Raw genomic sequence first — 71773 nt, 5'->3', positions numbered from 1 at the left:
TGATGCTAACCTCCTCTGTCCTTTTCATGCCTCTTCTGGTCCTGGGAGACCGGGGGGGAAGGAAAGTGTCACAGCAAATGTGGGAGACAGTTGTTTCAGTTCACCAGCCAGACTTACCTCTGCTTCTTGGCCTCTATCCTCTCCTGTTTCAGCTTCTGATTCTGGACTTCTCTCTGCCACAGACTCTCCCTGCTCACTAAACCCTGTTACCTCTTCGGCTTCCAACATCTCATCCTCCCAGTCTTCTCCCTCTTCTCCCTCTGACCACTCATAGTTGTCCCACCACCACTTCCCGGGCTCTGAGCCTTCTTCCCTTGAGAGTTTCCCAGCTGGTTCCTCCCACCATTCCTCTGCATCCCACCAATGACACCTACTGAAACGATCCATTTAAAAAGCAATTGTACCAAAAGGAAGTATTATGAAATACAGTGGTACCTCTGGGTATGTCCGCTTCATGTTACGTTCTTTCAGGTTACGTCCCACAGCGACCCGGAAGTACCGGAAAGGGTTACTTCCGGGTTTTGCCACTCGCGCATTCGCAGAAGCGGCGAATCATGACCCGCGCAGATGCGCCGCTGCGGATTGCGCTCTTTTCATGTTGCGAACAGGCCTCCGGAACGGATCCCGTTCACAACCAGAGGTACCACTATATATATATATATATATATATATATATATATATATATATGAAGGGGATGGGAAATTTTGTCCTCACTCGTGATACCATATTACCAAAGTCCGCCCCGACTGATGGGCTAGGTTTTAGGCTGACCTGACCCAGTAGGTTCTTCTGACGTCCTCATGTTGTGTACGGATCTGGTTTTCAATCCTAACAAAGAAGCGAGAATCATCAAATTCTGCTCCCGTTTCGATTTTTGTCAGGCTCCGTCTGAGAAGAGGCATCCCCTTTCCCCCGCACATTCATGCAGGAATGCCTCTCACCTGTGCAATGCCTAGGCGTGCCACCCAAACACCAAGAACACCTCCTTATTGCCAGATCTATTATTTTCGCTCGTGCATGCAGCTCTAAACGAAGAACCGGTTAATTCAAACTAATGCAATTAATCTGCAGAGATTTTGAAAACGAAATGAGAAAGCCGGAAGCGTCCCTGCTGGAGACTTCCCATTGCCGTTTTGTCCTTTTAACAGCCAGCAATTTATCCGAACTACTTTGCAAGCAGCTACTACGCGGCGATGTAAATCACGGCAAGGAGACCTATTTCACGCTGTGCGCTGGCACAGCCGGCTACTCCCAGGCGAAAGCGAACTGCCAAAGTATATACTGGTTAAGATATCCCTCAGCTGGTGCTGGCGTGGGTGGCCCCACCGCCAAGGCAGGAAGAATTTAAAGATGCCAAACCAGCTGTGACTGGTGACTCTACCTGAGGTAGTGAGTTATGGTGCGCAAACAGTTTTTCCCCCCATGCAGAGAGACTCGCCTCTCTTTTTTTGGTCTGGCTCACAAATGACTCCCAGCTCCCAGCTCCCACCATGATTTCTGGCCTCAGCTGAGTACCGTTAAGCAATAATTGCAGACTGAAAAGGACAATTATTAGCAAACGGTTTGCTGCCCACTTTTTGGCTTCCACACCAGAGTCTCCAAGCACCGCTGAGGCCTCGCTTCCCTGCAAATGGCTAGGAGCAGAATTAAAATGAAGGTGCCAAGCAGGAAGACTGAACATGGGTCCATCCTACTCAGTATTGTCTGAACTGACTGGCAGCTGCTCTCTACGATTTCAGCAAGGCCGGATCCAGACCTTTAGAGGCCCTAAGCGCTGAGAAGATTATGGCGCCCCTTATATGTAATTCAAAAAAAGAGCAATACTACACTGTAAAAACAACAACATGGATTTATTGCAGCACATGACGGGATCTGATTTCCTCACTTTATTTCAGTCTACGTTAGTAGGACACCCCCTGATATAAGTGGGGAGAAATTGTAAAAAGAGAACAGAAAAATGGAGGAAGGGTGTGGAGTGGAATGTAAGGAAGTCTAGCAAAATTCTGAGTTTTCCCATGTTGACCACTTCAATGCTTTTCTTCTTCTTTTTATGTCATTTTTTTAAAAAAAATCTTTTTTGTGTGTGCACTCCTCCTTTGTTGGTGCTCTATGCACAATGTTCAGTCTGCCTATTGGATAATCCAGCGCTGGATTTCAGAGTGGGTTCTCTCTTAGACCTACTTGGTGCAAGGACAAGACAGAAGACAACGCATTCCTTGGGCTGGAGCTGTCTGGGCCAGCACTTGAACTTCACTTCTTCCAAGTGGTGATGTTAACTTACCCTCCACCACACCTGAGAGCAGCAAGCTAGCAGAAGGCAGCTGGCAAGGGACACACAGCTCTGCCCACCCTTGCCACCAGTGATCGAAATTCCCATTGTTCTAGGAGCATTTTTGCGACAGGGAATTTGTTTAGTGTAAACAGTTTCTGAGCTCTGGGCGCAGTAGTGCACCTAAGATTTCAGATTAAAACTGCAGAGCAGAAGGAAAGGAGGACCTTTTTTCTGCCTCCCCACTTCTGGCTACTAAGACTGGAGAACAGACCCTCTCAGAGCCGTCTTTCCCATACGGTTTAGTGGTGCATTGCACCAGGGCACCGACCTCTCAGGGGCGCCCCAGCAAGTGGGGGAGCTGCGCGGCTTTGCCGATGGCCTCCCCTTTCCCTGCACGCCCACCAGCTGCGCCCCATCAACCATATGGCTGGCAGGCATGCAGCTTGCCTCCCAGGCCTCCGTGGGAGGAGAGCGATCCCTGCAGAGGCTTAGGATGGAAGCTGCACCCTACCAACTATATGGCTGGCGGGCGCGCAGCTTCCCTCCCAAGGCTCTGCGGGCATTGCTCTCCTGCAGCAGCATGGGGGAGAGTTGCGCACCCCCCCCCCATGGCTGGCAGTGCACAGCTTTGCCCCCCCCATCTGTGGTAATTTGGGGGTGCTGAGCGGATATTTGCACCCCGGCACCACATCTACTAAAGACAGCCCTGGACCCTCTTAAGAATATTAGGGGGGTGGGCAGGGGAAGGACCAGACCATGTGAAAAAGGAACATAATATTTTAGCTGCAGTTCATTCATTTTCAGCTTTGTATTCTTGTTAGTAAAAAAGCACGCCTAGACATTCCATGGTTGCGCCCATAACCTAAGTTTAAGGTGCCCTTTAGCTCCTAGCTTTCATATCTCAGTTTCTAACACTGCTTGCTGCCTCTCCCTCTCTCCCGGTATTTGCCATCTGAGGCGGCTGCCTCCCTCTGCCCAGTGATAGGGCCGGCCGTGTCAAAGATCATTTGGTGTTTCGGACAAGCAGCCTCTGTTCAGGGTACATTTGCCCCATACACGGCGGAAGGAACCCCAGAACTTCTAATATTCTGGAGACACAATTGTTCTTTTGCCCTTTCCCCTTGTCTCCACATCGCTGCCTTCATCTAACACCTTGACCGATGAGGAGTTCTGGAAAGCTTGCCCCAGTCTTGTGGCGTTTTGGCTTTACTGAGCTGGGTTATTTTTCTTATGGGCCGATAGAGCAACATTTGCTTTGTATTGCTCTGTTGTCATGGGTTGGTTTTATCCTGTTGGCTTTGCTGTTATCTTTTCTTTCTTTCTTTCTCTCTCCCTCCTTGATTCTATTGTGCATTTTAATCATCTGAAAGTCACCTTGGGAGCCCGCGTTACATGCCAGAAGGCAGGATATGCATTTTTAAAATAAAATAAAATAAAATACACCCAGGTGTAGAAAATATGTGGTTGTGGCGGAGAAACACCTCCTGTGTACATAACTCCATGTTTTATGTTTTGTTTCCTGTATTGCCTTCCCAATATGTTTCTCATTTGTGGCGGCATTTTTCCCACTAAGCATGTTTGAGCTGCTACAAAGAGGAAATGCATAAAGGTCAAAGGAAACAAATTCACTTGAAAAATGGGAACAAATAACGCAGCCTTGAAAAGCTGGGAAAGGGCTGGGGAGCGGAAGCTTTTCTGAGTGTTTTCTGTTTATTGTTTGTTTATTTCCTCCCCCCTCTTTTTTTGCTTAGTTTCTCCCCCCCCCCTGCTTTTAAATTGAAGTTTATTTTGGATTTTAGAGGCCACGTTCATTCCCAGCTGAAATACAAACGCAAATAGTTCTGTGGGAGTGTTCAGCAGCTAGAGGCCCCTGGGCCAAATCTGGCTCTCTGCACTCCCTGCACTTGCTAATCTAGCAGCAAAGTGCTATGGAAAAGTAGTTGGTAGTAAGCTAGGATAGATGGTAGGGTTGTTGGAATGGCATACAAAGGATGAGCAAGTTAAATCAGTGATGATAGATTGGGCAAGAGATGTGGGACATAACATAATGTTTGAAGACTGGGAAAGGTTGTGGAGGAAAGGGGTCAAGTTCACTGCATGTATGATGTTAAAGGAAAATATTATGAAAATGATGTATAGATGGTACTTAACCCCTGTAAAATTGGCTAAGATATATCATAATAGTGATAATCTATGCTGGAAATGTAAAGAAAAAGAAGGTACCTTTTATCATATGTGGTGGACCTGCCCCAAGGTGAAAGACTTCTGGGAGAAGATTTATAATGAATTGAAAAAAATGTTGAAATATGCATTTATTAAGAAACCAGAGGCCTTTCTTCTTGGAATAACAAGTTTGGAATTGCCCAAGAAAGATGTCAGACTGTTTTTGTATGCCACAACTGCAGCTAGAATTTTGTTAGCTAAGAATTGGAAAACACAATAAGTCCCAACAGTGGAGGAATGGCAGATGAGGATGATGGACTTTTCGGAGCTAGCCGACCTGACTGGAAGAGTCCGTGACCAGAAGGAGGAGGAGTACCAGGAGGAATGGATGAAATTCAAAGACCATTTAGTCAAATATAGATAACTTAATTGGAAAAACTTGCAAATACCAGATAGGCTTAGGATTTAAATATGTGATGTTAGAGAATAATATGTTTAAAGTTAAAATGAAAAGAAAGAAAGAAGTTAAGTGATTAAGTTAATTTTATGAGAAAATTGGTTTTGGAAAACTGTTACAATGATATACACTGAAACTCAGCCAGGGGGATTTGAGGAAGTCACTCAACAATGTTAATAAGATTGGATTAAGTACAGTTAAGATGCATGTTTATTCATTTAAAAATTTTTGGAAAATCAATAAAAAAATTTGAAGAAAAAAAAAAGGATAGATGGTAGGGGTCAAAGGGCTCTAGCCTTCACTCCCTCCCCAATGGCATAATTCTCACTAATATGGTACACCTGTGTCTGGACTGTACCACCTCAGACTATAGGTGGAGGCTAGCCCAAATGCTCCTGAATTCTCTGCAGACAGAAGACTAGCGTGTCTAGTTAGATGGATTCTAGCCTAGAAGGGCTCTAAGCAACCTAGTTTCCCCCTTGGCATACCATTTATCTATGTGGAGGGCTTTTTCTTTCTGCAAAAAGTCATCTGGTCAGAGCTAAACAGATTCCCTCGATAGTTGGTGGGTTCTCCTTCCTCAGAGGTTTTTAAGTAGAGGTTGGGTGGCCATCTGTCAGGGATGCTTTAGTTTTAGATTCCTGCATTGCAGGGGGTTGGACTAGATGACCCTCAGGTGCCCCTTGCAACTCTACGATTCTGATTCTAATACTAATACAGGTAACCAGTGTATGGGTCTGCTCAGTTTGCAGCCCAGATGCCAAATGATGATGGGAAACTTCAAGCACACCCGTTCCCTCCCTTCTTAGGGCTCTTTATCTTTAAACTGGACTGGGACCAGACAACCCTTCAAACTCTTTCAAGATCAATAAGTGTCCTCTGACAGCCCTTCAAATAAAAAGCACTGGTCAAAAGTGCTCTGACACACTGGATAAATGTACTGCTTTTATGGGTCTTTCGGTTTTCATAGTACTGTGCAGCACACTGATATTTTATGAGAGGGCAGCATATAAATACTTTGATAAATAAGACAAATAAATGCTAGAACCACAAGTTCCAAAACATCCCCAGTCCATCTTGGTAAAGTATGTAAAAGAGGATGCAACGGGCATGGGGGCGTGGGAGAAGAGTCCTGCTTTTAATAGCCATGTATCATGAGACTTCATCAGAAGACTGCAGCCTTAGAGCCAGTGTGGTGTAGTGGTTAAGAGCGGTAGACTCGTAATCTGGGGAACCGGGTTCGCTTCCCTGCTCCTCCACATGCAGCTGCTGGGTGACCTTGGGCTAGTCACACTTCTCTGAAGTCTCTCAGCCCCACTCACCTCACAGAGTGTTTGTTGTGGGGGAGGAAGGGAAAGGAGAATGTTAGCCGCTTTGAGACTGCTTCGGGTAGTGATAAAGCGGCATATCAAATCTTCTTCTTCTTCTTCTTCTTCTTAAGTGATGGTTGGGTTTTTGGCAGAGAGGCCTCGATGGATTCAGAGCAGTCCTTACCACATGCAAAAGTGCGACTCACACACAAAGAGCAGCATAACAGCCAAGCAATGTCCATAGTTCCTCAGGAACCAGGCCACAGCCCTTGAAGAGTATGTCCCATTGCAAAACAGGAATGTGGGGCTCAGGAGCCTGTTCTTCATCCTATAACCAGAGCTACCAGTATTTGTGTTCACTCATAGAGAGGAATCCAATATTGCAGCTATCAATATTGTGCAGCAGGAATGAACAAGATGCATGAAAACTGACTCCTTTTGGAATAAAACATGGTCTAGACCCATTAGATATCATTCAAAACTTTACTTGCAGAACTTTCTTCAAAGCAGAACAAAAACATCAAAGGTATATCCAAATAATTCTGTACAATATTTTGTACTTGTCCAGCACAGGCTCAGCATCTTATAAGAAATGAATGATAATTCCAAACAGACCAAGAAGCAAAGGTCTCTCGCTCTCTCTCTCTTTCTCTCGCTCTCTCTTTCCTTCCAGCCTCCAATTTGCCTGGAGCTCTATTCACACTCAGAGAGGCTCATTTACACATACTTACTCCTACTAATGGTGAGACGCGGGTGGCGCTGTGGGTAAAACCTTGGCGCCTAGGACTTGCCGATCGTATGGTCGGCGGTTCAAATCCCCGCAGCGGGGTGAACTCCCGTCGTTCGGTCCCAGCTCCTGCCCACCTAGCAGTTCGAAAGCACCCTTAAAGTGCAAATAGATAAATAGGTACCGCTTTATAGCGGGAAGGTAAACGGTGTTTCTGTGTGCTGCGCTGGTGCAGGCTCGCCAGAGCAGCTTCGTCACGCTGGCCACGTGACCCGGGAGTGTCTTCGGACAGCTTTGGCCCCCGGCCTCTTAAGCGAGATGGGCGCGCAACCCCAGAGTCGGTCACGACTGGCCCGTACGGGCAGGGGTACCTTTACCTTTACCTTTACCCCTACTAAACCTGGAGACAAAGACTACAGCCACCACCCTTCCAAGATGGAGATTTGCAACCAATACTTTCATCACATGTTCAAAGGTAAACATTCAGTATTATGAGCAGAGAACATTCAAAGTTAGTTATCAACCAGTTAAGGCTCAGAGCCAGTGTGGTGTAGTGGTTAAGAGTGGTGGACTCATAATCTGGTGAACCGGGTTCACGCCCCCGCTCCTCCAAATGCAGCTGCTGGGTGAACTTGGGCTAGTCACACTTCTCTCAGCCTCACTCACCACACAGAGTGTTTGTTGTGGGGGAGGAGGGGAAAGGAGATTGTTAGCCACTTTGAGACTCCTTCAGGTAGTGATAAAGCGGGATATCAAATCCAAACTCCTCCTCCTCCTCTTCTTCTTCTTCAATATGCTGCCATGGAAAAAACCTAATGTTAGCAAGACACATTTATCCATTCTCCCATACCCTCCAACTTTTATTCCATGAAATGAGAGACCTTCTAAGGAAAAGCAGGACATTCCAGAATCAAATGAGAAACTGGGACGGCTTCTGTAAATCCGGGACTATTCCTGGAGGGACTACTCAGAGGGCCTGTTTCTACACCATAGCTCAGGTCCTCTGCCAGCTGAGTTGTGCATAGCAAAAGTGTGGTCCTTTGATGCAGCAAGTTCATAGGAAGACACTACTGGTCTTCAGCTGGTGGGTCTAAGATGGATCACAACCACAGTGGTATCACCAAATACATGGTAGAAAAAACAGGGGTCATCATATGCATGTTTGTGTTAAAGGTGGGCTGGGGTCTTGAAAGGTTGAGGACTGGTGGTCCACGTTGATGGGCGGGTCTCTCTCCAGGGTTTCAGGTGACACACATTCCCAGTCCTCCCTGGAGATGCCAGGGGTTGAATCTGGGACCTTCTGCATGCCAAACAGGTGTTCTAGCATCTGTGGCCTTTCCCCATCTATGAGAGCATCCGCTAAATGTTGGCTCCTTGTTTTCCTGGGTTTTTTGCAGGGTGGGGGACTTCACCGTATTGACTTATCCAACTCCATTTGATGTATCTGTCCTCCCAAATCTTCCTTCGTTCTGGCTCCGCTTCCCCCGCCCCCCATTGGTTCTGGTGGCCCTCGGGCAACATATTCTTTTATTGACAAGAACAACTTCCATACAATAAAGTGATTTTGAGCTGGAGTCCTCCTGAGAAGGAGGTATTAAGCAATAAATACTTGGTTAACGTCCCTCTGCAGCTGTTCTGTGTTTCGGTGGATGTGAAGACAACTTTAGCTTAAGATTTAGTGATTGAACTCTCTCCATTAACAACAGTAGACGACGACCATCGATCTTCAAACCATCGTGTTATGACAATTTTGCCATTTAATTGCTTCCATGGGAGGAGGGTGCGGAGTGCGGGGGAGGGGAGTAAAGTTCCTAACGAACCTTTGAGTAGATCTGGACAGCTATATAGGAGTCTTAAGTCTATCAGATAATGAAGGAGGGAAATGGCCCCATCCCTGTCAGATTTTCTTACAAAGCAGAATGCATGTACATTATCTGATGCTTTTGATACACTCAGTTGCTCTTTTTCGTTTACTCCTGTCATTAGCAGGTCTGCCACCCTGTCTGAGATGTAATATAAACTTGTCCACTTAGTGGTAATTATACGAAAAGGGTCTATTAAACGTTACTGAATTCTGTGCAAGCCTAAATGCAAGTGCCTCGCCTTCAGGTCCTCCTAGATCATAGAGAAGCTCATAGAAGGGCTGAGTGGTTTGGGGCCACATCCATACCATACATTCCAAAGCACCATTGGACCACCTAACTGTCATGGCTTCCCTCAAAGAACCCTGGGAAGTGTAGTTTGCAAAGGGAGATGGCCGCTTGTCAAGGACTTCTTGCATGAGGCCATTTCAGGGCTTGAAACCAAGGCCTGGCCTCATGCTCAGACCTCAGAGGCTCTTTCTGGCAAAGAAAGGCATGGAGATTGGCTCCCATGGCTTGCAGGGAGCACGCAGCCCCTGTTTGGGCCAAGCCTGGCTTAAATCCAAGGAGCCTGAATGCCTGCCTATGCTTCTTCCCTGCTGAACTTTGACCTTCAGCTCCTCTGGACTGCTTTAGCAATTGCCCCATGGGCTCCTAGAATGGAGAAGACCCCTTTCTCCTAGCCTAGATTTACGAATGGCAGCAAGCAGGAAGGTCAGAAAATTCCGCTTGGCTTTCTTTATTTCCTTCCCCCCCCTTTTTTTTTTTGTTAAAGGAAGGGGCTGAAAGCCTCAACTTTCCGAAATATCTCGGCCACCCAGAGCAAAAGAAAGAAAAACACTTTCAGCTACCCCAGGTGATGGGTGACGGGCACTTGCAGGCCTAGACGGAGCATGACATCATTTCGAGAGCTGTCTCCAAGAGCTGAAAAACCAGAGTCAGAAAGAGACCATGGCTCCGATAGCTACGGCGAAGTCTCCATCCACCCGCCGGGTACCCACCTCCCCCCAGCCCGTGCTTTCATTTCTGCTGAGAACCGCATGGCAAAACTTACTGATTTTTGTCGCTTTGTTTTATCTAAACAAAGCCAAGCTGCCTTTAGCTGGCGCGGTTTGTTCTTTATCAAGCCATTCTGTTTATTGTCACTGCTCCGCTTGTGTTGCCATGCCTGCTTTTTATGTCAAGATACCCTTGAGTGGTACGGGGATAACAAACAGCTGCTGGAATGACTACCAGACAAACCCTTGATTTCAGGCCGACGCAGCTGGAGAGCGCGATTGAGCAGCCTCCCCTTGACATCCTGGTCAGAAGCCGCAGGAGGAGGACCGGGAAATCTGCTGGGCGCTCGTTCGGGACGTGGAAGCCAGACCCAAAATCTCCTAGAACAGCCTGAGAACTGAAGCTGCTGATTTTATTATTGCTTAAGAGAGAAAGCAGACTCCTAAGGACTTTGCCAAAGAGATCAAAGCACAACGCTCTGAGACCTCCACCAGATTACCTCTCTATTGATCACCTGCCTCCAGTCGCTTGCACAAAGCTTACACGGAGGTTAGATTAGGTCTGCATTTGTCCTGATTCATTTGCAGTGAGGTTATATGATGACAAGAGCTCATCCTGCATTCATTCTGATTCGATTGCGAGGTGTTTGCATGTCTTCCTACGAATAATTTGTTCCTCTCAATCTTTTCAATGCATTGCCCAGCAAAAAGGTCATTTCTCCCCCCCTTTTTTTTAAGTATATTTGTTGTGGTAGGGTAGCAAAGCGCTTTAATCCATTTAACTGAGCAAACTGAAATTAAGGTAAAAGAGCCATCCCACCGACATCACCAATGGCTGCATTGTAAGAAATTCCAAAGACAAGTACAGTGGTACCTTGGGTTACAGATGCTTCAGGTTACAGACGCTTCAGGTTATAGACTCCACTAACCCAGAAATAGTAACTCAGGTTAAGAACTTTGCTTCAGGATGAGAACAGAAATCGCACGGCAGCAGCCGGAGGCCCCATTAGCTAAAGTGGTACCTCAGGTTAAGAACAGTTTCAGGTTAAGAACGGACCTCCGGAATGAATTAAGTTCTTAACCCGAGGTACCACTGTACTTGAAGTTTCTCTATTCCAGCAAGTCACCCCAAACTAACTTGTCCCCTTTCTTTCCAGTTCATCCCAGATCCTTTTCAAGTCCCTAACTGCAAAGCCAAATGTGCACAATATTGCACCCGGGTTTTGCTCTTGAACAGTGCTTTTTCCTTTAAAAAATGTTTAGGGATACAGTGGTACCTCCGGTAACGAGCTTAATTCGTTCCAGAGGTCCGTTCTTAACCCGAAACCGTTCTTAACCTGAGACGCGCTTTCGGGACTTGGCTGCTCGCATCCCAGGGCAAAGTTCACTACCAGGAGCACCTACTTCCAGGTTAGCAGAGCTTATTACCTGAAGCATTTGTAAGGAGGACAGTACGTAACCCAAGGTTCCACTGTACTCTCATTTTGACTCAAGAACATCACCATTTTATAGTTCAAATCGGGGTAAATACCACACATCCACATTCCACACTGCTTCACACATTAAACGCTCGCTCCTGTCTGAGACTCAGGAAACACCAGGAAAGGAAAGGAAGCCGCCATTGGAGGTGGTAACAACAAAACTGACCAATCACCATGCTAGATTTCAAATCCTACTTCACACATTAAACGCTCGCTTCCATCTGAGACTCAGGAAACACCGTGACAGGAAATGAGGCCACCATCAGGATAGAAACAGAACTAGCAATTCACTGCGCTAGAGAAGAAACTAAAAAAAATTAAATGTTTAGTTTCTTCTCCCAGTAGATTCACAAAATGTTTAGGGGTATGCATACCCCTGCATCCCCCCCAGAAAAAAACACTGCTCTTGAATCCTTCCTGAAAAAATGCTGACAGTCTGGGGAATGCCCTGGATCTATAGTCGGTGGCACAATATCAAATGTTCAAGTCAGGTCTGCTTGTTCTCTACAAACCATCCAAATTCTAGGAGGCTGTCTGAGACATCTTGCTGCCTGAGGCAAAGGGAATTGTTTTAAGGCCGGCAATGGGACAGCGTCCTCCAGCACACGCGAGGGCAGCAGGCTACTGTTGTACATGCCACGTGGTGCACACACAGCTGTATTCTCCAAGAGAGGAATGACTGGGCACCCAAGAGAAACCGCCAGCGGGGTGGTCACTGCTGCCCTCCAGCATCTGCTGCCTAGAGTGGCTGTCTCACACTGTTAGGCGATGGTGGTGGGACCAGCCCTGCAAATTCTGCAGGCAAGCAAATCAAAATCCACGACGATATAAACTTCATTGTACAGCCTTCCACAATGATGCAAACTGAGAAAAATGTTTGCCATTCTCTTAATATGCATTTAAAAATAATGATGACTTTGCTAGCAATAGGAAGAAGGGGAAAGGGCACACACACCCTGTCCTGAATCTCTGAAAATCACAGGGTCTAAGCGGGCATGGCGAAAATATACAGAAATGCTGCAATTTGGGGGGGGTATGTTTGCCTCCCACCCCTTTCAAATTGGGAACACTGTGGCTCTCAAGATGTTGTTAGACTCCAACTCCCAATGGTCACGGACAGAACCATGTCTTGAACATGGGCAGTTACTCTTAAGAAGAAGGACCCTGCAGGATCAGATGAAGCACCCGTCGAGTCATGCATTCTGCTTCCCAGAAGACAGAACTACAGTTCCCACAGTTCCCTGGGAACAGGGATGGATTGTTAAACCACTCTGAGAATTGTAGCTCTGGGAGGGGATTGGCAATCCCCTGAGAACTCTCAGCACCCTTAACAAACTACAGATCCCAATGGTGTTGAAGCACTTTAAACGTATGTCATGTGACCAACTCTGGGGTTGCGGCGCTCATCTCGCTTTATTGGCCGAGGGAGCTTCCAGGTCATGTGGCCAGCATGACTAAGGTGCTTCTGGCGAACCAGAGCAGCACACGGAAACGCCATTTACCTTCCCTCCGGAGCGGTCCCTATTTATCTACTTGCACTTTGACGTGCTTTCAAACTGCTAGGTTGGCAGGAGCAGGGACTGAGCAACGGGAGCTCACCATGTCACAGGGATTCAAACCGCCGACCTTCTGATCAGCAAGTCCTAGGCTCTGTGGTTTAACCCACAGCGCCACCCGCGTCCCTTTCCACCCCTTGAAGTAGGAGGATCTAATCCAGGGGTTAGCAAACTTTTTCAGCAGGGGGCTGGTCCACTGTCCCTCAGACCTTGTAGGGGGCCAGACTATGTTGGGGGGGGGGATGAACGAATTCCTATGCCCCACAAATAACCCAGAGATGCATTTTAAATAAAAGCACACATTTGACTCATGTAAAAACACACTGATTCCCAGACCATCCGTGGGCCGGATTTAGAAGGCGATTGGGCCAGATCTGGCCCCCGGGCCTTAGTTTGCCTGCGCATGATCTAATCCCAGGGCCATAACACCGCTGCTGTTACATTCCAGCATTTGTTTGCACACGTTCCAGTTCAGCAACGGAAGTGGGGACAGAGCTGTATGCCTCATGGCCTGCCTTACACACCGAAATCTAGACTATGGTCTGCAGGTGCAGCAGAAGACCAAGTCCAGCCATCTTCTGCATGTGGAAAGGGAGAGGGCACCATATTGTCCAGCCTTTCAGGCAGCCTAATGTCCTGAGTTGGCCCTGAAAGGCCTAGATGTGTGACCCACTTCTAAATTGAACTGTTTTGTTCTTGCGCTTTTGCTGTCATTTCTCTCAATCCCAATTTTCACTTTTACATACCCTCCAACATTTCTCCAACGAAAAGAGAGACATTCTATTCCACAATACAGTGGTACCTTGGGTTACATACGCTTCAGGTTACACACTCCGCTAACCCAGAAAAGAAATTTGCTTCAGGATAAGAACAGAACTTAAGAGGTTAACAGGTTAAGAGGTTCTTAACAGGTTAAGAACTTTGCTTCAGGATAAGAACAGAAATTGTGCTCTGGCGGCGCAGTGGCAGCGGGAGGCCCCATTAGCTAAAGTGGTGCTTCAGGTTAAGAACAGTTTCAGGTTAAGTACAGACCTCCGGAATGAATTAAGTACTTAACCTGAGGTACCACTGTAATCTTAACAATACTTTTTAAAAATTATTTATGTCCTGCCCATCTGACTGGGTTGCCCCAGCCACTTCAGGCAGCTTCCAACATATATAAAAACATAATTGAACGTTTTAAAATGTCCCTATGCTGGGCTGCCTTCAGATGTCTTCTAAAGGTTGTCTAGTTACTTATCTCCTTGGCTCGGGGGTTGCAATAAGTCCATACACGCCAGCATTTCTCCAACGAAAATAGGGAAACTGTAAGTAAGGAAAACTGGGACATTCTGGGATCAAATCAGAAACAGGGATGCCTTCTGTAAATCCGGGACTGTGCCTGGAAAATAGGAATGCTTGGAGGGTCTGTTTTTATATTCCTTTACCTCCGAGTTTGCTGACAGCCATTCCTAATGGCCACAAGGCAGCCCCATGCCACGGATCAAAAACAAAGAGGGAAGGAGGGCTCTCCAGGCATTGCGCGCTCTCCTTCTCTTCCTAATGGGTGAACAATTGTTAGCGACTGCATTTTATATTTTATCTAGTGTTCCCACTGAACCGCAGGCATGCCCAGGTCCTTAGAAGCCCCCAGGAACAGATGCTCTGAAATCTTGACAAACTCCAGCCTTGCGTAAAAGGACTCCCGCCTCTCCATTTTGTTTCATTTTGCTGTTTACAGAAGGAAAAAGCTAGTGCCTTTCATTTCAAGGTGATTGGCCTTAAAATGCTATTCACAGGACCCGTGTCCTCCTGCTAAACCCACTCCAGTTTCACTTTGATTCCAGGCACACTCGTCTTTATTGCTATCACAGCTGTTTGCCATAAAGCACTTGTTGCAATAATCTATTTATGTACAAGCCAATTCCCCCAAGGTCGCATCACACTCTCCTGTGACCAAGAAACAACCCAGGCCTGGGAAGGCAGAGCTATGGGATTCAGGCTGAATTCTTCTAGGGCTTCCATTCAGTTTTAGCATTTACGGACCCTTGCCCGTTCACCAGGGGTGGTTAAACTCCCGCATTAGAGATATCTTTGAATTCTCCCCTTTATTTTCCTACATAAAGTGCAGAGCTTGAGGACAATATTGCATTGTGTGCAAAACCAATCAGAAAGCAGCTGCAAAGTGTTCCTGTGTGCAGAGATGCCTTTTCGGAGGCGCCTGCATTGTGCAGGCAAGCCTATTCCTCCAACATAATGCAGGGTGATGTTCTTTAAAAGATTTATACAGTACTTTACCTGTATATGAGAGGTGTGCAAGCTCTGAACCAAATGTCAGGTGTGTAAGGTATAGAACAGGGGTGGTCAACTCCCAAGAGACTGCAATCTAAAGGTAAAGGACCCCTGGCCATTAGGTCCAGTCGTGACCGACTCTGAGGTTGCGACGCTCATCTCACTTTATTGGCCGAGGGAGCCGGCGTACAGCTTCCGGGTCATGTGGCCAGCATGACTAAGCAGCTTCTGGCGAACCAGAGCAGTGCACAGAAACGCCATTTACCTTCCCGCCGGAGCAGTACCTATTTATCTACTTGCACTTTGACGTGCTTTTGAACTGCTAGGTTGGCAGGAGCAGGGACCAAGAAACGGGAGGTCACCCTGTCACAGGGATTCGAACCGCTGACCTTCTGATCGGCAAGTCCTAGGCTCTGTGGTTTAACCCACAGCGCCACCCACGTCCCAGAACAAGGAATGACTGCAATCTACTCACAGAGTTAAAAACCGGCAGTTATCTACCCCCTTTTGGGGGGTTCAGGTCAAAGTTGTTGAGTTTTTTCAGGGAGGAGGTAAAATGTTGAGCTTTTTCTAGGGGAGCCACAGTTGTTCAGCTTCTTTGGGGGGAGCCAATGATCTACCAGTGATCTACCGCAGACGTCCAGTGATCTACCGGTAGATCACGCGCTACCTGTTGGACATGCCTGGCATAGAACAAAAGCCAGCATTTAGCCTGATTCTTCTGTTTACAAGTTCTGCAGTGCGTGCAACACGGAGTTCCCAAGATCTTCCATGCCAAATCTGTTAGAGTTCCATAAATCTGCACACCCTGCTGGTGTATTTGGAGCCTCTGCTCTCTCATTTGTGTGTTTAGTAAAATCAAACGAAGCTGGGTGAAATATTTATTTTAATTGATATCCCTTTGTGTAAACAGGTTGGGGTTTTTTGCATTTGCTTTTCTGACATGCACAGATTTTGAGTATGCAAATGCAAAACAAAACGGAATTGTGTGTGCTCTCGAGGCGATTGGAAAATGCAGGGCGGAGGTTTTGACCAGATGAAGCCCCCAATCTGGCCATTGGTCTATCTGGGCTGGTGATGTCACTGCCACACACCTCCCCAGCACCTGCTGCTCCTCATTTAATTGGAGATGCCAGGAGTTTAACCCAGCAGCTCAGGCATGCAACGAACGTGCCCTTCCTCTTAACTATTTCCCCTTCCTCTCTCTTTTTGAATCCCCTTCTCTGGGAGAGATGGCCGGGAGAGTGGGGGAGGAATTGGGGGATGTTCAAAAGCGAATTTGCTATTTTTGCAACTTGGATTTGTCTCGGAGTTTCCAAAAACTCTCTCTCTCCTGATAACAAAGCATCTCTAATTCCCTGGCACCTGAGATAAGAAGGTGCCGTTTGCTGGCAAGCCAAAGAATGTGTTCAAAGTCTCATCAGGAGGAGTGCAGATGATTTAAAGACATGCACATACCCATCCACACACACACACACACACACACACACACACACACGGAGCCCTCCCCTGTCTGCAGTTCATTCACTGTCCACTATGTGGCAGTAGTTTTAGCACTCAACCCCCCCATGCAAAGGAAGCAGAGTTCAAGCGAGGGAACAGCGCCACCAGGGGAGGAGCTGCAGGACTGCAGCCACGTATTTCTGGGGAATCTGGATGGAGGGGGTTTAATCAGACAGGGAGAGAGAGAGATAAAAGGAGAGGCTTTTCAGAACTGCCCATATATAAGCTCTGCGTTGGTGGGGGTGCATGCAAGGGGGGATGTGAATAAAATTTGCATAAGTGCCAAGCTGAGAACCGTCCCCCTTAATCCCCTTTCCTACACTTGTCAGTTACACTCACGCTGGAGAGTTCAAAGATGTTTTACCGGATGAATAATTTACAGGAAAATGTGTTTTGTGTAAGTCTCATATTTCGCTTCACCTTCAACAGAACATTTGGGGCATATTTACTAATTTAAGACATGACAGGTGGCTTTCAAACGCGACACAGTATCTGAGAGATCCCCCCCCCCCGCCCTCCTTTTCCTTTGTTGAGAGAATGCAGGACCGCCTCGCAAAAGCTCGGGCCACGTTCTCGCACCCGCCATCCGCTGCAGGGGCATCTTTCTGCATCTGTTTCTGGAAGGTGTGCAGAAGAAGTCATTCAGGAACCAGCAACTGGCCGTCAGAGGACTTATTCTGGGCCCCAAGGGCTGGTCTGCAACATCACCCTCACTGTCCCCTGCCTTCCATTATGCATTTCGGCTGCTTCCTACATTCCGTGCATCACAAAATTACGGCCAGAGGCACTTTGACGCTTTCCTCCTGTCTCTTCAGAATGAACAACATTGGAAGCTTGAGCAAAGCCTATCCAGTAGGCAGCACCAGCCTAGTGACTTCCAGAAGTTCTGAACTGCAATTGTTGGCTAAGACGGTTGCAAGCTACAGTCCAGAACATCCGGAGGGAACCAGGGTGGAGTAGGAGATAGGAGGCCTATGGTTCTCCAGATCTTGTTGGACTCCAATCTCCTCATCAGCACCAGCCAGCATGGAGAAGGGCCATGAATGGTCATGGGAGTCCAACAAATATTGGAGGAGCGGGAGCACAAATATTGGGGGATGGCTGAAGTGGGGGGTACAAAAGGAGCACAGTAGAGGACCTGCACCTCCAAGAGCTCCGAGCAAACCAGTAAGGTTAGGCAAACGATCTTCTCCCCCTATTAGAAAGAGCACATTAACCTTCTGATCTGGGGTAGCACAATTTTGGGCACCGGCAGAGCAAATCCTGGTGGTTGGTAAAGATGGGCAAATCTGTCAATTTCAGTTTCTCTTTTTTTCCCCCTAATCATTTCTGCACATTTCTACATAGGTTTGCCTTTTTAAAAAAAAGTCCTCATGAAAATTCATCAGCATTGTGGGAGTGAGTGAATGTGCATTTTTTACATGCAATCTTGCCTGATACACACATTTTGGCAAGGCACATTTTCCCAAAATGCCTTTTTGCATTTTGTTCTCACTGCTATATGTATTTTTATGCACACTAGAGTGTGCATTTTTGGGACACCTTACTTGGCCGGAGAACAACATTGCAAAATTCAGAGGAGTGCAAATTATGAAGGGCCTGCTGTATTTTGGTACACATACGGTTTGAGAAAGTGAATATTAATTCCTCCTCCATCCATCTCCTCCTGCCTTTTCTCCCCTCCAGTTGGTCACTCACTGTGGCTCCCTTATCTTGGGTTTCCGAAAGATTGGGGCAGTGGGCAGAGCCCTTTCTTTCTTGCTTGGGGTGGGCTTCTGTTCTTAGGAAGAATTCACACCCTTGAGAGCCAACACTAGCTGTGCAGGACATTTATTGAGCACTACTGCTCACTTTGAAGACAGACGGATGCTGACAACCGCCACCACTCAGTATTTATCTATTTATTTTTAAAACGGCAGGCTGCTTTTCAAATAAAACGTTTCCCGAAAGCAGATTAAAAAGAATATGCCCAAACAAATAAAGACCTAATACAATTTCCAAACCAAGACATTTCAGAACAGCAACAAAGGGTTGTAGCCAACATTTATCAAACCATGACCCATGGAGATTAATGGGCATGAATAACATTAAGGCCATTAATTTCAATGGATCGACTCAGAGTCTGATCTAGTTTGATACAACTGTTAATATATTACTAAAAAAGACCATGAACTAACATAGCCATACTAACAATCCTAGACTGTATTCTTCTTTCCTTCCCATTCCTTCATTTGCCCCTTCCTTTTTCCTCTCTTTCTGTTTCCTGCTTCCTTCAGTCCTTCCTTATCTGGCCAATGGATCAAGCTGACTATGACCTAGTTGAGGTGGTTTGCTCCTCCCTTTGCAGAAGCTGGAAAGCAAGTCAGGGAACCAAAGCTAAACCATTACATGCAAAATATGAACTATGGTTTGGTTGGTTTTGTATAGGCTGCTTAAAATAAAAATAATGGCTTCCTAACCAGCCAGAATCTGTGGGCAGCTTTAAACTGTATATCCTGGTTTGTTTGGAAGTATTAACCATAGTATCTTACCTGGTTCGGATGCAACAGGAAGCTATAGGTAACTACAGCTTCTGTCAGGAATGAGCCAGCTCCTAGTGTAACTTTACAGCCTGTTGCAGAACAGAGAGAGTTAGATCTGACACAGGCTAAACAGCAGTTCAGACAGGCGCGAACAGGAGAGGAGACAGTTCGTCAGAAGAGGTGGGAGCTAATCCAATCAGTCTGAGAAGTCGACGAATGGGATGGTTGCTAGAGAGGAAGCAAAACAAGCGACATTAGGGGCGAAAGTTCAGTATCTTCTGTCGACACAGGAAGAAGTCTTCAGAAGGGTCATCTTGAGTAATGATTTTTGTCAGAGCCGTCCGGAACTATCTGTTTGTTTTTGCAATATATCCTCCTTTTTAATTACCTACAATTACTGTGTTATCAAGCTAGGAACCTGGACTCCTGACAGCTTCCTGACTCACACAAAGGATCTCATGCACAGCCCAATTTATTAAGCCAAGACTCACTAGTCCAAACACAGCCTACTGTATATGTAATATCCAACTTTCAGAAACCAAAACCAAAGTCCGTTTGGACCTAATTTGTGAGAATGAGCTAATCCATCTCTGTAAAGAGGAGTAACTAATCTCAGTTCTGTTGAGGCCCCATTTCCCCAAAGGTAGTCTGTTGGGGACGGCCGCCTAGTAGGGTGGGTGACCAATGGTGAGAGCCAGGAGTGGGGATGCCACCTCTTTTTCTCTCTTTACAATACATACTTTTCCTTTCTCTACCTTTCTGACACCCCCTTTTCTCCCCACTCACCCAAAGTGGGGAGAAAGGCAAAGATTGTTCTCTCCAGACATCTGAGCTGACTGATGGCAGAGGCCTTTTGAAATCAGACTGAGGACTTTAAGTTGATCACCACTGCTGTAAATAATTTGCAGGGAGCAATGACTCGATCTTGATCGGGACATGACCAGGCATCATCCCAGGACCTGATTGTCTTTGCAGGCTTTCAGGGTGCAGTAGAGAGTCACCCTATCCATATAACTGTTAGCGCCGGTTCTGTTATGCTTTGATTATTGCATATTAGAGGGTGGTTTTAATTTTGCTTTTACAGTTGTGTTTTTGCATGCTGTGAGCTGCCCAGGGCCCTGAACAAGTAAGGAAAATATGATACAACAATAATTAACTGGTTAATATTTAAGAGCAGTCTTGGTGGAACAGACGAAATATCCACCCTGGGCAGAATCCTGTTTCCAGCTACGCTGGCTGTGAAGCCGTCTATTTGAAGGCATCCTCCCATTGAGGGATCTCCAATCCAAGTTTGCTTTAAAGATAAAGAACCAGAAGGCAGGAAAACAGGTGGTGGGTCTTGGAAGTGTCCCATCAACAATTAACAGCTTCCTCCACTATGATGGTATATATATTGTATTTCTATATAAATTACAGTCGTACCTCGGAAGTCGAACGCCTTGCGAGTTGAATGTTTTGGCTCCTGGACGCCGCAAAAAAGTGAGTGTTCCAGTTTGCAAACGTTCTTTGGGACCCAAATGTCTGACGTGAGTTCCGCAGCTTCCGATTGGCTGCAGGAGCTTCCTGCAGCCAATCAGAAGCCATGCCTTGGTTTCCGAACATTTTGGAAGTCGAACAGACTTCCAGAACGGATTCCGTTCAACTTCCAATGGTATGACTGTATAGCCATTCTTTCTAAATGTTTATCTATGCTTATACATTTACGTATGCAAATTTCATGTAAATCCATGCCACTTTTTGGGTGAGGCATTTCCTCTTGCTACCCAATTGGCAGTGAGCCATGACAGGACATTCTCGGTGGTGCCTCCCTGCCCTTTCTAGTGAGGTGCCTTTGTCTCCCTCACTATTAGCTTTTAAGAGAAATTTAGGCGGACTCAAACATGAACCAGGAAAGAGAGGCTTGTGTGAAGCTGCTGGTTTATAAAAAAAAAATGTTCAAGCAACAATACACACCTCTCATCCAACTCTTCTTTATTTTGGGATCATAAAGAGACAACCCCCTGCTCTCTGACATACACATAAGGGATTATGGAGGGAAATTAAATTTTATTTTCCCCACAAAAAGTTCCCAGAGTATTTGTAATTTGGTAGGCTTAATCCATTCTTGAGGGGATCCAGCACCTGCAAATTTCATCCACTTTGGCTAAGAAGCAGGGCGTTGTAGCCAATTTTAGATTCCCCATTTAAGAACACAGAGCTTCATTTTATGCTGTGCAACTTGGAACCCAAAATGCAGATAGATGCAACTGACGCACAGCACAAAGCAACTCAGAAGCTGATACAAGGTAACTCTTGGGGCCCATGAATATTCCAGTATATGGAAGTTGCAGTTAGCTACTATAGCTAGTAGTCATGAACACCGTGCACGTCTTTTGAACTTCGAGCAAGCACACTGGAGACACCGCTTGTGGATTATTTCAAAACCTAGGAAATTTCTATCATAACCTGTCGTGTCCCCTTTCATTAGACAACCAGGTGATGTGATCATCAGCCTGTAACAGCAAGTCTAGGATAGCAGCTGAACAACTTGTGACTTTATCTGCCCTAATAATTTATCTCTGGATCTTACTTTGCAATGCACACTTTGGAAGGGGGAAAACATGCCAGGGAAAAGAAATCTGCATTGCAAAATAAAGTTACAAGCAGTGTAAGAGTTACAGGCAATTGAGTCTTATCGTGTAAGCCAAGCATGTGAATTAGCTCTAATTATTTTATTCATTCCTGCTTCTAACCTATCCCTTTGCAAGGACTTAAGATGGGCAAAGAGACTTTAAAAGCCAATTATAACCTGATAAAACCATGATAATATTTCAATTAAAATACATGTGCCAAAGCAAATTAACAAGACTTCATGACTGCTTAGGTCTGGCCATTAAGGGCAGCAATGCAAGTCTTTATTGGCATGAAAAGGAACAAGTATGCCAGCCCAGCTTAAGACATTTTGCCGCCTGAGGCAGAGGAAATGATGCTGGATTCCCCACCAAATTAGGAGCATAGCACCCAGGACTGGTCATGCTATTTTGATGCCTTGTGCAGCACCTCTCCTACTCCCTAGCAGTAAAAATACTACAACAAACTAGGGTGACTGGTGACCACTGGGACTGGAAGACAAAAGGCAGGGAGCCCAGACTATAGCCAATGGCAGGTTGGGACAACTAATTCTGGTTCTGTCCCCATCTTCTTCTGTGTTGAGTTCTGCAAGAGGCAATGCTGACACGAAGGAGGACACTGGCAGCCAATGCCAACCCCTAGACCAGCTGCAAGTGGAAACCAGTTTAGGTTAGTGGGGCAGCACCCCATTTGCCCTAATGGACCAGCCTCTGCTGCCTGATAGGACCACTACAGCCCTAGTCCTCTATTTTAGTTCTTTCTCTGTGACATTGAGGACAGTGGTTCCCAAACTCCCCCCTCCCCATGGTGACCCCTGCGCAGACCTCTTTCTGATTTCTCTGCCCGTTGCAGCAGTTGTAACATGCCGTGCTAGACATTGCTTGGTTTTGAGTTGTATCTTTATGGATGCACTGCAGACCCCCTAAGTGAAGCTCACGGACCACTGCTAATCCCCTGCTTTAGGGGACACTCGCTGTAATGATCTCAGGCAGGCAGGCAGGCAGGCAAGCCCCGATAAGAATTAATGAGTCTCTGGCAGTTTTATGGTAAGTTTATTTACAATTAGCATCCAGAGCGTGGCTCTGAGCCTGCCGCTCTTAGCTATGAGTTGGGCAAATTAAGGCCCGGGGGCCGGATCCAGCCCAATCACCTTCTAAATCTGGCCCGGACGGTCTGGGAATCAGTGTGTTTTTACATGAGTAGAATGTGTGCTTTTATTTAAAATGCATCTCTGGGTTATTTGTGGGGCATAGGAATTCGTTCTTTTTTTCTTTCCCCAAAAATATAGTCCAGCCCCCCACAAGGTCTGAGGGACAGTGGACCGGCCCCCTGCTGCAAAAGTTTGCTGACCCCTGTCACTCTGAGTCTCTCCCCCTTTCGCAACACGAAGGGTGCCAAAGTCCCATCCTTCCTCTCTTGTACTTCCGTTGCATTTTAACCCTTTCAGCTCTCCTGGTTCGGGGAGAAGGTGGGTGAACTCTCCCCCCCCCATCAAACGAAGATCCCTCTAAACTTAGCCTCCCTCCTGGTTGCATAGCAACCCCCTCAATGTCGTCTATCTCCTCCCCTCCCTCTGCCTGCAAGCTCTCCGAGTCTGCTGCTCTGGGAACTCTTGAGGAAGGGGGGCCGAACTAACCCACTCCTGCTCTGTCAGTGGCTGCAATCCCATGGCTCCAGAGTCGGGCTCTGGCTCCCTCTGTACTGGCATTCATTCATCTCCATCAGACTCTTCCCAGGCATTCGATTCAGCCATGTCCCTGACACCCACCTTGGTCAGGACAGCATTACAAAACACATGCCCCCAATCCCTGCTCCTGGAAAGGACGGGGAAATGCATAGCACAACTGGCAAACCGATAACAACCACACATACATTGAAGGAACAAGTGTGGGGCTTGCCCCATGCCTCATCAGCATACCCCAGCCTTGCCTCCTCCTGCCACCCCCTGGGGAAAGTCTTTACCAGGTGTGGTAAATAGCTCTGCATCCTCTGATCAGGCTCACATGGAGGAGCTCAATGCATGTGCATCAGCCCACACAGAGACCTCTTTCTCGCACCTGCTGGAGGTGTGCAACTCTAGAGTGCTCCAGCATGGTGGCAAAACACCTCAACACTTTTTTTTCAACACAGGTAAAGATGTGTAAACGCTAATGAGTAGAGTGGAGAAGATGCTTTGGCATGAACGACCAGGTGGGAGGTAAGTGCATTGAGCAATATGTGTGGTTTGGTTTTGTGTTTTTGTGTTTTAAAGCATCACGGGGATGCCATTTTCTTCAGCAGCACTTGGGTCAACTCTGATGGCTAGATCAGGACCAAGTGATCTGGTGCCCCCCCCATCTCTTTGTTGAACTACAGCTGCGATCACCCGGCACCGTTGGCCATGGTGATTGGGGGCTGATGTGTATTCCAAGAAGTTGGACGAGATGACACTTGGGGTCTCGTCCGACTCTACAATTCTGTGGTAGTTAAAAGCATCTGGTGGTCACCACATTGGGGAAGTCTGCTCCAGAGATGCCTTGGACAGTGAGGAAGAAACCCTGAGACTCACAATTTTCTGCATCACTAGGAGGAAAGGGCATTGCAAAAACCAACAATGACTTTATCCTCAAGGATTTTCAAACTGGAAATGCAAGGCACTGACCTAATGATGTACCAGTGAGGTACTGACCCTTCCCCAAAAGAGGAGCAAGAAGTTAGCTCAGTTAGTTAGAGAATGCTGATGGTGACGCCAAGGTTGCAGGTTTGATCCCCAAATGGACCATCTGCATATTACTGCATTGCAGGGAGCTGAACTAAATAACCCTTGGGGTCCCTTCCAATTCTATGATTCTAAGCTACGAAGAACATTGGAGGGATTTCTGACTGTACCGCCTTTTCATCTGACATTTTACCAGGCACTGTCTCCACACATTTTCAAACCCATGTGCAGTGCCATATGGACTAGAAACTTGGTTTCATTTTATTATTGCTATTTTTTTATAAGGAGCTGAAATAATTGCAGTGCAAGGGTTCCACAGTGGTTCTACAAAATTGTGAACATAAAGAATCACAGGCTACACAAAGCCTGGCTTATTCCAGACAAAGAGTTTGCATGAAAGAATCTGACTGAGAACGAATGCAATAGGGAGTCCTTGTCAGTAGGGTGGGGGGCAGTTAATAATGCAGGAAGCACAACTCTGAAATAGTTTTCCACCCCCCTCTTCCTTCCCCCTCACCCGAAAAAAAATCAAGTACGCTTTTTGTGTATTTAAGACAAAGGCCTGTTTGGTGGATTTGACAGATGGTAAGAGGCTTTTAAAAACAGACTTGCATATTTCAGGTTTCAGGAGTGAACATACTGGCTGCTAATATGACAGGTTACAAACATCAGAAGATTTTGCTGTTAATTAGCCATTTGACAAATACCACATTCCAGAATTTCACTCAAATGCATTTTTTTGTAGCACTTGGGCGACATCTGGTGGCCTAACCCAGATGCTTACGATCACACAGAACCTGTTTGGTAACACTATATTTAAACATTTCTAAAAGGAGACAACACAGCTTCTCTCCCCCCAAAAAACACCCAGAAGCCCCAAAGGTGTCTCTGAAAGTGAAATGCAGCAATACGTGTGACAAGAGTACAGCGAGATCTTCCATGACTCTCACTTTATGAGCTGCCGTTTTGAGTTCTTAAGGGAACAAGCTTGTTTTCTCCTGCTCTTGAAGGTAGAACACAAACCAATGGCTTCAAGTTACAAGGGGATTCCAACAAAACATCAGGAAGAGCTTTGTGGCAGTAAGAGCTGTTCAACAGTGGCATGGTCTCCTTTGGAAGGTGGTGGACTCTCCTTCCTTGGAGGTTTTTAAGCAGAGGTTGGATGGCCATCTGTCATGGATGCTTCAGCTGAGATTCCTGCATTGCAGGGGGTTGGACTAGATGACCCTCGGGTCCCTTCCGACTATGATTCTAGGATTCTAAGTCCTTCTTGTTCAGGACACTCGGTGTGAATGAGTAAAAACCACCAACAGAGATCCTGCAGTGAAGGGAGCAGGGGGAAATGGGCTTCGCTGTGTCTTTCTACTGCCATCAACTCCAGCCTGGGTACCAATGCCCAGGGATGATGAGAGTTGCAGTCCATCAGCATCTGGAGGGCCACAGCTCAGGGGGAGGCCTTAGCCCAGTGGCTGAGTGTCTGCCTTGTGTGCAGAAGGTCCCAGGTTCAATCCCGCATGGCGTCTCCAGGTATGGAAGGGAAATATTCCCTGCCTGGAGAACCACTGTGTCAAAGACTGGTTTGAATTTGATATCCCGCTTTATCACTGCCCTGAGGAGTCTCAAAGCAGGTAACATTCTCCTTTCCCTTCCACCCTCACAACAAACACTCTTTGAGGTGAGGGAGGCTGAGAGACTTCAGAGAAGTGTGACTGGCCCAAGGTCACCCAGCAGCTGCATGTGGAGGAGCGGGGAATCGAACCCGGTTCACCAGATTACAAGTCCACCTCTCTTAACCACCACACCACGCTGGCTCTCGTTGGACCACGAGAGCTGGGAGGCACCAGTCAGGGAAACCCCTGCTCCCAAGGGAAACCCCAGAGGAGGAAGGCTCAGAGCCCCAGGGACTGGTGGCAAGACAATGAGAAGAAATCACAAGGGGAAGATTGGGAGGAGGTGCTGGGTGCTGAAGGGGCAACAGGGTTTAGTGAGCAGGGGGAACCAGTGACAGAGAGCAGTTCAGACTGCTTTTCAAGAGGATTAGAGGCCCAGCGGTTCTCAACCTGTGGGTCCCCAGACATTGTTGGACTACAACTCCCATCATCCCTGAGCTCTGGCCTTGCTAGCTAGGGGTGATGGGAGTTGTAGTTCAACAACATCTGGGGACCCACTGGTTGAGAAAGGCAGGATTAGACAGATTCAGGGAGGATATGGCTATCAATGGCTACGAAACCATGGCACCTTCAAAGGCCAGTCACTGGGAATCACAGGTGGGAAAGAGTACTGTTGCACAGAATTATAAAACTGGAAGGGTCCTGGGGGGTCATCTAGTCTAGCCCCCTGCAATGCAGACTTCCCACTGTGAGGAGAGGCCTCACTTCCTGTATGTTTAGGTTACGTTTATTTATTTTATGCAGAAATATTTCTGGCTCCAAGCAATTCCAAGTGACTATCATTATAAACAACTCAATGAGCCTATGCACGCAGAATAGCAGGCCAAAAGCACAAGTCCCATTATTGAACAACAAAAGGTGATTTATTTACCTGTGTTATAACGTTGCTATAGTTATGAAAGGTGTGTGGGGGGGGTTACATAAAAAAAATAACTACAGCAAATGCTCTTAAAAATCTATTGTCTTCTTGAGTCTTGTACGGACAGAAAGAGGGTCATTCCGTCTCGCACAAGAACTTTTTTGGGGGAGAAACATTTTCTTCCTTAGCAGTGAAGGAATTTTTAACACCTCACTTTTAGGGAAGGACATAAAATAGCTTTATGAGATAGATCTAAGCCACCGGACCACTCGCTGGCTATTCTTTAACCCAAATAAACAAATACTTGATTTCAGCAACCAAAGAATTGCCACAGCTCAGCAAATCAAGATGTTCTGCAAATCCACTGATTTAAAAGAAAGAAAGAAAGAAAGATCATTATGGTTATATGAAATATAGTTCACTAGAGGGGGAAGAGGAGAAAAATGTGCCAAGATCAAATGGTGTCTCGATGAATATGTATTATCTGCAGGCCTGCTGCTTTTCCAGGAAAACGCCATTTGATTTCTTTCCCAGATAGACTAGAAACAGAACAGATAAGATCTTGATCCCCCCCCCAACACTCTCTCCTCTTGCATAGAAGGAAGCAAGTCCACAAATTATTTGGACAGCTTGGCTTGCAAGAAATGGGTGCAGTTTGTTAAAGTCACAGTTTTCTCTACCGGCCTTGCCACCCTTCCACTTTAAATATGAAAAACTGAATTTGAATCTGTCTTAAGTGGGGTGGTTGGGGGGGGGGTGATGTGCTGTTGTTTTAAAATATTTTCCCTTTCAGTCATTCTGAGTTTTAAAGCGCGAGATTGGAAAACGTTGCATGTACTGAGAATTCAAAGCAGCTGCTGATATATTTGCACCTTTTAAAGAGGAGGATCACAAGTCAGAGGCCCAATTTGTGTGTTACAAAGTGCAGTCCTGTGGCAATTTGCCCAGAACTGGGGGCGAGGAGGACCGGTGTGTGTATGTGTGTGTGTGTGTGTGTGTGTGTGTGTAGCAGTGCTTCAGTACCTAGCAGACCCGACTTAGCAGGTCACGAGTTCGAGAGGCCTGCCTTAAACACAAACATGCAGCGTCCCATACAGTTCTTCGGATTTCATCCCCGGTAGCGCATCCCTCTGCGAGGAAGATTCAATCATCGCGCAGTTGACACTTGTTTACACGCCAGGCTCTTCCAACCCGCTTCCCAGCTGGAAAAAGCACTCGCGTATCACACCAGTGATATGTAGCATGGATCAGGCCGTAAGAAGCAGAGAAGGGGCACTTGAAACTGCTTACACATTAAAACTTGCAGAAATGTGTCGAGTTGCTTTGTTCCTCCTCTTGCCTAACTGCGATTCATTTCAACGAGCAAGATTTGTCAAAACTGGGGGGAAACATGGATAACTGACATCTGGGACAAAGTATAAGAGGGCAGAAAGTAATATATGGAGAAACAGTCTTTTTCTAATGCACTGGAGCAATAAGCTACAGGACCATGCAAACCTCCTTTGTGTTACTTGTAACCTTGCAAAACTGAACCATTTTTAAAAATTATTTTGCAACAGAAATTTGCCTGCTGAGTTTGGTTCAAGATATCCTTTTTAGTTTTATCTGCTGTTCTTTTTTTATAGTTTGCTATGTTGCATTTGGGACGCGGGTGGCGCTGTGGGTTAAACCACAGAGCCTAGGACTTGCCAATCAGAAGGTCGGCGGTTCAAATCCCCGCAACGGGGTGAGCTCCCGTTGCTCGGTCCCTGCTCCTGCCAACCTAGCAGTTCGAAAGCACGTCAAAGTGCAAGTAGATAAATAGGTACCGCTCCAGCGGGAAGGTAAACGGCGTTTCGTGCGCTGCTCTGGTTCACCAGAAGCGGCTTAGTCATGCTGGCCACATGACCCAGAAGCTGTATGCCGGCTCCCTCGGCCTATAAAGCGAGATGAGCGCCGCAACCCCAGAGTCGGCCACGACTGGACCTAATGGTCAGGGGTCCCTTTACCTTTATGTTCCATTTAAAATATAGTACCTATCTCAAAATAGTACATGTTTCCAGCAGATTTCCATGTAATACCACAGTGCTGGGCCCAAACAATAGTATGTAGGCTATAGATAAAAAAAATGCTAGATCAGTCTTCCCCATCTCACATCCCAAAAGAGAACTGTTGTGAAAGCACAACCCAGCCCTTGTTCTAATATAGACATGGATACATTGCCTGAGATTTGATGTTAGGCATACGCAGAACAGAACCATTAAAGTCAATGGACTTGGGTCCATTGATTTTAATAGATCTATTCAAAGTACAGCTTAGTTGAATATAGTCCATTTATCCTCTTTGGCATAAGTCCATTCCGAAGAAGTGCCATTTTCAAAGGTGACAACATGATCTTCCATTTTTTTAAAAAAACAAAAACCATCAATTTGTTACAAACCCCAGCTATAGGATTGCGCATTCCTCTAGAAGGTAAAATGGTACTTTTGGAATTCTAGGGGGAATCTCCTGGTTTCTTGCAGCAGCTGTAAAATTTAGTATGAAATTGTTGGTAGATGTTACCAGCAGTACTGTGTTAGCATTGCGCTCTAAAATAAATTCATAGCCTACCCATTTCTGGCGTCTGTGCTTTGGTAAGAAATCCCACGCACCCCCATCACCAATAAAAGAACATGCAAGACTGAAAGGGCACCAGCTTCCATTTCACCAAATTTGGGAGGTCAGGATGTTAATAGCAACAGTTTGCTCTTGCAAACGATGGAAGCCAACCCCTTTGGAGTAACTGCAGACACACTGCTTGGGGAATTCTGAAAGTCTTGAGCCGACTGATCAAAACTCAGCCGTGATTTCCCCTGAGTGAGGCTGTCCAAACTGCTCTGAGTGACGAAAAGGGGGTAAAGCGAAGCAGTGCCTATAAACAAGGTATTCAGACCCATCAGGGGAAAAGTTGGCAGAAAGACCAAGTTCAGCAGCCTATTCCAAGGATGATGCACAACCCCGTCCAGATGACCTTTCTATCATGCATTCATGATTATTTGTGCTCATGATGGTACCAACCCCACATTCAACGCTGTGAGTGCCGGCAGAAGTTTGAGGCTTCGTTTCCAGGTGGGTCAGAGACCCCTCAGTGAAAGGGCCAACATTAGGGAGGCAGCCAAATGAACTGAACTTCTGCTTCAGTTCTCGGTTTCCACAATTTCAGCTAAATACTGAAATATTCTTAGGACAGAAGTTATGTGCAACTCTACCTGAATTGCTTAGGCCCAAGACCTCTTCAGCAATGTGTATGTTTGCACGCAATTATTATTATTACCTAATAATTTGTTGTTGTTGTTGTTTAGTCGTTTAGTCGTGTCCGACTCTTCGTGACCCCATGAACCAGAGCACGCCAGGCACTCCTGTCTTCCACTGCCTCCCGCAGTTTGGTCAAACTCATGCTGGTAGCTTCGAGAACACTGTCCAACCATCTCGTCCTCTGTCGTCCCCTTCTCCTTGTGCCCTCCATCTTTCCCAAGATCAGGGTCTTTTCCAGGGAGTCTTCTCTTCTCATGAGGTGGCCAAAGTATTGGAGCCTCAGCTTCAGGATCTGTCCTTCCAGTGAGCACTCAGGGCTGATTTCCTTAAGAATGGATAGGTTTGATCTTCTTGCAGTCCATGGGACTCTCAAGAGTCTCCTCCAGCACCATAAACCATGGCTTTAACTATATGGACCTTTGTTGGCAAGGTCATCTAACCTAATAATTAGATGATTATATTACCTAATTAACACATTTAAAGCCCACCTTTTTTCCCCAAGAGCTCAAGGCAGCATACATGGTTCTCTCCATCACTGTTTTTTCCTCCCAACAACCCTATGAGGTAGGTTATGAAATATTGCGTTAGCCCAACACCACCCAGTGGGTGCCGCACCAGTAAAGTTTGACTGGACTTAACTGTCCAGGGTCCTTTACCTTTACGTGCTTGAGGCAGGATTTGAATCTTACTCTGGTGCAACACGCTAGTCTAAACAATGGTTCCCAAACTTTTCAGGGTGCCAATCCCTTGGTTCCATAAACTCTTCCCCAAAGCCCACTACTATAGAAAAAAGCATTATTCAGAACAGTGTGTTTGCACAACCCACTAACATAATTAATTGCACATTTGTTCAAAAGCCAATTAAAACTAGTTTAATTTGTTCAACAAAATAAATGAACTTGATCTAGTGGTAGCCGTTTGTAATAGCCAGGTGGCTATTTGCACCGCCTGCATAATCCCACCCCGATATAGAGGGTGGTACCACACATTTCGGGGACCACTGCTCTAACCACTAGAGAGCATTGCTGTACTATATACTGATTATACAAATAATCAAATTGGAAAAGCTCCTTTAAGGTCACTACAGACAGAGAGCAAAATGGACAGTATTTGTCATCCAATATCCTATTCAAATAAAGTAAAAGCTAATCGGTTCACGACTGGTGCTATGAACCAGGACAAGATTATATAAAATAACTCAAAAAAAAGCTCCGTAAGAATTCCAATTCCAATGGATGAGGACTAATGAGAAACTTAAAGAAGGGATCTACCAGCGGGGGGGGGGGGGTTTCCTGGAAGAGACAAATTTAAAGCCAAATTATGCCCACCAAGTGCCTGTGTTTTATTTCTTCTGCAGTTTAATAAAGATGGTATTCTAGGCCAAGTTTCTAACGGGCAGAAAGCAGGAACTGAGACAACCGCTGCTTGAATTTCAAATAACCAACTGAAGCCCAATACGCTGAGGGACACAGAATTTGTGACATGAATATTTTCAAATTAAGATATTTCTTAAACAGCTGGTTGAGAACTCAGAAAAGGATCAAAGCAGTTCGGAGTTTAAAAAAACAGCAAAACTTTTGAAAATTATATGGGAGGCCAGGGTGCAAAATCTGCAATTTAGCATTGAAGTTCACTGGGCAACATTGCGGCAGTCTCAGCTTAACCTACCTCACAGGGTTGTTGTGGGAATAAAATAGGGAGGGGTGAAGAACTATGAATGCCACCTTGAGTTTCTTGGAGGAAAAGTGGGATATAAATGATGATGATGATAAATGTAATAATGCTACAAAATGGTAAGTAATGACTGGAATACCAGATAACAGCATATGCATTGGGGCTAACATTAGCAAGCATGCAGTATGTTCATTGAACTTATAAACGACCTGGTATCCTAACACAACTCAGAATAGCTAGAATTTATAACACCAGTAATGACAGCTATTGGAAAGTGGGGGAAGTTAAGATCAGATTTCACTCACTGCTGGTGGAATTGCCCTGAAGCTGAAAAGCACTGACAGGAAATCATATCTAATATAAAGCAAAGTATTGAAATGCCCTGTTCAGCTAAACCCCGAAAATATTTCTATTAAACTTACCTGAAAGACGCAGCCCCAAAAGACAGGGAGAAACTCTAGTTTCACGTGATTTTGGCAGGAATGATGTAATTATATGCAAAGCTAACGGGTGCGGGACAGACCTCCCCGCTTAATGGAATGCTGCAATTTTAGTTCAAGAACTGGCAATTTTGAGCAAAACCATCGGAATCTTATGGGTCTCGTAGAAGGGGAGGGAGACAAAGGAAGAGTTTTGAGAATGAGGGATGTTTAAAGAACTTCGGAACAGCAAGCTGAGGACGAGTAGCTACAATCCTTTTTTCTGTCATGTGAGATGTCCTTCTTCAAGTACTGAATACCCAGGCAGTGTGTGTAATGGATAAATCACGCAATGGCAGGTGGGAAGACCCGTAATTCAAATCCACACACGGCCATAAAGTCTGCCAAGAGACCAGGACCCATCATTTTTGCTCCACATCACCTACTTCAAAGCACTGCCAAGTATAAAAGAGGTTGAAAGACCAGAATATGCCATTTGTATAACTTTTAAGCTTCTTGGAAGAAGGATTTGATGAAAAATGTTTTAAAAAAGAAGCCACTAACTTTTTATCATGAAGTCTTTTTAAGTCCTGCAAACATGTGTGGACTAGGCAACTGCTCTATTTCAAAGGGAATATGCCAAGACTGTTCATCAGGAAAAACAAGTGTTCGTCTCTAACCTCAAAGGGATTTTTTATAAAAAAAACCAAAAACCTGTAGCACTACAAATTCAGGGGACAACATGCAAGGCCAGGATTCTTCTAGACGGCTGCTTGCAAAACCCATTAATCTTCAGTGCAAATGTTGAGTTGTCTCTTTTACCGCCGATAGCCATTACACATAAATAGCAATTATTGTGCCTGGCAAAGGGGCTGACAAGCTGCCTCTTTATGGTTTTGTATTTTAATCTCCTGATTTCTTAGCACTCACCCCCCCCCATAAGAAATATTTAACAACGGCGCACAATTTCCTCTCCGGGGCAGGTTTTATATATATATATAAAGGAAAAAATGGAAGAGAGTTATGAATGCAATAAAGACAAGGATGTTACTAGAAGGCATCCATGATGAATTGCTTGAAGGCAGCATAGGCACGAAACCTTGCAAAATAAAGGTCTGCAAGCCTTGCACATTTAATTTAGTGGACACTCCAGCAGGTGGCAAGTTAAAGCTAGTTTTAAAAAATCTGCTACATGCGCTTTACTAAGGGGAAAGGAGATAATCTTTGCACATGCTTCTGGAATAGATTCTTACGTCTCCAGGACTTTGTGCACTGCACCGTTGGTGACTGCATTTGTACAGAGCGCCAAGAAACTAAATTACATTATTGCTCACCGGAGCCAGAGTTGAGATGGGATGGCAAGAACAGAAATATGCCTGTACTGTACAGCCATCCTGGTTGGCAGAACAAGCGTAGCAGTCCAAGGAACGCGATGGAATTAGAGGGGCCACTGCAGCAGGGAGGTGGCCGCTCCCAGAGCAAAAGCACTACGCTATCCATCAGGCTCCTGCCTCCTTCAGCAGTCACTTGGCAAGCAACTGTTCCATCAGGCTGCTGCAGAAGGAGAAAAAGCAGAGGCACTCCATCGGCTCTGCTGAGAGACCAGCTCCATTTGCCAACGACATGACTACCCCAGCTGCTAACTTTTAAGAATTGGTGCCGAATACATCATCATCATCATCATCATTATTATTATTATTATTATTATTATATCTGAAAAACCTTTTCAACTTAGGAGCAATGAACGGAACCCACCTTTTATTAGAATAGGAAGAGTGAATTGCAGGACTATCTGGGGCACGTTCCAATTTTATGATTCTATGAAGTTCTGACAGGGGAAAAACATGCAGGGATTTCTCAGTAAATGAGAATGGAATGGAAGCTCTGAATGCCACTCCTCTTATTTGAACTGCTAACAGTATCCATCTTCAAATCAGCAATTTTCCAGGAAAGTTCATGCCGGGGTTCTCAAAATCAGGACATCTCTAGCTGCGCCAGGTAAATGTGAAATTGCGGAATTCTGTGGCTGGCAGAAGGGTCCCCAGATTCAGCTTTCATTCAAGCACAGAAAAAGGAAAGAAGCCAAGTTACTAGACCTCAGGATATGCATATAGACTTTGCCCAAGAGGATGGTGGGAATTTCACGCAGTGTAGGTACTCTAGCATATTGCTGCCTGCCCCCCACTCCCATCCAATACTCTCGGCTTTTCTTTCTCAGAAAGCTTGAACAGAAGATCACACATTCTTCAAGTACGCAAAGTAACTTTATCCACATTTAAAAGTTTTATTCCTGGCACGCACACACACGAGAGAGAGAGAGAAGTCAGCCTCGGAGAAAGTGATCACACTGGTCCTAAGCCAAGGGACAAGCGGACCACGCCGAAAGAAGGGGCAGGACTGCACTGAAGCACACGGGGTGAATCTTAAGACTCCCTGCAGGACAAGCCCCAAGAAGCAAGAAAACTTACAGATAGATAAAAGAGCTGTTGTCCTCTTGACCCTGTCACCGACACCACAACAAACACAAGGAACAAGAAAAGGGAGTTTGGGGTGGGGGGGGGGGGAGAGAGAGGTAAAGGCAGGCAGAGAGGCTCAGAGGGCTCAGATGTGGCCTACAAATCACCTGAGAATGGGACCATATTAAAAAAAAGAAGAAGACGTTTCCAGAGCAAGTGTAGGAGCAACACCACCAAATCCGAACCGAACTAGCATCTCCATCTTTTATTAGTACTAAAGAGTCTCGTGTACAAGGGATTGCTTTTGAACTGTAGGGTGATCTAGTAGCCACCTAGTAGATTTTCTCCCCCCAAGTTGCAATGATTTAAAACTTTACTGGACTTCCACAAATCAAATATATAGGCCAGTTTCCAACACACCCCTCTTCTTCCCAATATAATGGGGATTTAGAGCTTTTTTAAAAAAAGGCTGAAGGAGGAATTGTCTCAGGTTGTCGTTTTTTTGGAAGAAATGTTGTAACTGCTCTCGTTATGGCATTGGGTTTCTTTGTACATTCAAAGCATTATTGCATCAGAGAGGGGAGGAATGGAACATGCATTTTTTATGTTTTCAGACAAAAAAGTTTAACCTGTATTATTCTCTTCTGTTTCTAGCTACATTTCAAAAGGTGCACCAATTCTACAGTTTTATACTTCTCGTTTAGTCACATGCTTTGCCTATGCGCATGCGTTTTTAAGATAATAAATATTAAATACAGGAAAGAACATTAGAAAACGAAAAGAAAAGGGGGGAGGGGGGAACCAACGACTGACATCGGGAATATTTTGTGGCAGGTCCGCCGGATAAGGAGCATGTCAGAAAAAATGTTTGAGGTAATTGTGTTGGCAACACTGCTCCGCCAAGACTCGTTTTGAAATCCATGGAAGTTTCTCAGAAAATTCAAGTACACAAAATACCAGCCAGGGCTCTTTGAAAATGCCGAAAGGAGTAGCTTCTCTCTTTCCTTCTCTTCCTTTTTATTAGTCTATTAGCCGGCATTCGCAGAGCTCCTTGTAAATCCTTTTTCGCACCCGAGGCATGTCTTCCTGGGAGAACTGAAAAGGCTGGTCTAAGGCGAGGCACTTGCAGTACTGCGGGGGGAGAGGGAGAGAAATGAGAGAGAGGTTTAGGAACCAGAACCGAAAATTATTACAAGGAAGATTCTAAAGAGGGAGGAAGCCCAGACAAAAATAAAATATAAAAAAATGATTGCATCCTTACCTGGAGCACAAAAACTCCACAGTCACTGTCGTTTTTCTGTTGTGGAATGCACTAGAAGGGGAAGAGGGGTGGGGGGAAACGCAAACAAATTTCAAACATCCATAGAATGATTCCCCATTCAAGACTCTCCTCCAAATGAAAGCTGGGGGAGCAGCCTCCACACTTCCTAGCCACACCTGTCGAAAGGGTGATACCCTGGGTGCCCAGGTGGGAAGAGAGCTGTCCTGCAGGTATCCAATTGGCCACTGAGAGAACAGAGCGCTGGACCTGATGCTGGGATAGCTCAGCTGGTAAAGCATGAGACTCCTAATCTCAGGATCGTGGGTTCAAGCCCCACACTGAGCAAAAGATTCCTGCATTGCAGGGAGTTGGAATAAATGACCCTCGTGGTCCCTTCCAGCTCTACAAGTCTATGACTAGATGGGCCTTTGGGCTGATCCAGCAGCCACTTTTCTTATATACTCCTCTTCGTGGCACAAGTCCTTTGCCAATTGGGCTTGTGGGACACCAGGCAGATAACCACTTGCGCTCTTCGACTGCTTGCAGGATGATCCAGTAGCAGCGAGCAAGGGGTACCCAGTGGTTGCTGATCAACCACTCTCATACTTTTCTGCACTGTCTCACATCTCAACTCTCCCTACTTCGCTCTCGTCTGGAGCCAGCAAAGAGGAGTGACTCCTAGCAGCAATGTGAAGAGGGAAAGAGACAGCAGGCAAGACCTCATCACTTCTACACTGCGCCAGGGAAGGAATGTTTTTGCAGGACCAACAGCATCTGCAGACTCAGAAGGTGGAACTCAACATAGCACTAACTCCCTTGCCTGTCAGCACAAAGAACGCCCCCTCTTCTGCTCTTGCTCCCTAAATCTGTCCTGGAAGTCCCCCCAAACCTCTGGAGCAGATGGAGGGGGCATGGGACACATACAAGTAGAGCAGAAATCCCTGGGATCCCAGAGCAAGGGTGGATTCATCCCAGGACCTTTTGGGATGAAGTCTATATCCACATCAACCAGAAATTCAGATATAATTCAACAGCAAAACATTTCTTTTTTTCCACTTTGGAGAGAGAGAAACAGTTCTAACAGTTCAGGGATGGGGAACCTGCAACCATCTCTGACCACAGGCCATTCTGGCCGGGTCTAAGGGCCCCAGGTTCCTCATCCTTGTTTCTTTTTTTTAAAAAAAGAGAGTAGCTTATTTTAGGGGATGGTCCTCTGAAGTAAATCAAAGCCAAGAGGTCACGACAGACTGGGCTGTGTCACACAGCCCATGCATTCTATACTCAAGGAGGTGCTCAGATCCTTGCACGGATCGGGCCAAGTAATTTAACACAAATACGCATTTTATAATAGAAAACAAATTACATCTCCCAGCCCAGCACCGAATTTTTAATGACCTCAGCAGGATAGTTTCTCCTCAATTATTTTGAGTAAATATTTGAACATTGCTATCTGCTTTACACAGGAAGAATTTGTTTCGTGCTTGCACACTGGTGCCCGCAGAAGCCCAAATGTGCCAGATCAGAGAAGCATTTGTCTCTAGGCTTCATGAGGCGGGGGGGGGGAGAGATTTTTGCATCCCACCTCCTTAACAACTTTAGAGAGCTACAAAGGCATAAAGCTATGGCAAATGGAAGTATTTTAGAGTGATTAGCCTGCATATCAATGCCAGTAATTTGAAGGTTTGGTACGGGACACATTTTTACTCATCAGTTCTGTGGGCACCAAGTCAGTGTGTTTCAGGCTAATCTGTAGCAGGTGCTCAAAGAGGCACAGAAAGCAGCCCAACATCATGGACCTAATCCTCAGCAACACGGCCACAAGCACTTTCTAGTGTTGGAAAGAAGGAAAGTAAGTTCTGGCTGGGTCTTAGTGGGGCTACTCGATGGCTGTTTCATGCATTCTGCCAGTGTTTCTCAAAGCTGGGTCCTCAGCCATTGCTGGACTACAACTCCCATCATCCCTGACCACTGTCCCTCCTCGCTAGGGATGATGGGAGTTGTAGTCCCAACAACAGCTGGGGGCTCAAGTTTGATAAACAGTGGCATAATGCATGAAGTGACAAGTATATTTTTGCAACCAAATGACCATTCTACAGCCCCGTGTTTTTACTGTGCTTTGGCACCCGCCACCCCCGGCCAGAGCCTGTGGGCCCCGGCAACTAGTCCACCTGCCTGCATCCAAGGTCCCCTCTGCAGGTCTGGCTGGTGTGTGCCATTATCCCCTCCCCAAAATTGCTACGTCCATGCAAGCTTCCCCCAGTGAATCCTGGAGACCTGTTTCATTAAGTGTACAAGGAAGGAGAGAACTGGGTTTCTTAAGGAGGACTTTGGCAATATGTCTGCTGGGCCAAGTAGGGCAGCCATCCACCACCTTGAGTCACCCCCCGCAAATGTACTACAAATATTTATATCCCATCTTTCAGGATATGAATCCTACCAAAGTGGCTTACAAGTAATATGAAATTAAATAGGTTCTCCTTTTACTTCCTCCATGGTGCAAATAGTCTTTAGATTGTAAGCACAGGGAGAAGGGCCTGTCAAATCTATATTTTTGAACAGTGCAGTTTTAGGTACAATAATATTGTGTCCAGTTCTGGGCACCACAGTTCAAGAAGGACACTGACAAACTGGAACGTGTCCAGAGGAGGGCAACCAAAATGGTCAAAGGCCTGGAAACGATGCCTTATGAGGAACGGCTAAGGGAGCTGGGCATGTTTAGCCTGGAGAAGAGCAGGTTAAGGGGTGATATGATAGCCATGTTCAAATATATAAAAGGATGGAGACTTTCCTTGTTAGGCCGAATTGCTGTTATCAAGATGAATGTTTTGCCAAGAATGTTGTTTTTGTTTCAAACATTGCAGATTTTGGATAGAATGGACTGTTTCAAGAAGTGGCAGAAAGATATATCTAGATTTGTCTGGCAGGGCAAAAAGCCCAGAATAAAATTTAAGATATTAACTGATGCAAAAGAAAGAGGGGGGTTTGCTCTGCCGGACTTAAAACTGTACTATGAAGCAGCAGCTTTCTGCTGGCTGAAAGACTGGCTACTTCTTGAGAACACAGATATTTTGGACTTAGAAGGGTTCAATAATAGGTTTGGTTGGCATGCATATATATGGTATGACAAGGTAAAAACTCACAAAGGTTTCAAAAACCATATTGTTAGGAAAGCACTATACAATGTTTGGATTCGTTATAAAGATTTGTTGGAAAATAAAACCCCTAGGTGGTTGTCACCAATGGAGGCTAAGGAAGTCAAAAAACTTAATATGGAATCTAAATGGCCAAAATATTGGGAAATTATAGAACAAGAAGGTGGAAATGTGAAATTACAGAGCTATGAAAAACTGAAGTCTAAAGTAAGAGATTGGCTTCATTATTACCAGATAAATGAAGTATCTAAACAGGACAGGAAAATCGGCTTCCAGGTGGAAAAGTCAAAGTTAGAAATAGAATTGTTAGAACCCAATACTAAGAATTTGTCAAGAATGTACAACTTGCTGTTGAAATGGAATACACAGGATGAAACGGTTAAATCAGCAATGATTAAATGGGCACAGGACATTGGACATGATATTATGTTTGCTGACTGGGAACAGTTATGGACCACCGGAATGAAGTTTACGGCATGTAATGCCCTAAGAGAGAATATTATGAAAATGATCTATAGGTGGTACATGACCCCAGTCAAGCTTGCAAAAATCTATCATTTGCCCAATAATAAATGCTGGAAATGTAATGAAACTGAAGGTACTTTCTATCACCTTTGGTGGACGTGCCCAAGGATTAAGGCCTTCTGGGAAATGATTTATAATGAAATTAAGAAGGTGCTTAAGTGTACCTTTTATAAGAAACCAGAGGCTTTTCTCCTGGGCATGGTAGGCCAATTGGTGTCAAAGAAAGATAGGACGTTTTTTATGTACGCTACAACAGCAGCAAGAGTTCTACTAGCAAAGTATTGGAAGACACAAGAACTACCCACACTGGAAGAGTGGCAGACGAAGGTGATCGACTACATGGGACTGGCAGAGATGACGGGCAGAATCCGTGACCAAGGGAGAGAGACGGTGGAAGAAGATTGGAAGAAATTTAAATTTTATCTTAAAAATTCTTGTAAAATTAGTGAGTGTTAAAATGTTATGAGTAAAACATAGCAGATTTGCAGAGATAAATGATTGGATAAGAGGAAAGAAAAGGGTTTAAAGAAAGGAATTTATAAGTAATTTAGATCAGGGGTTACTGAAAAAGTTTAAAATAGGGATGCAGAAAAGGGAGGCATGGGGAAGTCGCTGAAATTGGGTATATGAAAAAATTTATGAAATTATACATGTTTTTATGTTTGTTTGTTTGTGTTTGTTGTTTGTAGTGTTTTATAATATATGTTGAAAAGCCAATAAAAATTTTATAAAAAAAAACAAAACAAATATATAAAAGGATGTCACATAGAGGAGGGAGAAAGGTTGTTTTCTGCTGCTCCAGAGAAGCGGACACGGAGCAATGGATCCAAACTACAAGAAAGAAGATTCCACCTAAACATTAGGAAGAACTTCCTGACAGTAAGAGCTGTTTGACAGTGGAATTTGCTGCCAAGGAGTGTGGTGGAGTCTCCTTCTTTGGAGGTCTTTAAGCAGAGGCTTGACAACCATATGTCAGGAGTGCTCTGATGGTGTTTCCTGCTTGGCAGGGGGTTGGACTCGATGGCCCTTGTGGTCTCTTCCAACTCTATGATTCTATGAATATTCAAAATGTATGTTTAAAAAGGCAGGTGCCACAGTTGCATATCTGTTATTTTTAGGTGTGCACTTGAAAAACACAACGCGAGGATAGGTCCTGAATGTCCTGCTCCCTGCAGCGATTACAACAATGTCAAGCTGGCTTGGAAACACTCCAGCTTTACCAGCACATCTTCCAGATTCTCCAGACATAAAAATCACCAGACACTCCAGAGGTTAGGTTATGTCCTAGACCTCAAACTACCTCCCCGCCCCCGGGGCTGCAGAGAGTCACTTTTTTGGGGGGGTGGGGGTGGAGGAGAAGTGAGAGAACTTCCTCATGCAGTAATAAAGCCTCAAGATGCCTCATTGTACCAGGAAGCCGTTGGGAGACAGCTTAATGTTCAATGACCCATTTTATCTCTTCAGAACTATTACAGGATACGGTTATGCAAGTCACAAATTCCCTCGTTTGCACTTCACACAAGTTGTTCCCTTTTATCACTGCCAGACTACATCTGGTTGCAAGCGGCTGTCGTACTGGAGTAACGTGGATGTCTTGGTAGATCGGGGGGGGGAGTCACTTCCACCACTTTTAAACCCCCCTGCCATTCACTGCAGCAGCCCCCCAGGCACCTCAGATAAGATGTGCTTCTTTCGGTCATGCAACATGCTGTTGCCTACAATCTGCTAACTCCATCCTAGCACAGCCATGAACCCACAGCGGTTTTGAACATAAAATACTGCCCAACTCTAATTTCCCCATTCTACCTCCACCACAGATTTTTTTTCCATTTCACAATTTCATTTATTTCACCAGAATTACTGTATTTTTTGCTCTATAAGACACACCAGACTATAAGACGCACCTAGTTTTTGGAAGAAGAAAACAAGAAAAAAAAAATATTCCGAATCCCAGAAGCCAGGACATCCAGCGGGATCACTGCACAGCGATCCCGCTGGCTGTCCTGGCTTATGGGATAGCCGCGCGCAGCCTCTCCCAGGCAGCGGGAGCCTTCACCCCCCCCCTTAGTTGCGCGCGGCTAAGACTCCCCCAAGAGCCGCGCTCCCTTTAAAGAGTGCACAGAGTGTGTGTGCGGCTCTTTAAAGGGAGCGCTGAGCAGAGCCTCCCGCCTGCAGTCACTCTGTAAGACGCACACACATTCCCCCTTACTTTTTAGGAGGGGAAAAGTGAGTCTTATAGAGCAAATAATACGGTATATACCGCCTGGTTGCAAATGGAGGCAACTAGTTTGGCTGTGGCTAAATCCCTGGGAATCCCTGCCCATTCTCACGCAGAAGCAAGAGGCATCATTGCAGCGCAGCTAGAGCTTGTGGCAAGCCACACAACCCCCCAATGCTTCTCACTGGCTGCCAGCCCTGATGGTTATGTTCTGCCTCCCCTGTCAAGAGGCAGCAATGCTTCTGAATAGTAGTTGCTGGAAAATTCAGGAGGGAGAGTGTTTTGTGCTCAGGTACTGCTCAGGAACCCTAAAGGCATCTGGTTGGCCACTAGGAGACCAGGATGCTGGACCAGACAGGTCACTGGCTGATCCAGAAGGCTCTTCTTATGCTCACTGTGCCTTCCAGGTGTCCCTGGACTCCATTTCCCATAATTCCTGAGCATCAGCCACGCCAGGAGGAGCTGATGGGAGTTGTAGTCCCAAAGAATCTGGGGGGCTACAGGCTCCCCATCCCTGCATTCTTAGTTTGGTGGAAACACGTCACATGTTGAGGGTTTTCATAGCAAACGCTCTCTGGGCTTCCTGGGGAAAGGTGGAGATTTCTGACTTCTGGTGGAGATTGCGTGTTTCATCTTACTCTACAAAGCCATCTTTCTAAAAACCACACAGGTGGTCCTTACCTTTGTAACAGCAGTCTGCCAATCCTGAAGGAAATCGGGGTGGTTCTTTTCTCTAGCTTCTGTCAGCAAGTATTTGCGTATGTTCTTTAAAGAAGAGGGGGTGGGGGACATGAATAAGGGCCATTTGAATACTGCTATGAAAACATCTTAATTGAGTGCTTCCCTGAAGAGGATACCTGTGGGTACAGTGAAGAGAATTTTCTGCTTGGACTGAAGGAGACTGGGATTAATTCTGCAATTGCCCATCGTGTGAAGCTGGGAGACCCCAAGCTCACAAGAATGCCGAGCAGGCCCAATGCAAAAGGTAAAAATGAAATAAACATCATACACAGGGCCTTGAGATCTTTACCGAAGGGAGCGGGGTAGAAGTGGGATTGATAAAGGGCATAAACTATTTGGAAGCTATTTAGGGTTAATTTAGATACACTGGACAGGAACTGTCGCTTTCGCAAATGTGGGATATGCATGAAATGTACTGCTGGAGAAGCAAGTCTTGAAATTATATAAACTCCTAGGGTTTGTGGCTGCAGCAGAGTTGCAAGAACAAAAGGTTTCGGGCAGAGCCAAGACAAGGAAACGCCAAGACAATATAGTACCTGGCCTGGGATCCTTGAGACTGGTATGTCTTATCACTTGCCTGAAGATTAGAGTCTAATTCGCACAACAACTTCTGAACTACATCTGGGCCAGTTTCCACACTGACAGTGCTCTCTCTTTTGGGCCAAAGAGTCCTGAAATGTGTAGATTAGAAGCTTCAAAGGATTACCGAAAAAATCAGAGCCCTGTGAAAGGACTGGGGGGGGGGGCTAAGTGCTTTTTCTAAGGCCGACGCTGTTTAGTAGAACAGCTATAACAACAAGTTGCTCTTACCTCGACACAGAACTTAAAGTGAATGCCTTGAGAGTCGTAAAACGAAATAATTCGGTTAGGGAGATTCACAGTAATTAGGGACCAGTGGACTTCCAGATGAATAGGAATTAACAAGAGTGTCTTTTTGAAGAGGTCCACCTAGTGAAGGGGAAGAGAGCACCCATCACCACAAAATACAAAGTCACGTGCAATTCAGTTGTAATGTGACAAAGCTCAAGACAGAATGATCCCAAACCACCGTAGGAAGAGAACAGCCTGAAAACGTTTCACCCTGTGTGTATTTAAGTCACCGAAAAGCAAGTGGGTGGAGCAGCCTATTTCTCATAAGACACATTCTTCCTTCCCCTCTACTATGAAATCAAAAAACAGGGAGCCAGTGAAGCAGCAACAACTACAACGATTTTTCTTGAAAATGAATGTTCTGTTGTCAGGTGTAAAAGCATGTAAGCTGCGTTACTCTTGAGTTACTCTACTCATTGTAGGCTTGGAAGGCCATTGTCTTCTCAGACTTGGAGCAGGGAGACCCAGGTTCAAACGGCCACTCACTGTGCAGTCTTCAGTCACCATATCTAATTTTATAGAGTCATAAACTGCGACAAAAACAACCATCCCTTAGCTCCATAGAAGAAAGAGAGCATACAAAATGTGATAAAAATCAGGTAGTGGTGGCACATTCTGGTTTCTGACAAAGCCAAATTAAACAAAACAAAACCCACTAGCCTTGGAGGCAGCAATGGTTACCAGGCAAGCACTACACAGACATTGAACTAGGCAAGACTTTCCAAGTGGAAGCAAGCCCTCTTGCCCCAGCTATACCCACCCAGTACGTTTCCGAGCACAATTCAAAGTGTTGGTGCTGACCTTTAAAGCCCTAAACGGCCTTGGTCCTGTATACCTGAAGGAGCGTCTCCACCCCCATTGTCCAGCCCGGACACTGAGGTCCAGCACCAAGGGCTTTCTGGTGGTTCCCTCGCTGCGATAAGTGAGGTTACAGGGAACCCGGCAGAGGGCCTTCTTGGTAGTGGCGCCTGCCCTGTAAAACACCTTCCCAGCAGATGTCAAGGGAAAATGTTAATATTTAATGCTGTATTGTTTTTAACACTCGATTGTGAGCTGCCCAGAGTGGCTGGGGAAACTCAGCCAGATGCGCAGGGTATAAATAAATTATTGTTGTTGTTATACAGGTAAGAGCATACATGCATGAGAACACACCCAATTATTTCTTTGCAATCCAGTGTTCTAAGTTTGGCAGCGAATGCAAGCCCCACCGCTTTCATCAGGAGTCTGACCCGCTCAGCATAAAGGCTGATCTATGGGCTAAGGCCCTTCTGGTGATACCGTAACTGCACAGAGCAGTACCAACAGGAAAGATCTTGTTTCCAAGTATTTGTGGGAAAAGCAGAGGTGAAATGTTCTTCCTCCAATCCCTCGCAAGCCAGCTCCATTCCTACCACTAGCTGAGACCTGATCTACGCCCTATAAAGGCTACAGGTCGAAGAAAGTGGCATTTTCAATGCTCCCCACATAAAACACTCCCAACACAGTAAAATAAAGTAAGAAAAGCAGCACGTCAGCGAGAAAGGTACTCACTCAGCCCACTTTCTGCTCTGTTGGTTTTCTTCTTGCAAGGGGTATTGGAAAAATATGACCCCCACCCCCCCACCCCCTGCCTGCAATATAAAGTCCATTCTACTGCTTCGAATTTGCCCCTTTATGTAGATTAAGCCTTAGAGCTTATAGACATTCACTTTGGGTTCCGTTTTCCTCCTCAGATGCAATTTATTTGATGCCATTTGCTTATTTAAACAGATGCTTCAATTTATTTATTTTTAAGCAGCGCGGCTGTTACTGCTTTACATCTCTTCATGCTGAATTATTCAAAATCAATATTTTTTTGACAAGTGTGCTATGAGATGGCATTGGGTTTTAAGCATGAAATTAGCATTCCTAAGAGACAGCCTTCCGCACGTGAACGCACGCAGCAGCAGCCGCACAACGCAGCCAAAAGACAACGAAGGAGCTCTGCATTCTGCATCTAGCCTACGAGTGAAGATGTCGAAGGCATATAGAGAGGTGCAAACAGCCTTGGGCGAGTGATGAGGATGGCAGCTTAATGGATAGGACAAACATTTATGCAAGGCAGCCTGCATGCGTTTAATACTTGATGCTGCAAGCAAAACTGCTAAGGAACACGGAAGGGATGAATAGGACCCAACTATCTAAGTTACAGTTTTATGCAAAAAAAAAAAAGCAGCACACTTTTACGGAAAAGGATGCCTGTCCCATTGCACCTGGTGTGCACACACCGGCAAGAATGCCCAATTGTGAAAGGCAGAGAACAGTGGTGCCTCGCAAGACGAAATTAATCCGTTCCGCGAGTCTCTTCGTATTGCGGTTTTTTCGTCTTGCGAAGCATGGCTATTAGCGGCTTAGCGGCTACAGGTATAAACTCGTTCCCGCAACTGCAAGCCTCGACCCCTAGGGAGCATCTGGCCACTGCATAAGCCTCGTCCGGCCTCTTAAGCAGTCCCTCCTGACGCACTTACATTACACAAGCCCCGACCGCCGCCATCCCAGCGACCCCGGAAGATAAGATCTGCAGCAAGCACCTCGCACCTCCGATCCCGGGGCGCGCTCAGCCAAGCGTCCCCGGACACCTGTCCCGCCGCGCCTTTGCGCAGCGCTCTGCAGAGCGGAGCGATGAGCACGGCCAATCGCAGGCAGGGCAAGCAGCGGCGAAAGCGGAGAGAGCGAGGCCCAAAGGGAGGAGTCTCCGGCAACGCCATCGACGGCCCCGCCGCAGCTCCATGTCCTGGAGCCCTCCGGCTGCCGGCTGCCTTTATTTTGCTGCAGGAGCCTCCTCTGCACCGGGATCCTCGCGCGCTCCCTCCGTCTCTCCATGCCTTTTAGGTGAGTGGCGTGCTCGGGCTGACTTTGGACGACCCACAGCGGGGCTTCCCTTGGCCGCACGACCGGAGCTCGCCTTTGTGGTCACTTTGACAGGCGATGGCGCCACCCTCAGCCTCGGTTCGGGGGCACCGGCTGCTGGCAAATGGGTGCCCCCTTCTTCCCTTGACAGGGATCATCTCCCCCCGCTTCCTCGGAGATGGGCAGGCAAAACTTTTCATGTCCCCCCCCCCCCCCGCCCAGTCTGCCGTCCTTGGGATCTAGCGGTCGCCACGCACGCTAAGAGCACAGACGGGGAAATCCCACCCTGAGCCGGGTGTCGCTGCCAGGTCCCCTCCCAGTTCTAAGGCTGAAGCCTAGGAACTTTTCGAAGCGGCGCGGGGCAGCATCACCACCGGCTGTGTTTCCGGACGCTAATAATGTATTGATTGCTATTACTATTAGATTCGCCGCTGCCACATAGATAGATTGGCGGTGAAAGCGGTTTGCGCGCGGTGCGGATCAAGCCCTTCGTCTTGCAAAGCAAGCCCATAGGGAAAATCGTCTTACGAAGCGACGCAAAAACGGAAAACCCTTTCGTCTAGCGGGTTTTTCGTTTTGCGAGGCATTCGTCTTGCGGGGCACCACTGAATTAGGTACACTTCTAGTGTTTTTAGCTATTGCAAGGAGGTTTCTAGCTCTCGTGCCTGCAGAGAAAAACCTGAAACAAGGAATTTCTCAGGGCAGGCACCCTTGCCCATGTGGTGGGAGCAGCAGAAAGGCCCCCACCAAGCACATAACATCCCATGAAGTAGTTGCCCAATACCCAAGATGCCAACTCGTGAATGGCCAGAGGCAAGTTGCCACGTTGCTGGTTTCACTTAAGAGAAACTGCTTCAGTTCAAAGCAATGGAGGTGCTTTCCCCGGCAACCAATTAAGACACCCATTCCCACAAAAAGGTGTGGGAAGTAGAAAAACCAGGTACAAACTACTAAGGTTCCGCGACTATAAAATACTGGGCTTGGATGTAGGAAGTCTCAGTTCTAGACCTGGGTGAACCATTTCTCTCCTTGTTCGACCCACCTCAGAGGATTACACAAAAATGTCAGGGAGTAATATTTAGCGTTTGCAGAGAGTGCGTGCAGCTGTTTGCACGCATTATTTTGGTGAAGTCTTACAATCACCCTACAAGGCAGGTCACTATCATTGCCATATCGCAGGAGGGGCACCCAAGCTGAAAAGAAGAGGCTTGAGGTGAGATTTGAACTGGGGCCTTCCTGGTGCATAGTTTAATCTTAAAGTTAAAGGTAAAGGTAAAGGTACCCCTGCCCGTACGGGCCAGTCTTGACAGACTCTAGGGTTGTGCGCCCATCTCACTCTAGAGGCCGGGGGCCAGCGCTGTCCGAAGACACTTCCGGGTCACGTGGCCAGCGTGACAAAGCTGCATCTGGCGAGCCAGCGCAGCACACGGAACGCCATTTACCTTCCCGCTGGTAAGCGGTCCCTATTTATCTACTTGCACCTGGGGGTGCTTTCGAACTGCTAGGTTGGCAGGCGCTGGGACCGAGCAACGGGAGCGCACCCCGCCGCGGGGATTCGAACTGCCGACCTTTCGATCGGCAAGTCCTAGGCGCTGAGGCTTTAACCCACAGCGCCACCCGCGCTTAGCCATTCTTAGCCATTCTTATATACAAGCTCCTTGCAGTCAGGGTGAGAATTAGCATTTGTTTTGAGGAGGAAGTGAGAGCAATCTTATCACAAGCGTCAAAAATCAGATACTCTTATTCTGGGGCAAAAGATGGAAAGCGAATGCACTCCAAGTTTAATTAAAATTCAGTCAGGTGAAACAGATGTTTGCTGCAGACTTTGAAATGCTGCACAAGGCACGAACAAAACAAAAGCAGAGATCTAGTATGCAAGCTAAGTAACAAAATCCAATTTAGCTTCCCATTCCAAGAAGCAGAACAGCACATTTCAATTTATGAGGCCCCGTTTTAAATGAATCCTTACAAAAGAGGATTGACTTTCTATCTCAAAAAAGAAAGACAAGAAAGAAAGAAAAGGAGGGATGGAAGAGATCGCACTCAGTAGCTACTGAGGAGATCACATTTTTGCCAAAGCAGAAGTACGACAGACAGCTGAACCTCAAAGAGAGTTTGGGAACAAAATTGTGACAGCATCAGAGGGTGCAAAGGTTTCAAAAACAAGACAATTTCAAGTAAACAAAAATAAAAATAAAGGCTGACTTAAATAATTGATTTAATCAATATTCCATCTGATAATTCATGCGCTTCCTACAAAGTGACTACTTGACCCTTGTTATCAACTAAAAACAATTTCATTTACACCTGCTGCACTCTACATACAGTTCTGAACGCTTTCCATTTTTACCTACAGAGGGCATGCTTTTAAAATATCCCCATAGAGAGACTTTCTTATCAAAAAGAAGCCGTATCAGTTATGAGCTAAGGAGAGGACTGTAGGAAGCTGTGCTCTTATCTAAAACTTTGCCTATTGCTTCCAGCACTCACTGCTTCTTTCTGCTTCACTCTGCCTTGGCCGACCCAGCCCTGCCTTCACAGAAACAGAGCAGCAAAGCAAGAAGTGCTTGTGATCAAAGGCTGGGATAGCTCAGCTGGTAGAGCACAAGGCTCTTAATCTCAGGACTGTGGGTTCGAGCCCCACACTGGGGAAAAGATTCCTGCATTGCAGGAGGTTGGAATGGATGACCCTCACTGTCCCTTCCGGCTCTAGAATTCTATGCACAGGCTGAAGGAAGGCCTGAGAGCCACTGGGCAGGTTAGAGCAACTCTGTCTCCGCAGAGTCAATATACAGTGCCCATGGGCCACATCTAATGTTCTCTGTCGACTAGCACAAAGGTGAGTTTTAATGTTGAGCAGAGGACTCCAATGCAACAACTGCAATAGCAGAAACTCAGATTGTGCAACTCGCTGCACAAGACTGTGCAACAAAATTACCAGCAACCTGGTGCGTTCTTCTTGCACAACAACGTCCCACTGGAATAAAACATTTCGCGAGCGGAATAAGCTTCCGGTTTGCTTGCGAAGGGAAATGGCGGAGCGGTGCAAGTCGTCCACTTAAAAGACAATCACTACCAGGGGTTTTGAGCGGTGGGAGTGAGTGACAAGGTTAAAGGTAAAGGTTAAGGTACCCCTGCCCGTACGGGCCAGTCTTGACAGACTCTGGGGTTGTGCGCCCATCTCACTCAAGAGGCCGGGGGCCAGCGCTGTCCGCAGACACTTCCGGGTCATGTGGCCAGCGTGACAAGCTGCATCTGGCGAGCCAGCGCAGCACACGGAACGCCGTTTACCTGCCCGCTGGTAAGCGGTCCCTATTTATCTACTTGCACCCGAGGGTGCTTTCGAACTGCTAGGTTGGCAGGCGCTGGGACCAGACGACGGGAGCGCACCCCGCCGCGGGGATTCGAACCACCGACCTTTCGATCGGCAAGCCCTAGGCGCTGAGGCTTTTACCCACAGCGCCACCCACGTCCCAGTGACAGGGTTAGACACCCCCCAAAAAAGCATCACGGGTAGTGGGGTGTCGAGGGGACCAGCTGGGCTTGAAGAGGCTCGCCACGATCGCCAGAGCCACGGCGCTGGTATGGCTTCAGAAATGTGCATGCACACAAAAGCTCATACCAATAACAAACTTAGTTGGTCTCTAAGGTGCTACTGGAAGGAATCTTTTTATTTTGTTTCAACTACGGCAGACCAACACGGCTACCTACTTGCAAGCCTTAAGTTTCCCAAAGCCTGACAGTACTTCATATTGCACATAGATGGTGCCATTTTGCCTACATAAGGATAGCGAACCCCGTTCTCCAAGTGACCAAGTACATAGGATATTTGGCAAATGATCAAAATGCTTCTTCATTCGCACAGAAAAGTCGCAACGTATCTGGTAGGGGCATTGATTAGCTTTATAGTTTAACAGCAGGGCTAGCTTTGCTAATATTAATCTGAATGTAAGTTATTCCTCGAGAAACAAAAGTATTTTTACATAAATAAAATAAAAAGCTGATTGATTGATTGATTGACTGATTGATTAATCGATCGATAGAAGGAACCTGCTTTTATTCATTCTGAAGTATTTCCAAGATTTAAGGATGTGCCTTAAATAAACATTTAATAAACATCTCAAGTCTACTTTAAGCCTCTCTGCAAACAAAGCCCATTTCAGTGTTCAGTTGTGATTTAAGCAAACACCTAGAATGCTCTGGAGCACTTCAGCCCAAACACTTTGCTACATGGCTCCATATATAATTCATAGTGCTGAGTTGCTGAGCTTCCTGTAGGTTGAGGAACAAAAGCCAAGGCTGTATACTCTAAGGAGGCCATCTTTTCCTATCCTGAAGCTTGATAGACCATTTCTTTCTTTCTTTCTTTCTTTCTTTCTTTCTTTCTTTCTTTCTTTCACACACCTCTCTAAATATTTTAATCAGTCAACTCAGTTGGATATAGGAAGTCTTTCCTGTTACCCAGAGGTTTTTCCATCCACCATATTAGAGAGGAACATTCTATCTGGCAAAGACTCCCTGGGCGGGTTTATTCTGCACTATCAAGTTTACTATTTGGGGCTTGGAAGGGTATTTCCACTAGGTCAGTGATGCTGGAGGGTAATTCCCCAGCTGTGTGTGATGCTTGCAACCAGCACTTCTACCACAAATATGCTTTCCTCGCTTCTGCTTTTGGTTCGTGGCTATGTATATTCTGCAGTCGAGCCTGGGATCATCTTTCATGCAAAACCTGTATTTTATCAGGAAACTACAGCCTCTCAGATCTATCTTAAGCAGCCAAAGACACTCACTTATTTATTTAAGACATTTACATGTCATTTAATCCTAAGCCCTTCTAAGTTATGTACATTAAAAAAACAAATAAAGTTGAATTAAAAAATAAAACAATAAAAACTTATCATAAAACCAAATGCTACTTTAAAATGCCTGCTGGAAAAGGAATTCTCAGTCATGCGCCTGAAGTTCTGCAAAGAGGGCACCTGTCTAATTTCAGCTGGGAAGGAGCTCCACAGGCTCACATCCACTACAATGAATGCAATGTGTCTAATAATTATGAGCCATGCATTTGAGTCATTGAGGACGAGCTGACTGGGACGAAATGTAAGGAATCAGATGGTCCTTATGATATCCCAGACCCAGATTAAGGTCTTGGAAATTAATACAAGAACCTTGAACCTAGTCCAATAATTTAGCTATACACCTGTCCTGTTCCTTTAATAAACAGGGCGTTCATTTCAAATTCATTCTTCGAAATAGTTCAGTATTTCTCAGCTGTTAAGGGCTTTCAGAACACACAGAAGCCTACCTTTTTAGTCCATCGTTTTACTCCGTTATATCCTTTGGTTACCAGCTGTCTATGAAAAAAGCTGTTGAAGAAATGAACCTACAAAAGGCAGAAGAGGTCGGTGACTGATCACATTCAAAGCCTCCAGTTCTAGCACAATGAACTCCAGCTGAATGCAAACCAAGATCTGCTGCACCCCAACTAAGAAAGGTTTATTTTATTAAGGGCATTTTTATACTACAGTAAAAACCTCTTAACTAGGGAAGGAGGGGAGCTTCAGCTCATAAACCATGCTGTGTGATTCTGAAGGTCCAATTTTATTATTTTAACTGTTTTGTTATGCTTGTTTTATTGCATATTTTAATTAAGGATGTTTTAATACTCCAGTGGATTTGTTATTGTGTCTCTTGGTTATGTGTTGATTTACAGTTGTAAACTGCTTACATGAAATTTTGGCGAGTAAGCAATATATAAATTAAATAGTAGTAGACGAATGTCCATACATAGCCAGTGGGTGCTCTAGAGTGGAGTTCATATGTAAATAAACAGCCAGCAGATTAAAGGATTGACTACTCCCTCCCCCTGCGCAAAGCTAGGAATAACTGCCCCCATAATTGCCCCTCTCCATTTCCCCTTAGGACTAATACTTTTAAGCCACCTTTTCCCCCCTATCCAATTGAGCTACTGTTGCATAATACAGAACCAAGTAAAAGAAGCTCACCTTGTCAGGAACTGCGTCCATTATTAGCTCGCCATACATGTTGATAATCTGAAAGAGTTTAGAGAAGAAGAAAGCTTAAACTTTATTAGGGAGGAAAAACACAACATTACATTTGTGAATTGCTCCTCTGCAATGCTCAATGTATGTGGTCATTCTCTGAATGCACTGCTAGAAGCCAGGATACATATACTGCACATTGAAAATAGATTCTGCACAATCCAACAACAAAGAAAGCTGAATTCTGCAACCTGAACCATTTAGAATGAATGAATTTATTCTGTTTTTGCTAGTAGCAATGAGTTACGCTGGAGACTGAAAGTTTTATTCTCTGGAGGTTTATTCTGCCACCTTTTCAGATTCTGGGATTGCAGCAGCTACTGCCCCCACACATACAAGATTGCAACCATGAGGACTGGAATCCCACCCACCCACAGTGCCGGATTTAAAACAAAGACTGCCCCAAATGGCAGCTCGCTCCATCTTGCAAGAGGTGTGATTTCTGCTCTTTAAAAAAAGAAGCACATGTTCGTTTTGTACCAGTGTACTCCCAACATTTTTCCACCAAAGAATAAGGGAAAACATGGCTCTGTTCTCTATGGCAGAGGAGGTCCTTCTTCCTCCAATTACATTCACACGGACAATGTGTTCAGGAATAAGTTTACAACGCTGCTATGTCCTTCATTTATTTATCTAAAGCATTTTTACTTTGCTTTTCAACCAAAAGGGCTCCCAGAGTGGTTTACATATGATTAGTACAAACTTATTTACAGGCTTACAATCTAAATTGCACAACACAAAAGCAGCCTGGGGGGGGAGAAGGAAGACCAACGAATAAAGCAAACCCACACACCAATTCTTAAAGTTGCACAGTAATTCTTAGAATGACCAGATATAATATGCACAGCTCTACCTCTATGAAACTCAGAGAGACAGACCTGAGAAGACCGTGAGCTAATTGAGCCTTTCTTCATTAAGTCAGGTAGCTCATCTGAAGATTAACATATTTGTATGTATCCAAGGAGATTAAGGGACACTTTTTGACCTGGAGTTACACCCTGGTATTGAGGGAAATGACTTTGTGGGTGTATTGTAGCAGATTTGACACATGCAGTGTTAGAAGCTAGGCACCAAATGGTTCCTTAAACCAGGATTACAGCTGCAAAAAAATTTTTTTTTAAAAAAATGCCTGGTTGTCATTTTTGGACCAGACAGCTCAAAAGTTGTATTTTTCAATACAAATTTTTGGTTTCTGAAATTCATTGATTGTGCAGATAAAATGTAATGGATAAAATTTTACAGGATGTGTTGCTAGTGTGTGAAAACAGTCAAGATCCAAGGATCCCTAGGCATGCACCTCCAGAAGGTGGAGTCGTCAGGCACCATCCTGGTACCCGGGTATCTTCACCTGGCCACAAGTGGCCGATAGCCAGGTGCAAAGTGTGTCTGGCACATTTCACAGGCTGGACACATTACTTACTGGCTTGATATGCAGCAGATGGGCAGAGTCCTTTGTGAAGCAGAAATTCTCTTCTCAGTCCAGAAAGAGGCTACTATTTTACATTGTATATAGATTTCCACAAATATGCAAAAGCATTTGGTATAACAGGAATCTAGACCTGACCACACAAGATAGGGTGTAAGGATGTAAATATTTTTTTCCCCTAGACCGACAGACAGAGCAAGTTCCATGCTCACATCTTGTCTTAGAGAATTTTCAAATCTCATTTTTAGGCAGCGATGCGAATCACCACTGAATGTAGCAGACAAGTATGAGAAGGAAGCTGTCATGGTTATTTGCTTTACAATTTTGTCTTATTCTACTGTTGCAGTCAACCATCTTTGCAAGCTTCATTTTCTCATTCTGCTAAGTAAGAATGCAAATTTGGAAGGATGCACTAATCCTAGCCTGGATTACATGTTTCAAACCTAGCATTCCAATTCTAATTAGACAGTCTAGTTCTGTACAAATCAAGCCACTTACTTACACCATAGCAATCTAACCAATTTGAACCCAGAACCAGATTAAGGGGGCAATTCTATAACAAGGTCTACTAGGATGAACTCCAACGAAGCTGAGAGGTTATCCTGTCTTAACTTCCTCATACTCAACTCAGAGATCCACTGGCTTATGTCCCCCACAGAAGGGCATTCCATAATACAGTCATACCTCGGGTAGCTTCGGGATAAGTATTTTTGGGTTGCGCACTGCAGCAACCCGGAAGTAACGGAGCGCGTTACTTCTGGGTTTCATCACTCGTGCATGCACAGACTGTTAAAATGACGTCACGCACGGAAGCAGCAAATCATTCGCTTCTGGATGAGAAAGGGGCTCCGGAACAGATCCCGTTCGCATCCAGAGGTACCCCTGTATAGGACCAATCAGAAAGAGGTTATTGGTATATCCATGTAAGCTGATAATAGGTGCTCCTCACTGGGGAGATCACCTGAACCTCTGGTGACAAATATGGACCTAGGAACACCCTTGAATGTACACACACAAACACGCACCAATCAAATATATTAGTAGTGACTTGAGTGGTTCCTTCCCTCCCAAATCACACACCCTTCCAGCAGTATGCCAACTGGGTAGGAGAGACTTTTGAATAAATGTGTTTTTTAAAAAAGTTTTTTTAAAAAAAGATGACCTTGGATGGGAGTTTTAACAGACGTTACTGAAGATCAGGGAATTCTCACATTGCAGACGCCTCTACTGGATAACCCTTGCCTTTTCTAAACCCTAGAACTCATTTCCCACAATAAGGCCAAGATCCATGAAGACAGTATAGAAGCAGGTTAATGTTTTGCACCCTGCTCCAAAGAAAACCCAACATCCCTTCAACCTGGAAGCAAGGCAACAGTACCATGAAGGTGTGACTGAAAGCACCATTTTAAGCAGCAGAATCTGCAATTGCTCTCACCTGATCGTTTAGCCAGTTCTGACCATCCAACGTTGTCAAATCATCCATATCCAGCATGTGCTTGTTATAGAAGACTCGGAAATTGCAAGTGGAAGATTTGGGATGCCTCGTCTGATACTTCATGATTTCCTTGGTGATGAATGGCTTTCTGGAACAGGCAGCCAAGAAAGAGATAAGACAATGTGAAGTTATCCCAGCACATTTGATATGCAGCTCTGCATAGCCATAGGGAGCCAGTGGAATCCGGAAAGTGAATCAGCAGAGCGAAGAATTAAGAGATAGCTACTAACCTATAGGAGAAGTCTTCATTAAAGACTTCCTTTAATCTTCCCATAACATCCTTTTCACAGAGTGGAATTAGACTGCCATATTTCTTCATTACTTCATCTAGGAATCCTTATAAATAGAGAGAGGGTTTTTTTTGAAGAAGAAAAAGTATGCATAGGAGCAGCAGTTGCATAGGAATCAGATGACTTATTTCTATGGTTGAGTTTCTACGACCCATTTTCAAGTCAGAATGGGAACAGTACAAAATTGACGTACAAGGTTGACAATGACGCAATGACAAGTCCCAGACTTGGACCCCTGTTCAAATGAGCATAGACAAACAATTTATGCAGAGCCAGTGTCTCTGTAGTACTGTGAGAGAGAGAGAGCATGCGCTCATGAAGGGCTTAGCACCCACCCTAGTCCCTCCTAGAGAGCAAGAAGCATAAAATGGTTTCTAGGGCTTGCCTAAAATAAACCTGATAAGCGCGGTACTTGTGATCCTAAATCCAACCCAAAAGAGAAGCATGCTACAATCTCTGCCCAGATATGAGGCTTCCTACAGCCTAAGTGAAACGAATTGGGGGTTGGGGCGTGTCACACAGCTGTAGTGCTTAATTAATTGCACCTTTGGTGTATAGCATTTCTAGGCAGATGAAAGAGTTTCCAATCAGCACATCATCAATTTACATTACATGGCTTGGGAGAAGAGATACGTACCCCTAACATCTGGATGAAATTGCGGTTCTGTTCGCATACCGTTACGCTGAGGCAGAGATGGACAAAAAATAAACGTGGAATACGCAGCCCTTTAGATGGCAGCAATCAGACTGCATTTCTCGAAACTTAAGTTCTTAAATTTTGAAAGACCAGTTGGGGATAATTGCAGTGAGGGGAAGAAGCCTACAGAAGCGCAAAAATGAACCTTCCGGGGTCTGAATGCAGGACAGGAGCTATACTGGCCCTGACTGCAATCAACCCAAATCAATTAGATGTTCAGAGAATAGAGTCATGGGAATGCACACCAAATCCGTTTCAAAATTGTGGGCACCCTCTACTTACATTGTGACAAGGAGAAATATTTTTAAACCCATTGTACACGCCAAGTAACCACCGACACCATGGAACATTTCTAGCAGGAATTGCTACAAGCCAAGGACTCAATCACCCCTGCATTCCAGAATGGAACTGGCCTGTGCCAGATGGATACCACTTAGGACACACCAACAGCCCAATCTACACTGGGCTGCCAAGAGGTGAGTACAGGGGATACGGATCTACTGAGCTCACAGTCAGCAAGTGGCTTCACTCCTTTTATTACCCATCTCATTAAGCACTCAGATTCTTATTTCAATATGGAAGACGGGCAACTCTAGCATGTATTGAGATGAGATTAAGCCTCCAGTCTGGGTTCTCCTAAGTATCTGGGGCCACAATAAACAGACAAAGCGTTCTGAAGAGTTAAACTGCCTCTTGATTTTGGCTCCAACCCCCAATTGCGCCAGTCTCAATTTCGTCCCATAACAAGCCCATCAAATGAAACACCACCACCAATGCACTGTGATTGCAACCCACTGGTTTATCATGCAACTGCGCTATCAAAGGGCAGGCCTGTACGATCTGGAACCCATCAAGCTTAAAACAGCCCAGCAGCCATTACTAAGGTCCATCAGGTACTAAGACTGCGGCTCTTGCAATCCCAGGCTGGCGAGCAAAAGCCAGGGCTTAGCTGCATTCCTGCAAAAGCCACAGTATGTGGCTTGGAGGATCACAAGAACGACAAGGACAGGCCAGCTGAACTGCTGTGTGTGCAACATCCTAATCTCAAACCCACAATAAATATAGCAAGAAGTACAATAGTGCATAAAATGTCGTTATAATCTACAGGGACAGCACCCAGATTCATAGCATAAATAAACACAACCAGCAATAAGCATTAAGAGAGTGTTGCTATATACCACAAAGCCACACAGCCAACTGCTCGTCACTGACGCAAGAAGCTCTCTGGCTGCTTCTTCTCCCACTCTTTTGGGTCCCTGATTTCTGTCCTGTGCTTCCTCTCAGAGGCTCATCATGAGGGCTTTTACAGTACGGGTGATCTAAGAGCTCGGCGCCAAATACGTCCATGCTTATGGGCGCTTCCACCTCCATCCGACCACTGTCCTCATTCTGCGCTAGCTCCACGGAAGCAGGCCCATTAGCAAAGCCGTCGTTTGTGCCCAAATCCGCCCTGGAGGGCCCCAGCACTGTCTCGCCGGCACCCGTAAACTGATTCGTTCCTCCATCGCCTGGACCTAAAACCACGCTTTCTTTCTCCGTCACAGAGACGAAACTATCAGGGCAGCTGTCCAGTGCGGGTGCCTTCCGCGCTTCCTCCTTGTGAGTAGGCTGTGCTCCACATGCCGCTTCTGCTCCATGCAACTCCGGCACGCAGGGCTCAGCGATGCCATTTTGGTCTCTGGGCGCAAGTTCCTTGTAATGGAGCTCCCTGCACGGCAAGCGTGCGCCCTGGGTGAGGCAGGCGTCAGGCAGGTGTGTTTGACTCTCCTCAATCAATGGTCCTGGCATATGACTGTTCATATCTGACAAGCTGAACAGGTTCCAGGGAGATTTACTTTTCAGTTTCCAAGAGGGAAGCGAGGCCCCAGAGACTCCTCGGCGGAGGTCCTCTTGCCAATCTCTGCTTACTTTCTCCACCCAGCTCGGCCTCCTTATGCTCAACTTGCACGTCTTGCCTCTCCAAAACCTGGGACGAGATTTCGCGATTCTAATCCAAAACTTGACCGCAGAAAGTTTCTTATACATCATAAATAGAGATCTGTTTTTTAAAGTACACCTTTTAAATCTTGGCCTCCTCCTAATAGTCAGGAGGTCACAAGTTCCATTTTGCTCCAGGCCTTGGCAGCAGCACTTCCTTCTGGAGTTGTTCAGAACCTCAACGCCACTGTTATTGCTCTCGCCCACCTTCTGAGCAAGACCATCCTCTTTTACCAGGAAGGCAGTATTGCTGGTCTCGGTGCTGTACTGCTTGCTTTGAGAAGGCTTCGGGTCAACCGTTAAACTGCAAAATTTATTCAGAAGTTCTTCGCTCTGAAAGGATGTGCCACCCAGCTCCTCTGCCACTGTAACAGGTCCTCCACTTTTGCACCAAGGAAAGAAGCTTCTGTGTATGTTTTGTGGAAATGTGCAGTTTTCAAAAGGTACAACTTGCTGGGGGTTTGCATTTAGGAACACTTCAGGAGCCCACTTCCTCTGGAGCCAAAGACTCTTGCTTCTGCAGGGCTTCGTTTGTTTCAGGCTCACAGGTGTCCAAGTGCCTTGCCTCCCTCCTTTAAGTAGAGAAAGACGGTTCCTTTGGAAGCAGTACTGCTTTAGCCCCCAAAATCCCACCGTCCATTTTCGATAACCGGCCAGCAACCGACTTCTCCGCTGTATTTTTCTCCTATGCTCTTTCATTTTTCTGCTGCATTATGATCTCGAAGTGCAGCTGCAACAGCAAAGGAGACACAAGAAAGAAACAAGTTACACCACAGAAAACTGAAAAAGTTCCATCATTCAAAGCCCTCCAGCAACACAAACTGTTCAGAACCCGTTTTTTGCATGCAGCAAGGTAGGTTTCCTGATGGAGACTGCAGAGACATACCAGGGACTATGGCTTCTTTCCTGGTCGTTAAATACTTGCTGTTTGATTGGACCAGAGGCAACCACACACTTGCTCATCGGTGCAATGCAGAAGAACTCAAGGCTCTCCTGCTTACTGATCTGTGTTAAAGATGCCCATTTCGCCCTAGCTACACTTGACATGGTTCAAATTTTGACTTCCGCCCCAATTTGTTGAGCCACTCCTTATTCCTCCAGTCCCCAATGTGCCCCCAATTCTGCATGTGTATTTGCATCCCTTTGTAAACCAGATCATAGCTGTCAACGTTTCCCTTTTTTTAAGGGAAATTCCCTTATTCTGAATAGGATTCCTCACAAGGGAAAAGTTGACAGCTATGAACCAGATGTCTACTGTGCTGCCAGGAAGGCAAGAGGTTATGGGAAAATTTGAGAAAGGCATGTTGGGAAATAAGCTACTTTTCCTTTAAGATCCGGTGGGAGAGCAGTGGCTAGCAATACAAGAAAGTTTCTCATCCCAGGCACAGGTGTCCTCAAAATGCCACTAAGCTCAGGGTCATGGCACCATCTGCAATATGGCAGCAATGCTAGCCTACCTTGCAGGGTTACTGAGAAATTGTTTTTGAAGCGTTTCCAACACCCGAGGCATTATTCCAGCCTTCCCCGTCTGGAGGGAACAACTTTCATCAGACTGAGCCAGCACAACTGGGAGCTGTGATCCAAACCTTCTAGAGAGCACCAGGTTGTGAAAGGCAACACCATGCAAATACTTACTATGTAGTATATAACCTCACCCCTAGCCAGTTTGAACAGTCTTATTTTTCCAGCACAGTGAAAAATTGCACAGTGTTGCAGGCTATTTGTAACTGTTGTTGTTGTTATTTTTAAAAAAGAGAAGACAACGCAAGTATGCTAAACAGGATTAGGAAGCAGTCAGAAAAAAGAACAGAAATTGTCATATGTGGTGGACATGCCAATTTTCAAAGAAAAAAGGGGGGGGGAGAGACCTTAATAAGAATGACAGGACATGAGATTGTGTTGGATCTCATTTTTGTTTTTTTAATTAAACTATGCAGGTGGTTCAGAAAAGAGCTAACAAATAAACAAAATTAGGAAGCATCAACTACAGAGCAAAGCGGCTAGACTGAAAGTTACCGTCTGCTTAAATAGCCCAATTAAAATTAAAATGTGCTTTTGAAAAGAATTGGATTTCTGTTATTCTTTTCAAGTAATTAATTAGTATATTTAAAGAAGATTTACAAGAATTGCTGTATTTAATTAGTTATTAGTGCATAGGTTTAGCTATTAAGTTTATTTATTGAAGAACTGTATTTAGAATTTGCAGATATAAACTTTACGCAATCTTTTTTAAATAAAAACCACTATAAAACTGCAAATACACATTGTGAGCAAGGCTGGAAAAATCTCATTTAGCACCTTCAGTTTACTTTGCTCCTTAATTTGAGCCTTATTTGTGTGTTCTGATACCCCCGCAACATTAGATCTGTGGAAGTGAGAGTGCGGACCAACAAGCTAGCTGTTTCACCTGGCAGTCCTCGTCTCCATTCATATACTGGAGGCAAACGTCTGCAAAAGGGAGCAAACAGGTAGGGTCCCCTGTTGAAATTTGGAACTCCTGAAAGATCAGGCTTCCAAGCTGCACAGGCAGCCTGGGCAAGGAGAAATGACTCTTCACTTCAGGGCAATGTGACAGGACGCAGTTCCTCGTCACATGAGGGATCAGGATGCATAAAGAGCTCTATAACACCCTGGAAAAGATGCCCCAAACATGCCAGCACCAAGTACTGTGCTTCCAAGAACTATGTCACGCTTTTGTCCACCATAAGGGAGACAAAAGCAGAACTAGCAGTTCTGCCAGGAAGTAGATAGTAGTTTGATGTGACAGTGGAAACTTAAGCCCTTCCCTGTGACCCAAATTGTTCATTCTTGGCCACTTTATTTTACCTTGGCTTTATACTGCCAGGGTCCTTTACAGACCTTTCCTTCAAGTCTCCGCCAGTCCAACCCCCCTGCCATGGTGATGTGTAATGCAAGAGCATGAACAGTGAAAGCGTCTTCTGTTACAGTTAGACACAGGAGCAATCGGCAACCAGTAAAGAGACCTCTTGAGGAGAAGTTTAGGTTGATTAGTGCATAGCTCAATACAACAAAAGTCAGAACAAAGTTGAAGGAAGGAAATAAGGGGAAGGTAACGGAAAAGCAGGTGGGACGCGGGTGGCGCTGTGGGTTAAAGCCTCAGCGCCTAGGGCTTGCCGATCGAAAGGTCGGCGGTTCGAATCCCCGCGGTGGGGTGCGCTCCCGTTGTTCAGTCCCAGCACCTGCCAACCTAGCAGTTCGAAAACACTCCCGGGTGCAAGTAGATAAATAGGGACCGCTTACTAGCGGGAAGGTAAACGAGTCTGTCAAGACTGGCCCGTACAGGCAGGGGTATAAGAAAAATAAGAAAACGGAAAAGCAAGGGAGGGAAGCTTAACAGACTACAGGAAGCACGAGAGTCATACTTTCAGGAACTGTCAATGCCTGCTTGCTGAAGAGGCTTGATTGGAAGGCAGGTGGCTCGCTGAATAGAAACGGTGAAAAAGTAATCCTTTAAGCATCTCTGAAGTGAGATGAAAAGTACATTTGGAGGGTACCCAGTGCTTTTCGAAACGTGCAGCTGCTGATGAAAGTGCAAGAGAGGATCAAAAATAGCTTCTGTTGCACACTTGAGAGCAAGAGGAAGGAAGGAAGGAAGGAAGGAAGGAAGGAAGGAAGGAAGGAAAAGCCAAGGGCAAAGGCAGTGGTGCTCAGCAGCCCACATATCCTTCTGAATACACAAGAAGCAACTTATTGCCTCTCAGCTAGATATATTTTCCCAGGCTCAAATAAGCTACCTTTCAAGGTTGCCATGCTATGAAACTCAATGTGATCCGTCACTTGACATGTGCTCTTAAAAATCGGTGCAGCTAGGGCCTCTCTTCAGGAGTCGGTGTGGCAAAATTAGGAGCATTAGATGTCAGAATCTAAGAGCCATACTGGATCAGACCAGACACCTGCCTAGTTCAGCATCCCACTTCCCACAGTGAGAAACCAAAAGCATATGGGAAGCATATGGGAAAACCAAAAGTAGAACCTTGATAAAACTGCCTTCTCTCACAGCTGTACCCCAGCAGCTGGTATTCAGATGCATATTGTCTGAACCTGGAGGGAGCATATAGGCATCACGAGTATATATTGCTGCAGAACCAAACTGAGAACAAGAACCATGAGACAGTACATAGGCATGATAATAGCCCTCTTATGGGCAACAAAAGAGCCTGGCATCTCCACCATCTGGAGGTGCATTTCTGGAAATCATTGAATCCTGACTGTTTTCACACACTTCTACCCCATCCTGTAGAATTCTATCAAGTTATATTTTATCTGAACAATCAGAATGAATGTCAGGAGCCCAAATGCTTTTTCTGTGCACACTGAGCAGGAGCAGGGAACAAATTATAGCTAATTGGTGTAGCTTCCCTTCAATTACCCCACCGCCCTGCTCACAGTTGTGAAGAATATTATTACGTTATGAATGGTCCGTGTCACCATTAAGAAAGAGAGGCAGGAATAGGCCAATGTATATGTGTGTGGACTTTCCCTGGATTACGTGACTTTTCTTCTTTAAGTTCTCAAAGTTCCTAACCTAGCTCAAGGCTGTCATCTGAACTATCCAGATGTTTAACTGAGAATCAATCACAGTCTGTCCATCATTTGAAAAAGAAGACTAGGCATTCCGTTTTGGTGACTGAAACGTTGGTTCAAGGAGCCATTTGGCCCCTACCTTATATATCTTGGGTTTCTAACACTGGACTCTGTAGGACTAGGACCTAGAAGACCTGGGTTCGAATCCCCACTCAGTCATGAATTTCACTGTGTGTTACTCTGTATAACCTGTTTTGCTATGGCTGGTTACAACCCTCCAAATACCACTAATTGTAAAAGGAACCAAATAAATTCTTTACAAAAAAATAAATAGAGAGTGCTGCTACATTGGGGGGGGGGGCAACTAGTCATTCTGTTTTTGCACATATAACCCAGGTTCCAGGAGCCATGTGGTGAATAGCTTTCCATCCCAGTTTCTAACACTGCCTGTCTGGTTGCTTTAGGTTCTCAACTCCCATCAGGTCCAGCCAGTATAGCCAATGGCCAAGAACAATAGGCACTGGTGTCAAACAATTGTTTTGTCTAACTCTGCTTAGGGGTGGGGGGAAAGGTTCTGAGTATGCACATACTATTAACATTAAAATGGCTTGCTGCTGCTCTTTCCCCCATTCCCATGCCAGTACCAAAAACCGCAACAAAGCATGAAGATAGAAGCACAAACAGAACAGAAAGTTCAACTCATTAGCCTCTGTTTTCACTGCTCAGACAACAGTGAGCAGCAGAAATTCTTATGCATGGAAAGTTCCGCACATTCAAAGAGGTTACTGAAGCCTTCCTAGAGTTTTGCCCACACTTTTTCTTTTTTGGAAGCTTTCGTGACAATAAAAGCTTCAATATACTATCCACAGAAGGGCAGAGCATCAGGAGTTCTAGCTGACACCATGAACTGCACAAAATCAATTCATTTTACACATTTAAAAGTTAAAACTATATCACATCAGTGTTTTGTTTTTAGGAGACTTGTATGTGCTGCACAAGACATTACTGCAAACGAGACATTTTATTCTAGTACCAACATTTGAGGGCTGACCGCATCATTGGCAAGTGACAAAAGCAACAAAGGCAAACTCCAAAAGCAGAAGTGGACAACTTACTCAGTGCCAGGGGGCAAACTGGAAAGATGTGACTAGAAAACAATTGCTAATCAGCGGTTTTTGCTACTTTAAGTAGTTTAATCATCGTGAAAATGAGAAAGTATTGAAACAAGTATATGTGCGCAGAACTTCCTAGAGAGGATAATCAACATAATCTAACACATATTCGGGATATTTTGTTTGCTACTAATTTGGACATCTTTTAACCAAATTTTGCATGACTCTTCCCAAAATTAATGGGTAGGTTTTTATCCATGCTCTGATATATTTGGACACCGCTTTGAATCATGATGGTAACGTAAACTAAAGCTTTCAAAACTGCACTGATTTTTTTGGGGGGGGGTGTCTTATAATTCCCATACAACGCTTGGCACAAATAAGACTGCTAGTACAAAACAGACTGAAGAAATATTATTTCTGACTGGCACAGCAGGTGGGTAATTTTTTTCATCCTTCCTCTACAATAACCACTGCCATAGGGAAATCCCAATTCAATCCAAAAACAATCAAAATGGGTTTAAATACTAAAACATATTCAAGTATGTAACACTGAATACAGAGGAGGAATGAGGTTTTAACATACAGAATATAACCGGGGTGGGGAGGACTACTCTATAATCACACAAACATTTTGGGGTCACAGGGGCGCTGCATGTTATTATCCCACCCTAAATAACTGAATACTCCTCATACTGCTTTGTTATTTTGTTCACTGCATCAGCAAGAGAATTTCTGTAGATCTTCATAGTATTCAGTGAACTTACCGTATTTTTAGCTCTATAAGATGCACCAGATGATAAGATGCACCTAGTTTTTGGAGGAGGGAAACAAAAGAAAAAATATTCTGAATCCCAGAAGCCAGAACAGCAAGAGGGATCGCTGTGCAGCGATCCCTCTTGCTGTTCTGGCTTCTGGGATAGCTGTGCAGCCTGCATTCGCTCCATAAGACGCACACACATTTCTCCTTACTTTTCACGAGGGATAAAGTGTGTCTTACAGAGTGAAAAATACGGTACTTTGCAAAACTGGTGGTGCACTTCTTGCTGAATCAATCTCTGCTGGTGAAGCACTATGCACTCTTGTCCTTCTGCACCAAGTTCCCAACACTAAAAGTTATTTTATATAAAGTATATTTCCCCCCAAAAAAGATTTGTTTTCTCAGATATACAATACGCTTGGGTGCTGCATTCAAGGATGCTCAATAGAAGCTACTATCCCCATTCTCCCAATCTGTTCCTTCTCCTCCTCAGTTTCACACTCCTTTCTCCTTTACCTTGAAAAGCATGAACATCAAAGTATAGGACTCCTGCCCAAGTTCTAAATTGCTTAAGATCTAGTTGTTCACACCTAAATAATTTTATTTTGCCAGGCTCTTTCAGCAGTCTTTATTGTGTAAACTAGATATATCCCTGAAGTCAGATGAATCTGACTTGTAATTACATGTTAGGCCTCAGTTTATGGAGTCAGGAAGAACAACTTGCATCAGCTTTGTCTTCTTCCCACCCGCATCACCTCCACCACAGGTAGACTGCCATGTAGTTCATCACTGCACATGGACTTGAAAGGCGTTAAGTTCTCATACCAACACCAATAATGTTCTGCAAAACAACTTTATAACTCTTGTCCTTTAGATTTTTCAATAAGAAACTAGGAGGCCTGTAAAAGGAGGGAAATACAGAAAAGCAGAGCCAAGACTGTCCAAACATCTTAAAACCAGCAAGATCCCAAATCTTGTTCTTCCCTCCTCCAATAAGCTGTATAAATTGGCCTAGGGCATCCTGGAATGCAGGGACTCTGTATGTCTCATTCCTTTCCAGCCCAAGTCACTCAATTGATTTTCTGTACTTCCCATACATCCCAATCCTATACAAATTTACTCAGAAGAACCCACTCCTCCATTTCAGAAAAAAATATTTCCAAGAATGCACAGAACTGCAGGTCACTTGAAAAGAAGTAGCACTCCATAAAGAAGGCTGATCGCCGAAGAATTGACGCCTTTGAATTATGGTGCTGGAGGAGACTCTTGAGAGTCCCATGGACTGCAAGAAGATCAAACCTCTCCATTCTGAAGGAAATCAGCCCTGAGTGCTCACTGGAAGGACAGATCCTGAAGCTGAGGCTCCAGTACTTTTCTCTCATGAGAAGAGAAGACTCCCCGGAAAAGACCCTGATGTTGGGAAAGATGGAGGGCACAAGGAGAAGGGGACGACAGAGGACAAGATGGTTGGACAGTGTTCTCTAAGCTACAAACATGAGTCTGACCAAACTGCGGGAGGCAGTGGAAGTCAGGTGTGCCTGGCGTGCTCAAAGGCTTTCTGTGACATATCAATAAACAAAGCACATCTGAATTATAGTACACACTTCACAAATTTAATAATGCTTATAAGTACTTCAAGGTCCAACCTGCAGAACTGCTACCAAACAGTAACTGAAGTTACTTTCTCATAATATTTGTTCTTATTGTTTTAAAAGATCTCTGATCTGCATAGACCTCAATGGTAACCCATAAAGAAGTCACAAGTAACTTCTTCTTAACATTTTTAAATAATAAAGGACAGCAATGCAGAGGTTAAATTACTGTAAAGAAGTAACATATATATATATATGAGAGAATATATATATATTATATTATGGAAAGACCTCTGCTGGATGCCAAGCAGAGCCACCGCCAGTCAAGAGTAGACAATATTGGGCAACACGGACAAGTAGTCTGGCCAGGCATAGAACAGCTTGCACAAGTAAAGATTATGAAGCCAATTAAACACCTTGCGTTGAGCAACAAAAGCTTTTAATGAATCAACAAGGATTTAGAGGTGTTCTGAGCCAAGTTAGAATTCCTCAACAGAAGCTACAAAAATAGTAAGGCCTTTTTGGAATTATACATTATGACACAAACATGAGTTGAATATACGCTACTTTAGCCAAATGTAGCAAGCGTTTTTATCCAATTCTGAAGAAACCGTGACAGATATTATGTAGAATTTGCATTTTGCTTCAGTATGAATTAGGTTATAACTACTGAACTCACTACACTTTCTAGAATTCCACCAAGACTAAGGAACAAAGGGGTCACTGAGATTATGACTGTTGTTTTTATATCCCATATAATGCCAACAGATAATTGCTCCCTGCTCTGCTCATGTCTAAATACTTCTTGAAGGTATTAGTGTATATTCAGTACAAACAGCATGCATATTCATAAGAATCCAGCTCCACCCACCTATGACCAGGCTCTTTACCCTGGGAATGGTCAAAGAGACATTACCAAGCCACTTGTGGCACAATGGGGCAGTGCATCTGGCTGTTAACCAGAAGGTTGGTGGTTTGAGCCCATGCACAGATGGCTGCAGGCAGGGTTCCTGAATTGCAGGGGGCTGAACTAGATGACCCTTGGGGTTCTTTCCAACTCTACACAGAGTAAACTTTCATTGATGCAAACTTCAGATAAACGAGTTTGGACATAAGAAAAGCTGTGCTGGATTAGATCAAAGGCCCATGTATTCCAGCGGAGTATTCAAAACTCACATTGTTATAGGAGCATTTTAGGACAGGGAATTTCATTAGTGTGAGCAGTTTCTGAGCTTTGGATGCAGTACTGTGCCTAAGATTTCAGATTTAAACTGCAGAGTGGAATGAGAGGATGATCTTTTCCTGCCTCCTCACTTCCAGCTACTCTCTGAAGACTGGAGAAGAGACCCTCTTAAGAATATCAGGGGGGGTGGGAAGGGGAAGGACTAGACCATGTGAAAATGAACATAATAGTTGCAGTTCATTTTCAGCTTTGTATTCTTGTTATAAAAAAGCACGCCTAGACATTCCATTGTTGAGCCCTTAACCTACGTTTAAAGTGCCGTTTAGCTCCTAGCTTTCATATCTCAGTTTCTAACACTGTTCTAGCATTCCATTTCCCAAGGAGCCACCTAGATGCCTCTGAAGGCCACAACTAGGGCATGGAGGCAACAGTCCTCTCACACTGCCACTCCCCAACAGGTGGTATTCAATGGCAGAGTGTCTCTGAATCTGATGACTTCATACAGCCATCATGACCAGTAACCAGAAATACAATTTATGGAAAATAAGGCTCTCTAATCCCCTCTAAAGCCATCTAAACTAGCAGTCACCACAGTAGCTCGTAGCAGCCCAATTGCATAAAATTATGTGTGCAAAAATTCATTGGCTGTCCTGAATATCCTACTGATAACCTCAAGTACTAGTATTATGAGCTAGGGATAAAGGTATTGTTTCTAGCATTTCTTTGAATGAAGAACAAATGCTTGAATACACCTGAGGACATAAATGTTTGCAAGTATCTGAGGACATACTCAGGTGTTTCCCTTACAGTGTGCATGAGCAAAACATCTCTGCCTTTGGTGAAACTATGCAGGAAAGCTTTTTCGCTTATTTCATGCATAAAAAAAAGAAAACCAGAATACAGGAATTAGGTCCCACATCCCTTCATACACTCCTTTACCCTATAAAACTATGAACCCTATAGTCCTTGCTATGCACTACACAATACTTCATAGCATCAGTCTACCTGCATGCTCATAGTACTCGCTCTCTCTTCAGGATCTTCCCGAAAGCTCACCTTCCCTGTGAATCCTTTGACTTAGCATCTTAATCCACATTCTCACCTGTCAGCGTGTCTAGGCACACATAAGCATACTGCCTCATAGTCACCCCTCGTTTCATATTCATCTTTCCATCTTCCCTCGTCTCAAATATAAGTAAGTAGGTTGTCAACACTTGGGGGTAGTTATCTTTTATTATTATCTATATTATTATATTCTCTTGAACGTCATATCTTTTGATGGATAGGATATAAACATTATTTCCACATCTTTCCCTCTCACCATATGATTAGTTTCTGCTGCCGCTCCACCTTTAACTGTTCCAATTCTAATGAAGAGCCAGCAAAATCACAAAACATTTTTGTCCCAGGAGTAGCACTAAAGAGATGCACCCACTTGCTTAGCAACAGCAAATTCCCAGACACATCTCAATGGCCCCCTTCCCATGGGAAAACCTCAACTGCTTTGCAAAAAGAGAAGTGCTGCACCCTCTTGAACATCCTTTCTCAAACTTGGGTCCCCCAACGATGTTGGACTACAACTCCCATCATTCCTAGCAACCAGGACCAGTAGTCAAGGATGATGAGAGTTGTAGTCCAACAACATCTGGGGGCCCAAATTTGAGAAAGGCTGCTCTTGAAGGATGACCTTGCAGCAAGGCACCCACCCTCTCTACTCTAGCCTGACCCCTCCCCAAGAAGGCAAGTTCCCACACATAAGAGCCCTTCTGGATCAGGCTAATGGTCCATCTAGCCCAGCATCCTGGTCTCCCAGCAGCCAATCAGATGCCCCTATGGGAAAGCCTTAAGACATCACGCAGCTGCAACAGCAACTCACCCCATTTGCAACTCCCAGCAAATGTCATTGAGGGACATGCTGCCTCTGAAAGGGGAAGCAGAACACAGCCATGGTTGGCTAGTAGGCTTATCCCACCCCATCATGACTCTGCCTCATTGTCTTTTAAAGCCATGTTGGGGTCACCACTACCTCCCATGGAAATGAATCTCAGGGTTAACTATGCCCCTGTGTGTGCAGAAGAGCTTTCTTTTCTCTTCAGACTGAATAGCCTCGGGTTCTTCTTCGATTATTATTATTATTATTATACAAAGCAATAATAATAACAATCTCAACTGGTAGAGCATGAGACTCTTAAAATCAGAGAACTATAAAACCGTGAGAGTTGGAAGTGACCCTGAGGGTCATCAAGTCCAACCCCTTGCCACGCAGGAATCTTTCACCCAACACGGGGCTCGATCCCACGACCAAAAGCCTCACGCTCTACTGATGGAGCTATCCAGCCCCACCTTGGGCAAAAAGAGAAGACTCCTGCATTGCAGCGGGTTTGGCTGGATGGCCCTCGTGGTCCCTTGCAACGACAAACGTGATGACCCAAGGGCGTGCAGTCAGAAGACAAAAGAAAGCCCTTCCACATACTCGGGGGGGGGCACGGTGACGGGGGAGGGAGAAAGGAAAGCTTTTCCGGCCATGCATAAAAACTTATCACGTCGTCTGGCCCACCTTCTTTCCAAACTAAAAAAAAGGGGGGGAGCCCGCCCGCCCGCAAAAAGACACCACCGTTATGAGGAAGGAATCGAAAGGTTTCCAGCAGGAGGCCGCCCCCCCCCGCCCCTCAGGTCAGGGGGGCTGACTAGGCCAGATAGCCTCCCCCCACCCTCAGGGACGACCCCCTGCGAACCTGCTGGGCCCCCTCACCTCTGAGGAGAATATGGGGAGGGGCGTGAAGAGAAGGGGAAACAAAACACACGGACCCCGCCCCCCACCCGCCCCTCGAGCCGCCCGTACCTTCGTCGCTTGGCGCATCCCGGCCGCGAAAAGGGGCCTCTCCCCGCCCCCCGCAAACACCCGCCTCCCTCTCTCTTTCCGCCCCCCCCTCCTCCCAACTCCACGAGCGCGACGGCGACGGCAGCCGCCCGGCGACACCTCACGTGGGTCCGGTTCCCACAACCTACACGGCAGCGGCCGGCCCAGCGCCTCTACACGTCACTCTCCCGCGACGAGAGCTTCCGGATCGAGAGGCGGGGGTGGAGGAAGTGAGAGGGAGGGGATTAGGAGCGGCTTCTTTGCCTGTCCTGTTTGCGCATGCGCGCAGGGACTGAAGGGGAGGGGCGGTAAGGGAAAGGGAGGAGGAAGAGGAATGAGCCGCTACGCTCCACCATCTTTAGGTCCGGGAAATGGAGGAGGAGTGCGCATGCGTTGGGGGAAAGCAAGCGGGGAGGAAGGTTCGGCCGTTCTCGTGCGCGTGCGCGGTTGGTTTCTCGTTGCTAGGTGATGGGTGGGTTTCCACCCCACCCCCGTATTTGCATATTAATTGCTGGGGGCGGAGGGACGACGGTGGATTTAAAGATCAATATAACTTCTTAAAAGAAAAAAAACAAAGCAAAATAACCATTTAGAGATAAGCCCTTTATCTCTAGTCATTTAAAGATAATAATCATTAAATTAATCTGGACTAATTAGTCATTACTTCCGTGCTGATGGTGTGCATTTAATCTGGCTTGATATTTTGCCACCTAATTTGTGTTTAGATTTTTTTGTTAATTAGATTGCTCTGCGTCGCCTGGAGGACTGGATTAACAGGCAACTAAACGTGCTAATAATTACTTTATTATTATTATTATTATTATTATTATTATTAAAATTACCTGGGTACTATTAGAGTCCAAGTGACTTAACAAGCTGTTGCACTATGCTAGTGAAGGGTAGGCCAGTCAGCCATGGATGCTGCCTTCAGTCTACTCTGGAATTTATTATTATTATTATTATTATTATTATTATTATTATTATTAATAGAGCATTATGATATGCAATCCCCTAACAGCTGCCCGAAGTGATACATTCCAGGAATCGGTTTGCACCTCTAAAGAAATTAAGGCCCTCAAAAGGAACCCTGAGTTGAAAAAGGTTCAACCAGCAATGGTGAATAGAAACTGGATCAGGCCAGCTCCTTCTCTTGCAGAGAAATCAAAATGATGACGACAAAGGTTGCAAAGCAGCTGCGCTTGCAGGGCAAAATCTGTTACAAGTTCCCTCCTGATTGGTGTGCGAGGCAGTTTTCTTTTGATGGTTGGCATCTGTCAGGATGACAGTTCATGCTAAGAATCTTTTCAGCATTCAGAAAAGCTGTCTTGCACAAGAAATAATAAGAGGAAAGTGCCCT

At 45.4% G+C, this 71773-nt stretch overlaps 1 protein-coding gene and 1 non-coding gene across 4 annotated transcripts; one reads left to right on the top strand and one right to left on the bottom strand.

The window, feature by feature from the left end:
- Positions 1 to 34883: 34883 nt before the first annotated feature.
- On the bottom strand, positions 34884 to 70664 carry SENP5 (SUMO specific peptidase 5). 3 transcript variants are annotated; one of them, XM_053390677.1, is made up of 10 exons: positions 70566 to 70664; positions 57566 to 59094; positions 55631 to 55736; positions 55341 to 55488; positions 52423 to 52470; positions 51723 to 51800; positions 43490 to 43627; positions 42620 to 42703; positions 36044 to 36094; positions 34884 to 35913 (listed from the first exon to the last, which is right to left on the bottom strand). In XM_053390677.1, exons 2-10 carry the CDS (start codon positions 59061 to 59063, stop codon positions 35803 to 35805), a joined length of 2262 nt encoding a protein of 753 aa, XP_053246652.1. In that variant the 5' UTR covers positions 59064 to 59094; positions 70566 to 70664; the 3' UTR covers positions 34884 to 35802. The 3 variants fall into 3 exon arrangements, with proteins under 3 accessions (XP_053246652.1, XP_053246653.1, XP_053246654.1); XM_053390678.1 differs by lacking the exon at positions 70566 to 70664 and adding an exon at positions 70399 to 70476; XM_053390679.1 differs by lacking the exon at positions 51723 to 51800 and having other exon boundaries at positions 70566 to 70663.
- TRNAR-CCU (transfer RNA arginine (anticodon CCU)) lies at positions 36316 to 36388 on the top strand. Its single transcript has one exon. It is a non-coding gene; the product is annotated as a tRNA-Arg (tRNA).
- Positions 70665 to 71773: the final 1109 nt, after the last annotated feature.

This window comes from Podarcis raffonei, chromosome 5, assembly GCF_027172205.1.
Source record: "Podarcis raffonei isolate rPodRaf1 chromosome 5, rPodRaf1.pri, whole genome shotgun sequence".
NCBI lineage: Eukaryota > Metazoa > Chordata > Lepidosauria > Squamata > Lacertidae > Podarcis > Podarcis raffonei.
The sequence above is the reverse complement of the archived record's forward strand: the minus strand, read 5'-3'. Positions and strand labels throughout refer to the sequence as shown.

What these genes read in the sequence shown, in the direction of transcription:
- SENP5 (XM_053390677.1), bottom strand. Translation starts at nt 59,063, where the DNA reads ATGAAAGAGCATAGGAGAAAAATACAGCGGAGAAGTCGGTTGCTGGCC. An exon ending in GGCAGACTGCTGTTACAAAG is followed by an intron (nt 36,095 to 42,619) that starts GTAAGGACCACC and finishes TTCCCCTTCTAG; the next exon opens with TGCATTCCACAACAGAAAAA. An exon ending in GTGGAGTTTTTGTGCTCCAG is followed by an intron (nt 35,914 to 36,043) that starts GTAAGGATGCAA and finishes CTCCCCCCGCAG; the next exon opens with TACTGCAAGTGCCTCGCCTT.